General features: G+C 53.6%; 5 protein-coding genes and 2 long non-coding RNA genes across 12 annotated transcripts; 4 read left to right on the top strand and 3 right to left on the bottom strand.

The window, feature by feature from the left end:
- The first annotated feature begins 1,434 nt into the window (after positions 1–1,434).
- LOC126647327 (serine/arginine repetitive matrix protein 1-like) lies at positions 1,435–3,640 on the top strand. Of its 3 annotated transcripts, XM_050329468.1 has the most exons (4): positions 1,435–1,659; positions 1,843–1,919; positions 2,619–3,380; positions 3,591–3,640. In XM_050329468.1, the coding sequence occupies exons 3-4, from the start codon at positions 2,653–2,655 to the stop codon at positions 3,598–3,600; spliced, it is 738 nt and encodes a 245-aa protein (XP_050185425.1). In that variant the 5' UTR covers positions 1,435–1,659; positions 1,843–1,919; positions 2,619–2,652; the 3' UTR covers positions 3,601–3,640. The 3 variants fall into 3 exon arrangements, 2 of the variants coding, with proteins under 2 accessions (XP_050185425.1, XP_050185426.1); XM_050329469.1 differs by lacking the exon at positions 1,843–1,919 and having other exon boundaries at positions 3,147–3,380; XR_007630564.1 differs by lacking the exons at positions 2,619–3,380; positions 3,591–3,640 and adding exons at positions 2,095–2,183; positions 2,360–2,410 and having other exon boundaries at positions 1,608–1,919.
- LOC126647328 (uncharacterized) lies at positions 3,627–15,055 on the bottom strand. 4 transcript variants are annotated; one of them, XR_007630566.1, is made up of 7 exons: positions 14,235–15,055; positions 13,980–14,141; positions 7,933–8,053; positions 7,610–7,676; positions 7,417–7,513; positions 6,548–7,025; positions 3,627–3,774 (listed from the first exon to the last, which is right to left on the bottom strand). It is a non-coding gene; the product is annotated as an uncharacterized LOC126647328 (long non-coding RNA). The 4 variants fall into 4 exon arrangements; XR_007630568.1 differs by adding an exon at positions 5,319–5,385 and having other exon boundaries at positions 3,656–3,774; positions 6,615–7,025; positions 13,980–15,055; XR_007630565.1 differs by having other exon boundaries at positions 13,980–15,055.
- A 4,831-nt stretch (positions 15,056–19,886) lies between these two features.
- Positions 19,887–20,375, top strand: LOC126647329 (uncharacterized). The gene is made up of 2 exons (XR_007630569.1): positions 19,887–20,221; positions 20,260–20,375. It is a non-coding gene; the product is annotated as an uncharacterized LOC126647329 (long non-coding RNA).
- A 2,110-nt stretch (positions 20,376–22,485) lies between these two features.
- ALPK2 (alpha kinase 2) lies at positions 22,486–30,485 on the bottom strand. The gene is given in 11 exon segments (XM_050329859.1): positions 22,486–22,925; positions 22,927–23,038; positions 24,063–24,111; positions 24,350–24,567; positions 24,797–24,885; positions 24,982–25,256; positions 26,064–26,099; positions 26,191–26,318; positions 26,931–27,078; positions 27,969–28,715; positions 30,392–30,485. Coding segments are annotated over 11 exon segments (2,019 nt in total). The 3' UTR covers positions 22,486–22,802.
- A 223-nt stretch (positions 30,486–30,708) lies between these two features.
- Positions 30,709–41,998, bottom strand: LOC126647556 (uncharacterized). The gene is made up of 5 exons (XM_050329858.1): positions 41,717–41,998; positions 40,111–40,179; positions 39,559–39,667; positions 33,742–33,997; positions 30,709–32,309 (listed from the first exon to the last, which is right to left on the bottom strand). Exon 5 carries the CDS (start codon positions 32,011–32,013, stop codon positions 30,709–30,711), a length of 1,305 nt encoding a protein of 434 aa, XP_050185815.1. The 5' UTR covers positions 32,014–32,309; positions 33,742–33,997; positions 39,559–39,667; positions 40,111–40,179; positions 41,717–41,998.
- On the top strand, positions 35,743–44,832 carry MALT1 (MALT1 paracaspase). Its single transcript, XM_050328743.1, is given in 16 exon segments — positions 35,743–36,536; positions 37,042–37,163; positions 37,465–37,615; positions 37,717–37,895; positions 38,078–38,174; positions 38,674–38,700; positions 39,037–39,069; positions 39,468–39,625; positions 39,627–39,672; positions 41,081–41,258; positions 41,773–41,847; positions 42,075–42,202; positions 42,713–42,862; positions 43,294–43,451; positions 43,621–43,746; positions 43,868–44,832. Coding segments are annotated over 16 exon segments (2,361 nt in total). The 5' UTR covers positions 35,743–36,229; the 3' UTR covers positions 44,294–44,832.
- A 4,596-nt stretch (positions 44,833–49,428) lies between these two features.
- Positions 49,429–67,587, top strand: ZNF532 (zinc finger protein 532). The gene is given in 10 exon segments (XM_050328742.1): positions 49,429–49,651; positions 55,206–57,532; positions 60,069–60,250; positions 61,798–61,974; positions 63,473–63,635; positions 64,243–64,521; positions 64,649–64,761; positions 64,989–65,136; positions 65,693–65,745; positions 65,747–67,587. Coding segments are annotated over 10 exon segments (4,086 nt in total). The 5' UTR covers positions 49,429–49,461; the 3' UTR covers positions 66,201–67,587.
- Positions 67,588–67,987: the final 400 nt, after the last annotated feature.

The following is a 67,987-nucleotide window of genomic DNA, read 5'->3' as shown; positions in this document are numbered from 1 at the left end:
AACGTATGTATTCTATACATTATCCATAACGTATACATTCTATACATTAACGTATATATTCTATACATTATCTATAACGTATACATTCTATACATTAACGTATACATTCTATACATTATATATACTGTATATGTGCACCTCTCATACGTTTGCATAACATACATAAAAACCATGGATTTTTTTTTTGGGATTGTGGGGGTGTTCAGCATATAATTCTATAGAATCAAATTTATAATTCATATGTCACATCATCTATATTGCATTTATACACACGCATACAATGTGCTCATATATCATGGTGTGTTTGGTTTTCATATAACATTAAACCTTTACATTTGTACATGATCATGTAGGTACCTTATTTTTCTGTGGGTTTTTTTTTTTTTATTGTGAAAATTTTATACTTATATACGAGAACCGCTTGGAGTCCTACCCCCTTCTTCCTTCCCCCTCAATTCACCAAAAACGAACTACGTGACAATTTCTATGGGAACTTGGAACTTATATATAGGAACTTACATAGGGAAACTTTTGAGTTACTTATATATAGAAACTTCCAACTTATTTATGGGAACTTTTATATACGTGGGCATTAGGGATCTGGGAACTCAGAGCTTGGAACTTATATAGAGGAACTTTGAACTTATATAGCAAAACTTTTAGAGAGTAGGACTTATATATACACCTCTAAAACAAGAGCACATACATATATATATATATATATATGTGGCCCCTCCCTCCTCCCTCCCCCTCCCTCTTCCCCCTTCCCCTCTGTACCTCCCCTATCCTCCCCTATCCCTCCCCACCCCTCCTCCTCCCCCACCCCCATTTAGGATCTACTAACCGTGGGTACTCCCCCCTACCTCCCCCTCAAACCTCCCCCTTCCCCCTCCACACCCCCCTTCCCCCTCCAAACCCCCACTGCCTTCCCTCACGTCCCCTGGTCCTCCTCCTCCTTCCCCGGCCCCCCTACCTCCCTCCTACCCCTCCTCCCTATCCCCCTCCTTCCCCTGTCCTCCCTCGGGCCCCTTTGGCCCCCTCGGCTCCCCCACTCCACTCCTCTCCCTTCTCCGGGCCCTCCTTCCCCCTCTTGGCTCCCCTTGGCCTCCTCCTCCTTGGCCTGCCCTGTTCTGCTCCACCTGGGCCGGCCCTGCCTCTGCTCACCTGGGCCGGCCCCTGCCCTGCTCTGCGTGCCCTCAAAACCGGCCGAGCCGCGCCCGCCCCCCCCTTGGGGAACCAGCTCATCCCAGGGGACGCTCCCAGCGCTGCGCCGAGCCCCGGACCCGGAGCCCAGCACGCCGAGCGGGGCCGGCACCGGAGGACGGTGGGCGGCAATGGAGCTCGGCCGCGGGACCACGATCGGAGGACCGAGGTGAGCCCGGGGCCGGGACAGGGCTCGGCATCAGGCCGGGCACCGGGACCGGCCCCGGGAGTGCCGCCGGGCTCGCTCCCGGTGCCGCGGGCAGGAGCAGCCGCTCCGGGCCGGGCACCGGGACCGAGCCCGGCGGGGCCGCTCGGGCCGGGGCTTGGCCGGGGGAGAGCGGCGGTGCTTACCTCCTGCAGACGCTGAGCCGGGGCCGGCACCGGAGGACGGCGGGCGGCAATGGAGCTCGGCCGCGGGACGGGCACCGGGACCAGGACCGCGACCGGAGGACCGAGGTGAGCCCGGGGCCGGGACGGAGCTCGGTATCAGGCCGGGCACCGGGACCGGCCCCGGGAGCGCTGCCGGGCTCGGCCCGGGAGCGCCGCTTCTGCCCCGGTGCTGCCGGCGGGAGCAGCCGCTCTGGGCCGGGCACCGGGACCGCTCGGGCTGGGGAGAGCGGCGGTGCTTACCTCCTGCAGACGCTGAGCCGGTACCGGAGAACGGCGGGCGGCGATGGAGCTCGGACGGGCACCGGGACCGCGACTGGAGGACCGAGGTGAGCCCGGGGCCGGGACGGAGCTCGGTATCAGGCCGGGCACCGGGACCGGCCCCGGGAGCGCCGCTTCTGCCCCGGTACTGCGGGCGGGAGCAGGCGCTCCGGGCCGGGCACCGAGACCGAGCCTGGTGGAGCCGCTCGGGCTGGGGAGAGCGGTGGTGCTTACCTCCTGCAGACGCTGAGCCGGGGCCGGCACCGGCGGGTGGCGATGGAGCTCGGCCGCGGGACGCGCACCGGGACCAGGACCGCGACCAGAGGACCGAGGTGAGCCCAGGGCCGGGACGGGGCTCGGTATCAGGCCGGGCACCGGGACCGGCCCTGGGAGCGCCGCCGGGCTCGGTACCGCGGGCGGCGCAGCTGCCCCGGTGCCGCCGGCAGCTGAGACCGAGCCCGGTGGGGCCGCTCGGGCTGGGGAGAGTAGCGGTGCTTACCTCCTGCAGACGCTGAGCCGGGGTCGGCACTGGAGGACGGCGGGCGGCGATGGAGCTCGGACGGGCACCGGGACCGCGACTGGAGGACCGAGGTGAGCCCGGGGCCGGGACGGAGCTCGGTATCAGGCCGGGCACCGGGAACGGCCCCGGGAGCGCCGCTTCTGCCCCGGTACCGCGGGCGGGAGCAGCCGCTCCGGGCCCGGCACCGAGACCGAGCCCGGTGGGGCTCCTCGAGGTTGGGGAGAGTGGCGGTGCTTACCTCCTGCAGACGCTGAGCCGGTACCGGAGAACGGCGGGCGGCGATGGAGCTCGGACGGGCGCCGGGACCGCGACCGGAGGACCGAACCCGGGACCGGACTCGGTATCAGGCTGGGCACCGGGACCGGCCCCGGGAGCGCCGCCGGGCTTGGCCCGGCTCGGCTTCGCCGCCTCTGCCCCGGCGCCGCGGGCGGGAGCCGCTCCGGGCCAGCCCCGGGACACCCCCCGAACCCGCCGGGCTCGCAGCCCCGCCGCTCAGACACCCCCGACACCACCGCACCCCTCCCCGGGGACGACATCGCCCGCCCGCCCCTTTCCCGGGGCCGCAGCCCCGGGGGGTTCTCGCCCGCAGTGCCCCCCGCAACGGGGGGGTCTGGGGCCCGCCGGGGCTCCGGGCACGGTCCCGCGCCGGCCGCGGGGAGCCGGGGCTGTGCCGGGGCAGGGAAGAACGGTGGCGGCCCTTTCCTCGTTCTTCCCGTGCTCCGGGATCCCGAGTGGAGCTGCCTAGCTGTCCGCGTGTCCCTGTGTCTGTCCACAGGCAGCCCCGGGAGCTGGCGCTGACTGTGCCGCGGCTCGGGCACGGGCTGGTCCCGGCCCTGCCTTCGGAACAGCTACAGGAAGAAAAAACAGAAAACCTCCTACCTGGCCGCTGCCGCGCCGTTCCCAGGGACAAAGGAGCCAAGCGAGTCCGGAGCGTTCCCTCGCTCCGAAGCACCGGCGTTTGGCCGAGGGTCGCCATCCGGTCCCGTCTGCAGGGGGGCGTCTCCTCCAGGTGAGCGTTTGGAACCCAAAATGCCGGGGGGGCTCAGGTCGGGGCCGCTTTTCGGGTCCGCAGCTGCACGGAGCCCTCGGCGGCTCCTGCTTCCTGCCAGGAATGTTCCCGGGGCTCCCTGTGCCGTCCCAGCCGGGCAGGAACGCGTGGCCGGACGAGGAATGGAGTAACAGGCAGCGACACAGCCCTCCTTGCGCTTTTTCTTTCCAGGGCACGATGAGCCGTGTCCAGCACTGCCCTGCCGGGGCTCACGGCGCTCCGGATCGTCCAGAGCTGGGGAATCCCACCCGCAGCCGCGGGACTCCCGCTCAGCTCGGGGCAGCAGGGATGGAGCAGCTCCGGGCCAGCACTTCCAGCGGGCACGAGATGGATTTGTCTCTTAGGCAAGGCTCGTCTGCAAAACACACAGCCCGGGGCTGGGAACCCTGGACACACCCCGGCCACAGCACAAAAGGACCTAAAGAACAGCAGCTGGCACTCGGAATTGTCAGCAGGGTGTGGCTGCAGAGCAGCAAAGACAGCGATTCCCAGTGCCGAGCTCCCACACAACCCCCAGCTGTGTCCCACACACCCCAAAATCCCTGCCCAGCCAGCAGCAGGGTTAAACAAAGGGAAATCTTCCCTCACTGCCACCACAGCCCAAGCCTGAGCCCTCAGAAATGCCTGAAAATAAAAGGGGATGGTTGGGGGCAATTTCGAGTTCTTTGGGGAGCAAACTGGAACTTTAGAGGGCCGTTCTCCACCCCACAGACCACCTGAAGCTGCTCTCAAACCTTTCTCTGCCTGTCCTCCACCCAGTGCCTCATCTTGACCTCAACAGGTTCCTTCTCTTGCCAGAAAATGACCTGTAATTGTCTGTGCCTGTGACCACTCGTTACCTCAGATCATCTCCATGTGTTCATTCACTGCCCTGAAGAAAATAAACCTCCTTTTGGAACCCCAAAATTTCCCTCTCTGCCCACTCCTGATTACCTCTTTTTGTACCCAAAATAGTCACTCTGTCCCCTAGAGATTCCCTCCTGTTTAACCCCCAAAGGCTTCCCTACTTGCACACTACTCATTACCTCTTTCTGACCCCCAAAGAATCATTCTCTGCCCTGCAGATTTACCCGAGTTTGACTCTCCAAACTTTCTTTGCTTTTTCCCTCCTGACTGCCTCAGTTTATCCCAAAATGTTCCCTCTCTACTGCACGTTGCCACAGGTTCTACCCCCAATATTGTCCTTCCCTCTCCACATCTCATCACCTCGTTTAAACATGGACATGTCCCTGCACTGCCCTACAAAGTACCTCAACTTTACTCTCTAAACTTTCCCTACCTGCCCACCACTGATTATCTCAGCTGACCTCAGGATGTTCCTTTCTTTGCCCTGCAAATAAAACTTTTTTCTAAATCCCCAAAATTTAAACTCTAAATGTTGATTCTCTGCCCTGGATGTTCCCTCAACTTTTACTCCCAAATTCTTCCCTCCCTGCCCACCCCTGACTGTCTCACTGGACCTCAAAATGCTCCTTCTCTCTCCTAGGAGACATTCACATTTACCCTCACACTTTTCCTGCCTGCAAACTACTTATTATCTCCTTTTTACCTCCAAATATTCCTCCTCTGCCACAGAGATCACCTCAAACTGTTCCCCCCAAACCTCTTACTTGTCCACTGCTGCTGACCCCAGTTTACCCCACGATGGACATTCTCTCTGCTCCATCTCACATTCTACAAACAAAATCCTTCCCTCCCTGCCCACCACTGACTGCCTCAGTTTACCTCTAAATGCTCCTTCTGCCCTCTGCACATGACAGCAAGTTGTACCCCCAACCTTTGCCTTCCTCTACATTACCCATCACCTCTTTGGGATGCCCCAAATTTACATTCAGAAATCATTTCTGCATCTAATTAATCACTATTTCCACTTTCCCAGTGAGAAGAACATGAACTCACCCCCACCCAGGCCTGACAGTCCCTGCAGCCAGAGCTCAGCACACATCCAGAGAGGCAACTCCAGCACCTGAAAGGAAGAAAGAGCAACAAAGGGGTTTGTTTTGGTTTAGTCATTTCAAGCCCTTCCAAGCAAAACAAGACTTGCTGTCATGGGTTTACTCTGCGCCAGATTTCTTCTACCCCCTGCACAGCTGCTGTAGGTTGAGAGGTTGATGCAGACAAAAGAGGGATGATAATATTAGGATTTCTTACTAGTGAGCTAAAAACTAAAGAACTGTATCTTTATTATCAATAATAACCAGCCATAAGTGCTGTGTATTTACAGCAAACCCCTCCCTGCTTGTCTCAGTCCAGGAGGAGGAGCAGTCTCTGTTCCATTTCTGGACCTCCAGGTCTTCTAAATAACAAATTCAGCTGCACCAGCATCACTCAGGAATCTTCACACACAGCAGGGGTTTGACTTCTCGGTCTCTTCCCTGCTCAAGGGAGAAGGAGAGAAAGAAAGGGGGAGAGAAGCAGTTCCCCTCCTCTTCAGGCTTCTCTTCTCTCTCTCCTGGCTGCCAGCTTGGACCTTGGAGGCCCCTCAATGGCCCCTGGGCCTGCTGGAGTGCCCACTCCTGATGGCCTCATCTGCCCCTCCCAGTGTTCACTCTGGACCCCGGACATGACCTCAAATATTTCCACCCTAAATGTCCCCACCGGCCCACCACTGATTATCTCAGCTGACTTCAGGATGTTCTATCTCTGCCCTGCAGATAAAACCTCCTTCTAAATCCCCAAAGGTTGAACTCAAAATGTTCCTTCTCTCCCCTCAGGTACATTCACGGTTAACCTCACACTTTCCTTGCCTGCAAACTACTTATTACCTCATTTTACCTCCAAATATTTGTCCTCTGCTACAGAGATTACCTCAAACTGTTCCCCCAAAACCTCTTCCCTGTCCACTGCTGATGACCCCAGTTTACCCCATGATGTGCATTCTCTCTGCTGCATCATCTCACATTCTACAAACAAAACCCTTCCCTCCCTGCCCACCACTGACTGCCTCAGTTTACCTCTAAATGCTCCTTCTGCCCTCTGCACATGACAGCAAGTTGTACCCCCAACCTTTGCCTTCCTCTACATTACCCATCACCTCTTTGGGATGCCCCAAATTTACATTCAGAAATCATTTCTGCATCTAATTAATCACCATTTCCACTTTCCCAGTGAGAAGAACATGAACTCACCGCCACCAAGGCCTGACAGTCCCTGCAGCCAGAGCTCAGCACACATCCAGAGAGGCAACTCCAGCACCTGAAAGGAAAAGAGAACAGTAAAGTGATTTATTCTGGTTTAAAGTCATTTCAAGCCCTTCCAAGCAAAGCAGGACTTGCTGTCATGGGTTTACTCTGCGCCAGATTTCTTCTACCCCCTGCACAGCTGCTGTAGGTTGAGAGGTTGATGCAGACAAAAGAGGGATGATAATATTAGGATTTCTTACTAGTGAGCTAAAAACTAAAGAACTGTATCTTTATTATCAATAATAACCAGCCATAAGTGCTGTGTATTTACAGCAAACCCCTCCCTGCTTGTCTCAGTCCAGGAGGAGGAGCAGTCTCTGTTCCATTTCTGGACCTCCAGGTCTTCTAAATAACAAATTCAGCTGCACCAGCATCACTCAGGAATCTTCACACACAGCAGGGGTTTGACTTCTCGGTCTCTTCCCTGCTCAAGGGAGAAGGAGAGAAAGAAAGGGGGAGAGAAGCAGTTCCCCTCCTCTTCAGGCTTCTCTTCTCTCTCTCCTGGCTGCCAGCTTGGACCTTGGAGGCCCCTCAATGGCCCCTGGGCCTGCTGGAGTGCCCACTCCTGATGGCCTCATCTGCCCCTCCCAGTGTTCACTCTGGACCCTGGACGTGACCTCAAATATTTCCACCCTAAATGTCCCCACCAGCCCACCACTGATTACCTCAGCTGAATTCAGGATGTTCTTTCTCTGCCCTGCAGATAAAACCTCCTTCTAAATCTCCAAAGGTTGAACTCAAAATGTTCCTTCTCTCCCCTCAGGTACATTCACGGTTAACCTCACACTTTTCCCTTTCTGCAAACTACTGATTACCTCATTTTTGTCTCCAAATATTCGTTCTCTGCCACAGAGATCACCTCAAACTGTTCCCCATGATGTGCATCCTCTCTGCTCCTCATCACCTCCCATTCTGCAAACAGAAAGAAGGGGACAGTTGTCAGAAAACATTTCTGCAATATCATTAATCACTATTTCCACTTTCCCAGTGAGAAGAACATGAACTCACCCCCACCCAGGCCTGACAGTCCCTGCAGCCAGAGCTCAGCACACATCCAGAGAGGCAACTCCAGCACCTGAAAGGAAAAGAGAACAATAAAGTGATTTATTCTGGTTTAAAGTCATTTCAAGCCCTTCCAAGCAAAGCAGGACTTGCTGTCATGGGTTTATTCTGGGCCAATTTTCTTTCACCCCCCACACAGCTGCTGTAGGTTGAGAGAAGGTTTGTGCAGACAAAAGAGATGTGATTGGGGAGAATAATATTAGGGTTTATTACTAGTGAGATAAAATCTAAAGAACTATACTTACAGCTATATATAACTATATACTTACTATAACCAGCCACAAGTGCTGTGTATTTACAGCAAACCCCTCCCTGCTTGTACCAGTCCAGGAGGAGGAGCAGTCTCTGTTCCATTTCTGGACCTCCAGGTCTTCTAAATAACAAATTCAGCTGAAAGGAAAAGAGAACAGTAAAGTGATTTATTCTGGTTTAAAGTCATTTCAAGCCCTTCCAAGCAAAGCAAGACTTGCTCTGGTTTCAGGTGGGTGCCCAGTGAGCGGTGGGTACAGGACAGGTCATCAATGCCCACGGGGATGGTGCTTTCTGGGGGAAGAGCAGCTGGCTGATGGCCCCATTCCGATTGCTGCCCAGGACTGATCTGTGCAGGACAAAGCCTCTGGCAGGAAGGGGGTTTGTTCCCTCTAATCGTATTTGTCCTGCAGATTTGCTCAAGTTGGACCCACCTGTCCCCTAGAGATTACATCCTCTTAAACCCCCAAATGCTTCCCTACCTGCCCACTAATAGCCTGTGGAATTGCTCCCTGAGCTGTTTCAAACCCTCACTGCTGCTCATTTCCCCTCACTCACAGTCCTGTCCTGCTACTTTATGTCACGGGGCAGGGATTTGTCTCAAAGGAGGACCTTGTCGCCAAAAGCCAAACAAACCAATCAACTGCGGGGCTTCCACCTCGATCTGGGGGGTGACCAAGTCTAAAGTCTCCTGCCTAGTCCTGGGCAATACTTCCTGATGACACAACACCACTGAGGGAACCGAGCCCTGCTCCCCACCAACCCGGGTCCCCGCTCCCCCGGAGGGGACCCTCATCCCCTGCCCGCCCCAAAGACGAGCCCAAACAGCGTCTGTTCCCGATCCCGGTCCCGATCCCGCAGGATTCGCCCCCCGCGCCCGCCCGCGGAGCCCCAAGTGTGATGTCGGGACGGGCCGGAGCCCCGGCCGTGTCGGGCGGTGCTTGGGAACTGCGGGGGGGGACCCGCCGAGCGGGCCCGGCCCCGTGTGGGGGATCCAGGGGGGGCGCCGGGTCCGGCCATCGCGGCTTTATTAAAGCGGCGCCCCCAAGCCCGCGGCTGCGGGGACACGGGCACGGGGGACAGGGGGACGAGGAGGGGGCACAGAGGAGGGCAGGGAAGGAGGAACGGAGGGGGATCAGGGGGCGACAGCGAGGGCAGACGGAGAAAGGAGAGAGGGGAATCGAGGGGAAATAGAGAATAGAGGGGAAATAAAGGGAACTGAGGGGACGCGGAGGGAAACTGAGAAGGGGAATAGAGGGGGAATGGAGGGGGATTGGGGTTGGACAGGAGGGGAGGAAGGAGGGTGGGCCGGGGGGACAGGGACGGAGCGGGTTACGGGGGTCGGGGTGCGGAGCGGGGCGAGGCAAGGGGAGAGGGAAAGGAGGAGAATCCGGGGGGGCTCGGGGTGTGCAGGACAGAAGGGAGAGGGCGGAGAGGGAGCCGGGGCAGGGGGAGCAGGAGGGGTGAGGGGAGCCGGGGAGCGCAGGGGGAGAGCGGCTCGGGGGAGAAGAAGGCACGGGAGGGAAGGAAGGAGAGGTGCGGAGGAGTCAAAGTGGGTGGCCGAGGCCGCGGCGCTTACCTGGACCCCATCGTGCGGACCCCCCCTCTGCTCACAGCTCCAAAATGGCGGCCGCGCCCCCTCAGGGGGGGTTTAAATCACCTCGGTCCCGCCCCTCACACCTGGGCTGGCCTCGCGCCCCGCCCCTCACACCTGGGCCGGCCTCGCGCCCTCGGCCCCGCCCCTCCCGCCTCGCTCCGCCCCCTGGGCGGGGCCGGCCGGTCCCACAGCCCCGGCTGGAATAACGGGATGGAAACCTCGGAGTCCAGCTGGAAAGAAACATCTCTCGCTCCTCCAAATCCCCGCTTCCCACAGAGAGAAAAACCTTCCTTCAGAAGTGTCCTCGGCGCCTGTTGTGCCTCGGGGATGCTGGTTCAGCAGGGACACGGGGAGCAGCTGGGAACCACAACCCCTCTGGGCTGGGACCAGGACAGCACCCGCAGTATGGACAGACTTTCCCCTAGTTCAACATTAAGCACGACACTGATGCTGCCCGAAGCACCCCAAACCCTTTCCCAGTGCCAGCAATGTCATTCCTGGAAAACAGATCTCCTCTTTGATGCTGATGCTGCTGGCACTTGGGAATGTTGGCACATCGTGTTTGTGGAACAGCACAGACAGCGATTCCCAGTGCCGAGCCCCCAGAGCTCCCAGTATCAACCTGTCCTTGTCCTGATCCCTGGAGCACACCTGGAACACACCTGGAACCTTGGCTGGTTCCTGGCAAACCTGGCATTAAACTGGCAGCTCTACATGGGAACATCTGGGAATATCAGGAGGCCTCTTCTGCCTCCTCGGATGGGGCTGCTGAGGGAGGAGGACGCAGGGAGTGCCCGGTGCTGACCCTTCCCAGGGCCCCACATGTGCCAGGAAAACTGTCCAGTGGTTCCCCTGGAATTACCTCAGCTCTTCCGTCCGAGATGCCACCCCTGTCCCCCCTACAGCACCTCACATTTTACCACAACGACAGCTGAGTCCCCTTTTCAGTGCTACAGGGTTGTCAGTGTTACAATTCCAACCTTCTCCTGAGAACAAGTTGTGAACAGCGGTGAAAGCAGCGCTGCCTCGGCTGTGATCAGCGTAAATGTCTCACCAAAAGTGCCATCTGCCCGGTGCTGGGCAGCCACCCGCCCGCAGGTGACGCTGCAGCAGCTCTTTAGCAGCGAACAGCTCTGTCTCCAGCTCCTTCCCACCCTGACACAGGGGAAAATCCCGCTCTATCCATACCAGTTCCTCTCCTTTCTCCGGCCTGCTGCACCAACAACCACCACAACCACCACACCGACCCACGGGTCCAGCTGGTCTTACCTTTTACCTAGCACAGCTTTATCCCTGCTCCTTAGACCCCTCCACCCTGTGCATCCAGCCCGGGGGATCTCGGGCCTCCCTCTCGTGCCTCTGCTCCGGAAAATTGGGAGAGCAACATCTACACCCTCACTCAAATCACACAGGGCCGAAATGCCCATTCCCTCTTCCCAGCCCCAAACTCTTGTGTGCCTCAGCGCCTCCACCACTGAAAATCTGAATTTCCAGCTTTTCTTTCATGCCAGGTCTCACTCTGCATAAACACACTACCATTTACACTCCCACGTCACACCAACACCACAAAGCCACCAAGGGTTGGTGACAGCCACTCCCTTTTCAAACACCTCCAGGACAAGGATCCCAACGATTCCTCCCCTTTTTGATTCAGGGCCTCATGCAGACTCAATTTACTCTTGCCCAAACGCATCTGCAGTTCTCACCCAACGTTTCCTGCCATTGACGTGACAGCCTCAAGTGCACTACGACGTAAACTCAGGACATATTCATTCCAAACATTCCCTGCTCTAATTCCATTATTTGACTCTTTGCTTTGCTGATATAGCATGGCTGGAAGTGACAGATGTTTCACCCAGCCTCTGGGATATTTCCAAAAACTCTGGGATCCCCAGGACAGGACAGAGCAGGCCGAGAAGGCTCAATTTTCCTTTTACAGACCTCTGTCACTGCTGGATTAGCCAAAGGACACGACCCCTCTGTGGAATCGGTTCTTAAACAAGAGGCAAACTTTGCCCCTTGCCCTGAAGTTAAAAGATAACGGGGATGGAGCCCAGGTCAGCGCTGGGCAAACAGCAGCGCACGCCGTGGGCTGATGGCTGGGCTGCACCTCGTGCAGAGCAGACCTGGCCTTTGAGGGGGTCCTTTACCCAGAACACAACCACAAAAGAAGCTCTGAGTGCTTCAAAGTGGGGCTAACACTGTGTGCAAGCCTGGGGGAACTGAGACTTTCACACCCACAGCTGCCAGCATCTCCCCCACCACCACCCCAGTGATTCCCTGCGCTCCAGTGCTTTGCTCCTACGAACAACAGCCCTCAAGAAAAGTGGGAAGTTTGAAACACAAAGCCTGCAGTGGATTCCTGTCTGATTATATTATAATAATAGAAATATAAATGGTGCCTACATGTTGTGTCAATGGCTGGTTACAGCACTCATCATTTCCCAGCTGTGGTTCAAAAAAGAAAAAAAAAAAAAAGAAAAAGAGAAAACAGAAGCACGCAGTCCAAATTATTAATTCCCCCTCCCTCCTTTTATAAAGGCCTTTGGTGTTTGATAGCGAGGCAGGAAACACCTCCCTGTCGCTTTCTTTCTGCCTTTGGTTTGCCACAGCAACGCTGGGCCACTCCTAAATAAAAACCTAAATAAAAAAAAAGTGGACTTCATGTTCCACTAGCACTCAGGAACGTTCCCCCGGCATTTAGGAACTGTGAAACACCCCCCATCTCGCGGCACCGACACGCGTGGCCCCGAGTGCCGCTCGCTGCCCTGGGCAGAACGAGAGGCCTGATTAATGTTTAACACGCCAGGTTCACGTCTGTCGAGGCATGTTCCACCCCACTGACACGTGTGTGCTGCCACCGGGCCAGCCTGTGCTCACAAACCCCCCACGAGCAGCTCCGTGGGTGCAGCCCCACCGGGGGTGCCCACCGGGAGCTGTGCCAGGGCACGGAGCGGTCCTGGATCACCCCCGGCACGGCCGGAGCTGGGGGAGGCTCCAGCTCCCAGCCAGTGCCCATCCCCAGTGCCCTGCTCGGGGAACAGCCCGTCCTGCCCGCAGTGCCAACCTCAGCCCCGCGGCCGGGCAGGGGCACAGCGATGCCCTGGGAGTGGGGCAAACACGGCTGGAGCCCGGAGGAAACTCCCCCGTGCCGGGGGGCACAGAGATTCACGGCTGTACACGTGGTGGTTGGTCTGTTTTACAAGCATAATAAACTTCTGAGGAGGAGAACCAGGAGTTTGACATTTCAGGTGAGTTCGGAATTTAATTTCCTACAAAATTAATCCTGCAGGCGTTAATTAAAACTCGGGGGTCTTCTGGGTGATTGGAGAAAGAATAATCTCTGAACCCCTGAGCGAGCCTCGAAAGTGAATCACGCTGAACTGACCACAAATTGCATCACTTAAACCTTCACTTGGACACCAAATTAACTAACTTTCTCTTGATTGGTATATGAACACAAGCCTATCTTCTGTTTAATAAAAATAAACATTAATTCACCCAGATTACTAAAACAAGAATCGCACCTGTCCAGTACAACAGCAAGAATTCCAAAAGGGTGGGAAGTGTTGTTTTATTTTGGTGCCTGTAGGAAGTTTTAGCTTCTAAAATAAAAGTGTCCCCAGAGAGCAGCGAGCTGATCCCAATGATTCAGCAGTATCTCCCAATAAATATCCATACATAGATATATAAAGCAGGCATTTGTTGCAAACCAAACCAAAGTTTCCTCCCTTTTCCCTCACTTCAAAAAAAAAAAGCCCTTTAAAAAAAGGTGACTTTTCAGGGGTGGATCTCTTTCTCCATCATTTAAAAGCAAACAAACAAAAAAACCCCAACCAAACATAAAAAAGGCCAAACCAAACCAAACCAAACAAAAAAACAACTAAAAAAACAGGGAAGAAAATTAGTTTCGACCAGCAAAGCAGTTCCTCTCTCCAACACTAACACAAACACCTCGAGACAGTGAGAAATGAAACACAGAAAAGGAATTCTCAAAACCCCTTTTCTCTGAACTGTGGAACTGGGAAGCCTGCTGAGGTTGTGGCCACAGATTCCAAGCCCTGGGCACCTGAACTGGCACGTGGTTCCACAGGCAGGGCATGGAACACCATAAAGGAGATTCTTTATTCTCCAATGCCAGCAAATCCACGCCCTGGAGCTTTGTGCAGGGCATTTTAGCCCTGCCAGGGCTGCAGGGCACAACAGCAACGAGGCCTTCCCCCAAATCTCCTGCCCAGGAGATTAATTTCCCTTTCTCTATTTCTAACCTGCCTTCAGGCAGCACGGAGATGGGGGCAGGCAGGGGGAAGTTTTCTGGCCATTTCTTGCTGATCCAGCACGTTACCCACAGACAATCACCTCATAAAGCTCACCAAATGTAACACATGCCAAGGGACGCCTCCTGTTTCAATTGCCAGCTACAGAAAGCTCAGTCAGCCCATTACAACCCAAAATTAGAAGTCCACTTACTTGTCAATGTAAAGTTTCTCTGGCCAAGTCCAGGAGAGCAGCTGCAGGAACTCCAGAACTGTTGCTAGCCAGTAAATTTCATATCCAGTGCAAGAGGGAAGCTTTTCCAGCTCAGCAGAGCCGGTTCTGGAGTCCTCACCCCACAGAAAGAACCACTTTAGACTGAAAAGAAATCGTTAGAAAAGTCCCTGAGTCACCCTCGCACCTGAGCTGAATTAACATCCAGTGGGATGAATGAACACCTGTGAAACTCACTCCTGTGTTTCTACAGCTCGTAGATTAACAATTCCCTTCCCAAATTTTGGTAAATGACGCTGAAGTTTTCAGTGCTAGGCCGGGGATTGCTGATGGCCCCTCCACCCTGAGCTCCAGACCGATGTTCCACCCATCTGTGTGTGGGTTCCTCGCAGCTGCAGCAGCCTCCCAGCTCCCTGAAGGGCTTCCACAAGTTTTAAGGTTTAAAGCTTTAAGGTCCTTTCCCAGGCGTGTCCCGAGGTGCAGGAATGAAGCCTGGCAGGGACAGGGACAGGGACAGGGACAGGGACAGGGACAGGGAGCGGTGCCACCCTCAGCCCTGGGCACGGACCACGAGGCTCCCCCAGCAGTGATCCCCTCAGCCCCAGGCACTGGGGACAGGCAGAATTCAGGCCACTAAACCCTCCTCAGGTTGTGAGATGAGGATTTAAAGGAGTTTTTTAATTGCAAACACGAGAGCTGAATGAAGTCGCACCCGAGCCCTGTACGATGGTTCAGCTCAGGGGGCACTGATGGAGCCTGGGGTGCCCCCTCAAACCCACCCCAGGGCATCCCCCAGCCGTGTCTGCACTGCTAAACACAAGTTTCACCTGTCCAAACTGCCCAAATTCTGCCCACTGTCAGCCAGAGCTCGCTCCTCGGCCCCCAGATCCACCCCCAGCCCGGATTGTCCCCGTGGGACGTGGCGGGGGGTGACGGTTACGGGAAATGGCAGCACTGATGAAACGAGCTCGGCGATTGGGAAACTTCAAATCGATATACCCTGCAGAAATCACAAGAGATCACGGCTCCCAGGTTAAAGCCCTTTGCTCCCCTTTCTGCTGCTCTGAGTTAATCTTTGTCCATCCAGCAGCTGGAGTGAGCAGCCCAGATAATCTTTAACCGCTGGCCATCGGCCGGCGAGGGTCACAGCACTTCCCTGCAGGCAGCAGAGCTGGCCCAGCACTCACAGCCCTCCCCCCTGCCCAGGAGATCGTGGTGCAGCACCGGCAAAGGTGCCCCAGAAACCTGGGGTAAATTGCTGAACAGCAGCTCCTTCCACCCTGAGTTCCTGTGGCAAAAGTCAGTCATCCCCTCAAAAGTCATCCCCTCAAAAGTCATCCCCTCAAAAGTCATCCCAGAGCCACCGATGTCACCAAAGCAGAGGGATGAGTTCAGGTCCCCTCGTGGAGCTGTCTCATTTTCCTCCCCAGAAAGGTTCTGGCCTAAATCTTTGCCCCAGATAGAGCTGTTCCACAGGGGGGGTGCAGAATGGGGGTCTCCCCTGGGCTGCTGCCTCAGCAGTTCCTTTGGGAGCGTTTTTGTCACCAGCTGCAAAGCCAGCTTCACCCCGAGGTTTGTGACACGTGAGCTGGGCAATGTGAGGCCTCAGGCATCCAGGTGAGGGAGGAAAAGCTCTCCCCAATCCACACACCTGTCCCCACTCCGGGATCCTCCTCTGAGTCCTTTTGCTTCGCACATAAAGTTCAGATTATTCTGATTTTAGTGGAGAGGGGAAAAAAGGAATGAGAAGAGGTTCAGGTCCTGTAACAGAACCCTGAGCTGGGAGTCTCAGCTTACACTGCCTGTGGAAATCTGAATAAACACCACAAGTGGGGGGTGACAGCCCTTTGGAGAGGCTTTCCAAGTGGGCTTTGCTGATCAGGCAGTGTATTCACCACCAGAATTCACCAGCCCCCAGAGCTGTGCAGGTTCTATCACCTGGGGACAGAGCCAACCAAGTCCCCTCCCGGAGCACAGAACATTTCTGACCGAAGGATTTTCACGATCTCAGGTTTTGCAGAGCCAAACCACAGCTCCTTCCTGCCTGTTACACCTTCCCAGGGTGGAAAAGCTTTTTGTTTTTGCCCCTGGGGTAAATTCTTCCTTCAGGTTCGCAGCTGCTCCTTCCCTGTTGCCACCCAGAAGAGCCATCGTCCCTCAGACACGTGTGCTGCGTTATCTGTCCCCGTGTCACCTCCAGCAACATTTCAACAAACCAGCTCCTTTTTTTCTTTTTTTTGTTGTTTTTTCCAGGGATTTCCAAAGGCTCTGGCGTTTTCATGGCACAGAGCTGGCCCCAGAGCAATCTGCAGCGGCGCTGGATGTTGCAACGCAGCTCCAGCCCCTCCCCAGGCTCTGTGTGCAGTGGTCAGCGCTTCACCTGCAGTGGCTGAGCCCCATTTTGAGGAAAACTGGGCTGGTTTTTTTGCCAGCAACACAACCCCAGAAATGTCAAGTAAGTGGTGTTTCCTCTGGGATTGAAAGGATCCCATTTTAGGGTTCCCGTGCTGGTTCTGGACAAGTTGTGGTGTTTTGGTTTGGGTTTGGGGGGTTGGTGTTTGTTTGGTTTTAATTTGGCAGTGATTTTCTGCTGCTGGCTGGGCACATCACTAAAATCAGTAAAGCCACCTGGGTCCTCACTTTTGTAAAGAGCTACATGGAAAACTTTCCTTCTTTAAACCCCACACTGAGGCCAGACTGCTCTAAAACATCCTAATGGAACAGAAGCTGGGTGATGGAAGGAAGGGAGCCAGGAAATACCCTGTAGAAATGGGACAGGCCTGAAAATATCCTGGGCAGAGCAGACACCACATCAGCATCAAAACAAAGGAGAGAAAAGATTGGCAAGTGCCAGCAGCGAGCTGAGGGAGCCACCAAATCAGTCCTGCTGGCTGTCAACACGCAGCTCTTCACCTCAGGGTTCAGCAGATGTTGCATTTCCCCTTCCCCACGGGCGAAGGAGCCGAGGAAAGCGAGGTCCCAGAGCTGATTTTTCCACTCCTGCCTGCCTAGAGGTGCCCGTGGCTGGGGCAGGCAGGGCCATCTCCCTCCCCCAGATCGATATTTTAATGGGGCTTATCAGAGCTTCTCTGGGTGGGTGTTTACTTTAAGACCTCGGGATCCCATAAAGGGAGAGGGAAAGTTGGGCAGTGGAACCAGAGGTTTGTGACAGCTGAGCGGTGCTGGGAGCCCCGAGAGGAGAACCACGATCCCAGCGATCCCAGGAGGGATCCCAGCCCTGCAGAGGATCCTCTGGCAGATGCCTCTGATGGTGAGTGCCCTCCTGAGCCCGGTTGGTGTGAGGAGAAGGGGAGTGCTGGATTTTGGGCACGGTGAAATGCCCACCCGTCTGTGCCACTGAGCAGGAGCGGGTGTCTGGGAGCCAGGGAGCTCTGCCTGCACTTCTTGGGGCAGCACAAGGCACCCTGAGGGCTTGTTGGTTAAAAAAAAACCCAAAAAGGGGTGGTGGGGAAGCTGAGAGATTTCCCAGGGACACAGGAACTCTTCCCTGGGTATAGGGATAGGACAGGTTCTGTGATCCACCCCGAAAAACCCTCTGCAAAACTCTCTTGCTCTTCAGAATGATCCTCTCAATTGACACAACCCCATCATGTCCTTTACACAGCAAAACCCAAGTAAAAATAAAAGGGTGTTTTTTTCTCTTTGCTTTCTCCCTGTACTGCCCTGAAACTTTCCCATGGTTTTGGGGTTGTTTTTTTGCCCATCTGCCTGTTCTGTGTGTGTTCCAACACTCACTCCAGCCTCTGGACAAAGCCTCTGAGTCCAGCCCTGGATCCCAACCTCCTCCCTCCCCTGCCTGGTGCTCAGAAATGCACCTAAAACCAAGGAGATGAAAATCAAATCCCCCTCTACCAGGGGGATTCCTCAGCCCTGACACAGCCAGAAAAATCTGGTGCTGATGCTGAGCTGGCTCCATCAAAATCTGGTGCTGATCCTGAGCTGGTCCCATCAAAATCTGGTGCTGATCCTGAGCTGGTCCCATCAAAATCTGGTGCTGATCCTGAGCTGGCTCCCTAAAAATCTGGTGCTGATGCTGAGCTGGCTCTGTAAAAATCTGGTGCTGATGCTGAGCTGGCTCCATCAAAATCTGGTGCTGATGCTGAGCTGGCTCCATCAACAAGGGAAGACACAGGTCCTGGCAGGAACAGCCCAGCCCTTCCTTCAGGAATTTGTGTCTTCTCCATTTCCACAGCTGGCTGAGGCAAACTCTTCACCTCCAAGAGATTTGGAACCCCTTCCTCGTCAGAACCCTGATGTGTCCTGTATAAATATTCACAAACACGGTCTCATCTCTGTTTTGCAGATCCTGGAACCTCCCCTGGCTGAAATCTGGCTGAAATCTGGCTGAAATCTGCCCCCCTGGGGGCTCAGCAGCTGCTCCTGGAGCTGTGGAGTGTGACAATGGTGTTTGTGTCCATCTATCAAACGCCATTATCACACTAAATAGCTACTGGTGGACAAGGCATCGGCTCGGGAGGGTCTGGGCCCGCTGTGCTGAGGGAGGAACAGCCCTGGAACAGGGGCAGGAAGATGGCTCTGCTCCTCCTGTGCCTGCTCCCACAGGCACTCCCAAATTCCCCTTGCAGAGCACACCAGGCATCTCATCCTTAGGAGTGTGGATTTCTCTGGACACTTCAGAGTTGGGCATTTTCTTTATCCCTGAAATTAGAAAGCTGAAGCCAATGAGCTGATGGAGAACCTTCCAGCACTTTCCCAAATTCTGATTAAAATCTATATTCTCTAACTATCCTCTATGCAGGTTCCCCACGCCTTCCACGTCACGGTGACCTGAGCACCACGCTCCTGTTGTAAACCTTTGGGGAATGGTCACTGTTTCCCCAGAGAAATCCTTCCAAAAACTGCTCTAAAGAGCCCAAATCCCACTGAAAAATCCAGGATTCAGGAGCTCCTGGCTGAGGGCAGGGTGGGCAGGAGAGCTTTCCCTTTTCCCTGGCTGTGCAGGAGGAAAGCAAAAGTGAGTTTGTCTGGCTGTGCCCTGTTTACACAGCAGCTGCTTTTCTCCTTCACCTTGAACTGGGAACCTCTCTGCAGCAGGAGAGCAGTGCAGATTAATTTACCAGTGTGCTCGAAAACGAGCAGCTTTCTAGGGTGGGTTTTCTTGTACAGTAACACGACTTTTCCAACACTATATGAATATCAGATGTATGGAAGTTTCTGGAAGGGAAGAAAAAAAAGTCTGGCCTCCTGTTGGGAGGCTGTGGCAGGTGAAAGCCCTTCCAATCAGCACTGCAGAGAAACTTCTCTGGCTGCTGTGACAAAGGACTGGAACTCAAACTGCCTCCACCTGATGTCTCCTCACAGTGACTGACAGGCAAGGCACAGCACTCAGACACACGAGATTCAGCTGTGGAAATGTGCTGACTCTGCTAAACTGCTGCCAGGTAATCTGCACAATCTGTGACCCGGGTGAGCTGTGATGGGACAATGCACAGTTGAACAAGACACAGGTGTTTCTGGTGAGGGTGAGTTATGAGGAAGACCCAAACTCCTCCCTCGAAGCAATCTGAAATTAAGAGGCTCCAGGTGAGAAAAAAGGTGGAAAAAGGAAAAAAAAAAAAAAAAAAGCCCTTTATTAAATGATATATGTGTATTAGAAAAAAAAAAAAGCCCTTTATTAGAAAGGTATATGTGTATTGGAAAAAAAAGTTTGTTAAAAGGTATCTGTGTATTAGAAAAAAAAAAGCCCTTTATTAGAAGATATATGTGTATTAGAAAAAAAAAAAGCCCTTTATTAAAAGGTATATGTGTATTGGAAAAAAACCACAACCCTATATTAAAAGGTATATGTGTATTGAAAAAAGGCCTTTATTAAAAGGTGTATATGTATTGGGAAAAAAAACCCCCTTTATTAAAAGATATATGTGTATTTGGGGAAAAAAGTGCCCTTTATTAAAAGATATATGTGTATTGGGAAAAAAAAGCCCCCTTTATTAAAAGATATATGTGTATTGGAAAAAAAAAAAGCCCTTTATTAAAAGGTATATGTGTATTGGAAAAAAAAAACCCCTTTATCAAAAGGTATATGTGTATTGGAAAAAAAAAAAGCCCTTTGTTAAAAGGTATATGTGTATTGGAAAAAAACCACAACCCTATATTAAAAGGTATCTGTGTATTGGAAAAAAAAAAACCTTTATTAAAAGGTATATGTGTATTGGAAAAAAAAAAAAGCCCTTTATTAAAAGGTATAGGTGTATTGGGAAAAAAAACCCTTTATTAGAAGATATATGTGTATTGGGAAAAAAAAAAAAAGCCCTTCATTAAAAGATATTTGTGTATTGGCAGAGCAACGAAAGAACACAAATAAACCAACCAAGCAATAATCCTCTACCCCAAAAATGCTCCCCTTGAAAACAAAAAAATAAGCAGAAACCACAAAAAAAGGTAAATAGCTTAATTGGAGCAATTTGGTGCAATTGTAATCACCTGTTTGATCACGGGAGGGGCAGAGCCTGCAGTGCTGTAAATCAACCAGCAGAGGGTGCTGTTGGATCATTGGAAATTCAGAGCCTGCAGTTCTGTAAATCAGTCAGCAGAGGGTGCTGTTGGATCACAAATCACGCAGATCCTGCAATGTTATAAATCAGTCAGCAGAGGGTGCTGTTGGATCACTAATCATGCCGAACCTGCAGTGCTGTAAATTCATCAACAGGGGGTGCTGTTGGATCACAAATCATGCCGAACCTGCAGTGCTGTAAATTCATCAACAGGGGGTGCTGTTGGATCACGGATCATGCACATCCTGCAGTGCTGTAAATTCATCAACAGGGGGTGCTGTTGGATCCCTGGTGGTCACCACATGGGGGGCCCCCCCAGTTGTGCCAAAGAAGCCGAAAATTGAGATCTTCCCTCTCCCCTCCCCTCGAAATAAAAAAGGAGAAAGGAGGGAAAGCAAAAATAAAGGTCCTTCCCAAGGGGAACTCCTCTGTCCTGCTGGCTGAGTGGTGTGGTGCAGCCTCCCCCCTCCTGTGCCAAAAACACGCAGGAGGAGAGGCCTCCTGAGCAGTTCCTCGCTGATGGAAACCCCAGCAAAATTCCCAGCTGGCAGCCAGGCCGAGAGCAAAGCCACCTCCCAGCTCCTGCCACCCAAACCCCGTCCCTCCTGCCCCGTTTCCCAGGAGAGGAGGGAAAAAAAAAAGGATAAAAAGAAGTCCTCACCCGTCCCCACAGGTGGGATCTTGAGGGCCATCAACTCGAGCGTGGTTCTGAGATCCCTGGGAACAGGGATCACCCCCTGGGAACAGGGATCACCCCCCGGGAACAGGGATCACCCCCTGGGAACAGGGATCACCTTCTGGGAACAGGGATCACCCCTGGGAACAGGGATCACAGCATGGGAACAGGGATCACATCCTGGGAACAGGGATCACCCCCTGGGAACAGGGATCACATCCTGGGAACAGGGATCACAGCATGGGAACAGGGATCACAGCATGGGAACAGGGATCACCCCCTGGGAACAGGGATCACACCATGGGAACAGGGATCACATCCCCTGGGAACAGGGATCACCCCTGGGAACAGGGATCACATCCTGGGAACAGGGATCACCTCCTGGGAACAGGGATCACATCCCCTGGGAACAGGGATCACATCCCTGGGAACAGGGATCACAGCATGGGAACAGGGATCACCTTCTGGGAACAGGGATCACACCTGGGAACAGGGATCACCCCCTGTGGACAGGGATCACATCCTGGGAACAAGGATCACCCCCTGGGAACAGGGATCACAGCATGGGAACAGGGATCACAGCATGGGAACAGGGATCACATCCTGGGAACAGGGATCACATCCTGGGAACAGGGATCACATCACCTGGGAACAGGGATCACATCCTGGGAACAGGGATCACATCCTGGGAACAGGGATCACAGCATGGGAACAGGGATCACATCCTGGGAACAGGGATCACAGCATGGGAACAGGGATCACATCATGGGAACAGGGATCACAGCATGGGAACAGGGATCACAGCATGGGAACAGGGATCACCCCTGTGGACAGGGATCACATCCTGGGAACAGGGATCACCCCTGGGAACAGGGATCATGCCCAGCTCAGCCAAGACCAGTCAGTCACTCCCACCCCAGGCCCTGCAGTCTGGCTTTGGCCATTTGGGAAGGTGACCAACTCAGGTGACATCATAAATGTCCCCAAGGTTCCATCTGGAGAGGTGCTAAGCAGCCCAGTTTCCACTTGGCACGGAAAGTTCTAAGGAACTCAGACACCCCTTGGGAAAAAAGTGTCTGATGTTTTGTGGATATGGGTGCCATCACATTTTAGGAAAATCAGCAGCTCAGTGGCTTTTAAAGCACTGAAAACTGAGAAAGAACAGCTCAAACAGGGGGAAGGGGCAGCAGTTCAATCGTGAATGGCTTTGTTTTTTAATCCAAGATGCCTCAGGGGGAGAAAAAAACCCACAATGAGCAGAATCAGGGGAGGATTTGAAATATGCAAAAACCTGGGAAGGAAACCCATTTTTTTTTCCCCGTAGCAGCCTGAGCAATAACAAGTGTGCAAAACTGGGACTGAGCGGCACCTTAGACACACATTGGTGTTTCCACAGTCACAGGGGGAAGGGGAGATGTTCCCCAGCGAGCTGTGCTGCTCTCAGAAGGTGCAGATGGGCTGCAAACCCTCCTGCCCCGGTGTTAAACCCCAGGCACCCAGAGCACAGAATCATCTCCTTCATCTGTCGCTGCCATCAGCTCCGAAACGACGTGCAGAGAGCCCTGCTGTCCCCTCAGCTCCTCGGGGTGGCCCTCAGTGCTCGGAGGAAATGAAATCTCTGTGCTCTCTGCCCTTTTTGGGCCCCGTTTTCTTCCCCGTCGATGAGCTGGGCAGGGTTTTGCCCTTGGGGGCGGTGGTTTTGCGCTGTTTCTGATGAGGAGGCTCGCAGGGCTTTCAGCCCCAGCATCTGGCAGTACTGGTTGCACTGGTGCAGGGCTCTGAACTGCTCGATGAAGGAGAAGGAGCAGTTGCCTTTAAACCCTTTGTACCTGCAGCAACAGAGGAGAAAAAAAACCAAAAAAACAACAAAAAAAAAAAGGGATTTCAAGGTTCGTTTTCAGCGCAGGATTTCAAGAACACCTTAAGCAAGTCTCCTCCAAGCTGTAAGAAATCCACTTGTCCTCTGAAGGAAATAAAAGCCTGCCTAAAGAGCTGCTCGGGACTCGTCCATCCCTGCGTGCCCAAAGAGCAGGGACAGCCGATCCCAAGGCTCTGGTGCCCTCCAGTGCCCCCCAGGCTAAAAACGCTTCCCGTTCCCAGGGTCCCAGCTCGCTTCGCCCTCTGCTGACGCCAGCACCGCCCGCACTTCGGGCTGCTTCGCTTTCCACATCCCTGGGAAAACGCAGGCGCGGCGGGGACAAGCGCTCAGAGTTCGCTGGAAGGGCGTTAATTGCTGACAATCGCCCGGGAGAAACGAGCCAATCGGTTCTGTGCCATCCCCGTCTCGCAAGAACAAAAGGGTGCTCGGCGTTTTTAGGAGGCTGTTCATGCAGGAAAGGGAATTATTTGCCTTTTTAGATGACCCCTACCACAGCCTGCACTGCCTGCTCATCCCCTCACTCCACTTTCCCCCTCCCCAGCAGGGCAGTTTTTAGAGCAGTCACTTCCCAGAGCGAGCTGGACAACCACCACTAAAGCATCTCTGTAATCTGCTGATTCCTGAGAATCTAAAAAAAAAAAATATTTCTGGTTTCTTTAGTTTGTAACAGGGTGATAAACACTCATTTCAGCTGCTTGCACCTTGGGAGTAAATCAGTCTAAGTTTGGAGTGGGTGCCAGCCTGCAAACGTTCAGGATTGTCCCAGGCTCTTCACTCTGAGCTCCCATTTTTAATCATCTAAACGATATTGGGAAGGCCTCCATAAACACCAACAAAACGTTAAAGAGCAGATGGGGGTTGTTCTCATCTGCAGTTAAAACAAGAACACATTTCCAGTGCTCCCTCCACCCCCCCCCAGGTTTAAGGGTGAAGATTGAGCAGCGCCAGCGCTGACAAATCCCGTTTTCACTCACCCTTTGGCCAGGGTTGCTATGCCCACGTCCGTCAGCTTCATCCCCACACCTGCAAGGCAGCAAATCTCATTTACGGATTCACCTCTCCCACTGGAATGTTTTGTCCCATTTTTTTTTCTTTCCCAGAGGGTTTTAAGGGCCCCAGTTCAAATTCCTGTGCTCTGTGCCATCAGCCAGGCTCTATCACAGCACTGTTCTGTGGCTGTCAGGGTGCTAAAACAGCCCTCCCCTTCAGAGGGTGAAGATTGGTTTTTCTCTTGGAAACGAGGTAAATAAAAAGCGCTCACCCTGCAGGTCGGTGACGAGCAGGTTCCCGCTGGTCCTCTCGTACACCCAGTGCTGGAAGGTGCAGCACTTCTGGCCAGCCTCCGAGTCCCTCCTCAGGAAATTCACCTCCTTGCCGTCCCTGACCGAGTATTTCACGAACTCCCCGACCAGCTCCTCCTCCACCGTGGCGTAGGGGATGCTGTTGGCGGGGCGGTGGATGAGGAAAATGGGAATGATCCTGAAAGCCAGGGGTAGAAACCGGGAAAATCACTCAAAAGCAGTTAAAATTCAGGGAGCTCTTTCAGTGAGGGACTAAGGAACAGACAAGAGGACGGAGTAACCTCAGAGAGCGAATGAAGAGTTTAAAACCAGCCCAGAGAGCTGTAAACTGTTCCCAGCTTCCCTCTTTAGGAGGCACAGGCCCTCACTAGGATCATCTACCCGTACCAAAAGCTGTCAATACTCACTCTGGCACCTCCCCAAAGCCTTCCAGCGTTTCAGCCTCGGCTGCATACAGCTTGGCGTACTCCCTGGCGGCGTTCTGCACGCAGCACTCCTGCGGCACAAACAAGACACGCGCACCGCTCGCGTCCATTCACCACGGTCCCACCCCACACCCCCAACCCCGCTCCCAGGGCCGGTGGGGGCTGACCTGCAGCGCCAGGTCGTAGTTCCTGCGCACCAGTTCGTCCCTGGTGCCGCTGGCGGGGTTGAGGGCGCTGTGCACCTTGAGGACGCAGGCGTGGCCGGGCGCGAAGACGGGCGCCAGGCCCCGGCGCACGCGGCTGCGGAAGGCGCGCCGGTGCATCCCCTCGCCGAAGTGCCGCTGCTCCGTGGCCAGCGCCCCGTGCAGGTGCCCCCCGAAGTAGCTGTCGCTGAGGGAATCCTCCCGGAACAGCAGCTGCATGAACTCGATCTCCTCCACACCTGAAACGCAACGGGCGCGGGGAAACAACTCCGCTCGGCGGGCACCGGGCACCAAAAATGCTCAGTGGGAGCAGAACGAGTGGTGTGAATGGTCCTGCTGGGGGTGGGACCCCGCTGTTTGAGTGGGAGCAGAAGGAGTGGTGTGAATGGTCCTGCTGGGGGTGGGACCCCACTGCTGGAGTGGGAGCAGAACGTGTGGTGTAGATAGTCCTGCTGGGGGTGGGACCCCACTGCTGGAGTGGGAGCAGAACGAGTAGTGTAAATTGTCCTGCTGGGGGTGGGACCCCGCTGATTGAGTGGGAACTGCGGCACCGCCACCCGAAGCCAGCACGGAGCGAGGTGGCAGCTCGGGGTGGTGAGGACTCAACACCCAGTGGAGAAAAGCAGCTGGAAATCCAGCCTGGGGATTTCACCCCTTGAAAATGGCAAAATGTTCATAAGGGGGGGGGGAAAAAAAGTGGTTAAGCACTTAAGAGAAATGAATGGCAATTCCGAGTGTCTCTAAGTGTAACATTTCAGATGGTAAATGGGAGCAGAGAATTATGCAGTGACCTCTGGTTTAGGCTCTGCCTTCTCTTTGAAGCACAGAGGAAACACTGCACAGAAAAGATAAGATGTAGGGTGCTCCCTAACTCCTGATCAGAAGTCATCCAGTTTTGCCCGAGGAAGTGAATGTTTAAGTTTGTAAAGGATGGGCCCCCCGAAGGCCACGATGGCTGCTCAGGGTGCCCAGGAATGACAGATCTACAGGCAAGGTTCTCTCTTTAGCTGCAGCACAGGGCACATTCATTAAATATTCAGATTTACCTTCGTAACTCTGAAAACTGGAGAGCCGCTCCAGCACTGCAAGGAGACAAAGACATGGATTTTATAGTAAAAAAACCTGAATGGAAATGAATACTATCAGTAATTAAACTGCCAAAGGGAGCTTTACCTGCAGCAGTCAGGTGGAACTCGGCAGTCACCTTCCCGTAGGTGTTGCTGAGGCAGCAGTAATACATGCCCTGCTCTTTGTTACCGGCCTTGGCTATTTCCAGGGAGACGGGAGAGTCATCCTGAGCACTGCAACAGAGAGGTGGGACCTGTTATCCCTGGGAAAAGCGGTCCCTGGATCTCCCTGCGGGGTTTATTTGTTCGAGCACGGCGCGGTCGTTCGGCAGGTGACGATGGGCATTGACGCTGCCCCGGGTGTCGCAGCAGCACAAGCAAAATCAGGAGTCAAAAGGACAACTTTTTCTCTCCATTTCAGAGGTCCTGAACCTTCCTCCAAAAGGAAATGTTTTTTTCTTTCTTTCCTGGCTTTGGGCAGCGTTAATTTGGTACCTTTGAAACGCCACGAACAGATTTTATGGGATCAGCCTGTCATTACTGCCATGGAGGGAAACAACCAGTTTCACTCAACATGGAAGTTTAAGAAAAGATAATGGTCCTGAGAAGCTTTTATTTCCACCCTCCTCTGGAGTCTCAAACTTAATTTGGTATTTTAAAGTCACTTGGAACAGGTGCTGGGATGCAAAGCATGACCAACATCAGCGCACTGGGAGATTTTGCCTCTTAATTACCCTGTTTAAACGTGGGGTTTGCACCCATCACACCAATCCCCTGAACACCTACAAGGGTGAATCACTGGCCCACCATCCAGGAGCAACCAGTCCTTCAGAAAGAGTCACTGACCTCCTGTGCAGCCGAGCCAGCACCTTGGAATCTTTAGTCCAGGTAACGGTGGAGTCCCCGTGGATGTCCCCGAACTGGCAGCACAGCCTCACGTTCCCAGAGCCCTCAGGGAAAGACTCTGCCTGGATCTTCTTCAGCAGCCTGGGAGCTTGAAAAAAGCAGAGCCACCATTGAGGGTGAGGAGACAACGATGTCGTTTTGGCATCTGAACCTCTCGTGTGAAGGACACGAACAGTGACAACCCCGGTAAATAATTACGACGACCCCGGTAAATAATTACGACGACCCCGTTTCCTGGCAAACACAGCCAGCGTGGAGAGCCCACGGGCAGGGGGTGAATTATCTGCATCTGCCACTGTCTCTGCTCCTCTCAAAGCATCAGTTCCCTACCTTGGCAGCCACAGGGCATGGCTCTTTAGCTAAACATTGACCACCTCACAGCAGCGATCCAAGAATCCCTGAGCGCTCTGCCCAGTCCGGAAAGGAAAGTGCTGGGACCTTTCCCTGCCTCCCACACTGCTCTGGCATCTCTGCACGTGGCCATGGCAGCAGGAGGGAGGGGACTGGGAAAGAAAGGGAATCCACCTCCCAGGGAAAGGTTTTGGGGATGGTGACACATCCCTGCCCGATGTAAGAGATGTGAAATTGAGAGAGGTTGCTTTTCCCGCCGCGTGAATTCCGAGCTGCTGTGCTGGTGTCCCTCCTCAGGGATCCCAGCCCTGCAGGAACGCTGCAGGAATGCTGGAGCCAGCTCAAAGGGTAAAGCACCTGCAATTCAATGCTGTGGCTCTCCCACATTCCCAATTCCAGCCCCAATCCAGTCTGGGCCTTTATCTACTCCAGATTGCAGTTCTTATCCAGTCCAGGTTTCTCCCTGTTCGGTCCTGCTCTGATCTGCTAAATCCTTTCAGGATGTGAGCAAGAAATAAGCAAAAAAAAGTGGCAATAAATCTGAGATCCTGGTCCTTGCAAAGCACCCGCAGAAACAACCAGTCCCTCACCTGCCCAGCCAGAAGAGGAAACCCAGTCTGCTCTTACCTTTGCTGTCCTTTTTCAAGACCAGTTTCCTCTGCTCGGGTTTTCTGTCTTCTCTACGAGCCGCGCCCGCCTCGCCCTTCCCGGACTTTTTGACGCCTCCCTTCTCCTCCAGCCGGGGTTTTTTGGACAGAGCCGCCGGTGGCAACTTCTTCTTGGCCCCAGCAGCTGAATGGCCGCCCTTTGCTGTGTCCTGCTTGCACCTGGGGGGCTCAGGCTCTGTCTGGCAGGATTTGGAGCCCTCCTGACTCCTCTGCCTTTCTGTGTTGACGGCGAGCGCATCGCAGGCGGTCGATGCCCCGGAGAGCGGCCGAGTCCTGCTGCAGGGGGTTTGCTCCTCCAAACACCCCTTGCTCCCTGAATCAGCTGGTGGTAAATGAATTAAACCACAATTTACTACGCTCTCTGCCGCCCTGACTTCTTCCTCTTTGGAAGTGGATTTGATGGAAGGATCATCTTTGGTAGGAGGGATCCCGTCAGGACAGGGCTGCTCCGTGCCGGTGTTCACAACCTGGCCCTGAGCCTGGCAGCTCATTAAAGTGGGCAAAGCAGCCTTTGTTTCAGCTTCACCTGGGCTACATTCCACAGCTCTTGGAATCCCATGTTCATCTCCTGCAGCCTGGCTCTCTGGAAACCTGAGGAACTCCTGAGTCACAGCACGTTCCAGCCCCGTGTTCACCAGCTGTGGGAATCTCGCTCTGCTCTCCTGGTTTAGCTGGTTCACAGCTGGGCATTTCCAGGCAAAAATCACTTAAAAGCGGATCCCCGGAGGAGGGAGGGAATGCCCCTTCCTGTTTTGCCGTTTCTGGCAGTTGCTCTGTGTTTTGGGGTAAATTCTTACGTGTTGTGGCTGCAGGAGGCTCAGTTAAAGCAGGCAATTGCATCACAGAGCCGTGTTCCGGTGCAGCAGAAACAACCTGAAAATCCTGACAGCCCTCAGTTTTTGGAAGATGGTAACTCTGAGAATCAGTGCTGTTTTGTGTGTTCGAGTCAGAGTGATGCTCCTTCTGCTGGTAAATTCACCTCATCACTTCCAGGTACGGTGTCAACAGAGCAGTGCCCTGCACGTGTAAGCTGACAGGTGTTTGCACGGGGGAAAATGCCTTTTTCTTCAGGGCAAGGAGCCAGTCCTCCTCTAAAATGCCAGCCTTCCCCAGGTACAGAGTCATTTACCCCGTGCTCAGGATGAAGCCCTGGCCTTAGCAGGGTGCTGATTGCCGAAGGACAAGCTGCTGGTGCTTCCGTCTCGTCTCCCGCTGGCACCGCCCGTGCCACGCGAGCCGTGGGTGCTGCGGCTCCTCGGAGCGGAGCATCATCACTGCACTCAGCCTGCCCAGGGCTGGCTGCTGGGAGGGGTTCCTGCTCTGCCATCCCATCCACTGGCAGAGGAGGATGGCAGCAGCTCCCCTGCCCCACGTCCAGGGCTGGCTGGGGATCAGCACCCCCCGAGGGGCTGCAGGGGAGATCTGCGTCGATGCTACCCCGTCTGTCAAACCCAGAGCTTCTCTCTCCCTCTCCTGGCTCATCCCACGGCTTTGCAGGAGACAGGACAGCACACAGGCACTCCTGTTCATCAGGGACAGAGCCTGCACCCCCTGAAGGAAATGTTGAAATCTCCTCCTTTGATTTATTGTCATTACTAATAATTTCTTGTCCGGAGGAGGCTTCTCGGTGACACCTTTCCCTCTCAGCCCGAGTGAGAGAAGGGGTCTGTAAATCTGCATCCCCTGCTGGCAGTGTGATGTCAGCAGAGAGCATCCCTGCAGCTGGCTGGCTGCTTCCTCCACTCTCCCAAGCCCTCCAGGTCCCCTCTTTTTCGGGCTCCACGCGGAGGTTCTCGCAATTCTGGGCGACGCTTTCAAGATGAGCACCTTGATCCTACAGAGAGGAAAACCAGAAACATAATTAAAAATTAAGAATTAAAAATGCAGCTTGACATGGGCCTGAACTAGAGCTGTGGTTTTAACTTTTTTGGGGTTTGGTTTTTTTTAAAATGTTTTTCAACAGTCAGGTTTCTGACTCGTATCATCAATCCGATGGCTCGAAATCAATCTGCTGGGTAGGGGTCTGAAAGGAAGCACGGGCTGTTCCTCAGAGAGGGATTTGTAGTGAAGCTGCAACTCCTTTTTTATTCTTTGTGCTTCTCCACTCAGCTTGGGTGGAATGTGGAGCTGACCCCGCGCTGGGGACAACGGGGAAGGAACAGACTGAGAAAATCGTTGTCAGTGGCTTGAACCTCTGTGAAATAAACACTATGATTCTGTTTTCCTATTTAGGGACAGTGGTGGAGCATCACACCTGTGCACACAGCCTGTACAACTGCACTGATTTCCCCAGCTGTTTCCTACCCACGCCCTAAAATATGCAAGGACCTGCAGAGGAGGGGAAACTGAAAAGAGAGGTGAGTCCAAACATCCTCTGCTCACAATGGGCATTCCAGAAACCTTCTGGCTCGAAGCATTCCTTCGCTGGGACCTGTTGAGCGGCCTCCCTCTCAGATTTCCCCGCCCAGCTGTCCATTAGTGCCTCTCACCATTATCGGGCTCGCTCTATAATTAGAACAGCTGGGGCTTTACTGGGGCCCTTTTCAGACCCCCATCTCCCTCCCAGCCGCAGCTGTCATTCAGCAGGACACGAACAGCACCTTCCAAAGCCACTCCGGTTCTCCAGGGTTCGCTGCCAAGCAGGGAGAAGCGGTATTTCAATCAGCAGAGCAGCTCTTAATGATAAAATAACCATATCTTTAAACGATCAACACGTTACTCACCTCGAGTGGGACGTTCTCATCCAGCATCTGATTCTGCTCAGGCGGGCCCTGAGTCCTTCTCCTTTCCCAGGGACAATCTTTATCTGCCTCTTCTGCCTGCACCTCCAGGCTTCCTGTCTCCTTGGCAATCAGGACACCTTCCCGAGCGGGAGATGGAGCCGTGGATTCCCTGCCCTCTGCTGCAGCCTGCAGAGACTGTCCTATGGTACTCACGTATCTGCAGAGCTCCAGGGGGTTTAGCAGCTTGAAAAGGTTCCTCCTCAGGGTCTCAGTGAAGGCACAGCCAGCGTGCTGAGGGTTTTCCTCGGGCACGTCCCTGCCCCGCTCCTCCATCAGCGGGGAGCTTTCCCCCCGCGCCGCGCCCGCTCCCGTCATCGTCCCCGCAGCTCCCGCACTGCCGGCACAGGGGGCTGCCTCAGCAGGGGCAGCAGCAGGAGCAGGATCCGCCTGCCTGGCTTTGGCAGCCAGGTGGCCGCTCGCATCAGCCTCCCCTCGGCTCCTGGGGCGTTCATCAGCGGCGGCTGCAGATGCGACGGGCGCGTCGTCGCTGCCTTTCGGACCGCTGCTCCTCTGCCGGTGGTGGCCGACAGCGGGAGTCATGTCTGCCTGCACAGGGGACTGGCTGCACACAGAGGGGTCTCCCCTTACACCGAGCCCTCGCAGCTCTGAGTGATGCCCCCAGAAGCCAATGGGGGTCTCCACAGGCGCAGCGTCACCCGACACTGGCGCCGCGCGAGGAGCTTCGCCGAGGAGCCGAGCGCACCCATCGCAGTCCTGGCTCAGCTTGAGGTCGTCTTCGTCGTCGCTTTCCAACAGAAACCGCAGTTTCTTTTGCCACTTTTCATTTTCCCGCGCTGTCAGCACGTCTGAGCACTCGAAGTACTCCAGGTCATCATCAGAGAAGTCATCGCTGACACCTGGACGTTTCTCTGTATCAATCTCCAGAACAGCGGCAGAACCCGAGGAATCATCTTGTCCTCTGGGAGTATCTGCCTGCTGACTGAGCAGGGAGTTCCTGCTCAGAGAACAGCCCAACCCAGTGTTTTTACACACCTGGCCATCTGCCAGAGAGTGACCAGATCCAGGGCTTTCCCTGTGCAGGCAACAGCTGTCAGTGTGACGAGCGGTTTCACCTGCAGGGCGGGCGCTGCGGAGCTCCTCTGCTCTTCCTGCAGCCACAGCGAGCACTCCCTTCAGGTGGAGCAGCTCATCACCCCTCTCTGTCAAATCCCTCAGGCAGGAAATGTCCCCCTGGGATTTAATCCCGTTTTTTACAGCCATGTTGTCTTCTGTGTCCGTGGGATGTCCCAGAGCGGGGTGAGATTCGTGCTTTGCTGAGCTCCTCGAGCCGTAAATGGCTGATTTTAGATGGGTGACATCAACACGGGCTGGCCCTCACAGGGTGACCTCTTGTGCCGTGTGAAAGGTTCCCCATTTTGCTCACTTCACCCTGAGGTCTCCCACGTGCTGGTTCAGGACAGCAGCGAATTCCTGGGAAGTTCTGCTCCTTGCATCTGCCTGCAGTTCAACAAGAGTCATCCCAGCTGTCAATGAAGTGCAGATCTTGCTCTGTGCACCTGCAAATAAAAGAGACCTGAGAGTGAAAAATCACTCCTGAAAGGGGGATAGGTTTTCTAGACTGACACACACTTGCAGGCATTTTCAAGAGAAGAAACCATTATTTTAAGTGAGCAATAGGGATGAATCTTTCTTTTCCTCCTCTGTTTTATTCCAGTGCCATGGAATTACCCTCCAGCATTCAGCCATCTCCAACGTAATTCCATTACAATGCTAACATTTTTCCCAGTTTCAAACTTATATGTTATTAAAAAGGTCCAATGTTTTATCATTTCTTCCAGTTGAGACCAAAATATTTTGGGGAAATCACACACTTTGACACAGAAGGAACAACATTGAAATGTAAATGAGGTGTTTGTTTGTTTGTTTGGTTTTTATCAATAGCCATTTTGCAGGCACTTTGGGCCACAAAAGCTGCTTCTTATTGATTTCAGAAGGAACTGAGCAAAGAAAAAGAAAAAAATTACCTGACAACACCACACAAATTTGATTAAACGTGAGAAGCGGCTGTAAATTTTCCTCCTCTCTTGCACCACCTTTTTTTCCCTTCAGATGAAAAATCTGCCAACCAAACCCACCGACAACCACCCATCGTATTGCCTGGGAAACCTCCAACGCCCTGACGTATTCCAGATTCCCTGGAAATTCCCAGTGATGCCACAAACACGGACATTACACACCCATTTACGCTTCTTAAGTGAGGCGTTACATTCCCCGTTTGGGAACACAAAGTATTTACCATCACAAACGTCCCACTTCCCCCTGAATAAAAAGCTTCCCATTAAAGTTTTGCTGCATTTAAACGCTCATTCTCATGTTCTCCGTGGAGTAATTAAACCAAGCAATCACCGCACACTGATCTGCCTTAATCTATTTTTAACAACTGCCCGGCATCTGACCCTGCCGGATTGAGCAATTCACGCAGCCTGGGAAGAATCATCGATTTCTGCTAAGTCACCGGATTTATTTTGGTTTTTTTTTTCCCCCTCAGGAATGGGAGAAATTTTTACCTGCCGAGTCTTAGACCAAATAAAATGCAATACGTGCTTAGAGCAAATAAAACGCATTTTTTGGGGATGCCCGGTCTCCCTTCCACATTCTTCAGAGAAGGAAACCTGCTTGCAATGTTTACAATTTTGTGTTGCTGAGCCTCGGTGGAAATGGCGCCAGAGGGGAATTTTGGAAGCACTGAGCAGAATTCTAAATGCAACGAATATATATATATAAAAATCAATCTATCAAAGCAAGGAAAAATGACTATTCTTCAGCAGAAACAAACAACAAATCCCATTTCCCGTGCAATAACAGTATCACTACAGTCACGTAATGCATTCAGAATAAAATAACTCACCCTCCTTCCAGTACTTGTCCAATTCCCAGGATAAAAAATAAAAGCAGATGAGTAAAGTTTGAAGTCCGATCCCCACTTACCCCCCGCTTTTTGGGCCATTTTAAGAGCAGGCTGGGCTGGCGCTCGCAGCTGCGGGACGAAGGAGGCTGAAGCCGCGCATGGCGTGGGGAGCCGGGGGTGCTGTGACCTCAGGGGAAGGGAGAGCCCGATCCCAGCACAGGTTGACTTTTAGGAGAGGCGGTGTCACTGCAGGCGGCAGATGGCCCGTTCTGGGAACACCTCCACCAGACGGGGAGTTGGCAGCTGCCCGACAAGTGCCCGGGAATTTCCTCGTGGCTGGCGCAGACAGAGAGGAAGCGTCGGCCTGAGCGTTTCGTAACAAGGCACTCAAAGGTTCTGGTGAGAAAATCCACAGTGCCTTAAAAAAAAAAACAGGCTGAGGAGACCCAGGGTGGACGGGGACTTTTAACAAGCACTACAGAGAAATTCACCCCTGATTCACAGCCCTCAGAGGCGAATCAGCCAAAGTATTGCCACATTGCACAAACTGCTCGGAGCTCGAGGGACCCGGAAAAGGCTGAAAAGCAAGTTTTTTGTGCCCGGATTTTTATTTTTTTTAAGCATTTTGCAATAATGGCAGCGAGAACTGGCTGTGAGATACCTGCTGTGCTAAACGCTTCTCACTGCCAGCGTTATCAAGAGCCAGATAGGAAGCTGGCGTGTCCAGCAATAAATATAGCACCTCCCATCAGCATCACTCAGGAATAACAGCTGGGATAGCTGTTTTAGGTAACAGCCTAATGGTCAAAATAACCCCCAAAGAGACGAGAGGCAGCCACGTTTGTGTCATCAAATAGTCTGGGTTGGAAGAGACCTTTGAGGGTCCTTTAGTCCACCCTCCTGCCATCGGCAGGGACACCTTCCACTGGACCGGGCTGTGCCAACCTGGCCCTGAACACTTCCAGGGATGGGGCACCCAGCACCTCTCTGAACGCTCGGCCACCGATTAAAAGTGTTCCTAAAATTACTTTCAGTCCACTTTGAGCAACTCGCAACTCCAGAGAGATGAAAACTCCTTTCCGATCATTACCCCGCTCATCGGCAGTGCCGGAGAGCTCTCTGGGAGGCTCTTCCCAAGCCGTCCCTCCTCTCCCACGAGAGTGCCTGAGCCTCAATCTGCACATCTACCTGCGTGGACACTGTGTCACGGGGGAGAACCCACGGCTGTGCGGGCTGCGGGTGGATAAAGCTGTTTGTTCCCAGTTTGCCCCAGTATTGTGTGCTTTTTGCCTGGTTCCGCCCCAGCTCCGCCTCCCCATCCCTGTCCCGCCCTCCCAGGCTCAGCTGCGGACGCCGCACGAGTCAGACACACAACATTCCCCTTTCCAAAGGGCTGAAACAAAACCCGCTCGGCTCCCTCGCAGTGCCCGCAGGGCCGGGGCGAGAGGGGGGCGGCTCCTGTCGCGACATGGCCGAGTCCCCTCAGCCACGTGGGGCGGACACGGGGCGGGACCGGAGCGGGCGGACACGCTCCCCTCGGCCGGACCCGTCCCGGCTGCCCCGCCCCGGCTCCTCCGCTCCCGTGGACCGGACCCGCCCCGTTCCCCTCGGCCGGACCGCCCCGCTCCTCTCAACCGGATCGTCCCGGCTGCCCCGCCCCGGCTCCTCCGCTCCCGTGAACCGGACCCGCCCCACCCGCCCCGCTCGGCGCTTCCTTCCTCCCCGCGATGGAGCGCGGCGCGGCGGGGCCGCTACCCCTGGACCGGCTGTCCGAGCCGCTGCCCCTGGACCGGCTGTCCGAGCCGCTGCCCCTGGGCCGCCTGTCCGAGCCGCTGCCCCTGGGCCGCCTGTCCGAGCCGCTGCCCCTGGGCCGCCTGTCCGAGCCGCTGCCCCTGGGCCGGCTGTCCGAAACGCTGCCCCTGGACCGGCTGTCCGAGCCGCTGCCCCTGGGCCGGCTGTCCGAGCCGCTGCTCCGCAGGCTCAGCGAGCTGCTGGACCGCGCCGAGCCCGGTAAGGGCTGGCGGGACCTGGCGCAGCGGGCGGGAAGCCGCGGCACGGTCCGGCTCAGGTAGGTGGGCACGGGCCAGGGGTTGGGTGTTTGTGTTATCCTGTAAAACACTGGGAAGGTGTATTTGATGAGTGTGTCTCCTCCCTGGATTGGCGTGGTACTGCGAGTTAATGCAAGAAACGCTGAATCTTTTTAGTGGGAATACGTAAACTTGCGTTCTCTTTCTGTAGCCGCCTTCACATCCTTACTCTCTGAACGTGCTGTGATTGGGAGCGCGTGAAGAGTTAACGCTAAACTTCAAACTCAGGAATTCCGCCGCGGTTCACTGCGCTGCGGTGATGGGCGATTGGCTGGCCCGCACCACTCACCTCTTCCAACAGCCCCTCTAAAATCGGCCTTCCTGCGCTTTGAAGTTGAGACGCTGACTCACTCTTTACCGCCTCTGAGTCAGGCACCTGGAAGCTGTGCTAGTTTTTCTGCCGATACCTTAGAAGTTAAAAATGAGAAGGCTTCTCGTCGCGTTTGGTTAGACTTGTGAGGTACAGGCATACAAATAACCAATGCCGGTTTCTGTCACTGAAACTGGAAGGAAATACTGCAGCGATGTCCAAACCAGCAAGGACTTTCCCATCTCTCTTTTGTTTACAATCAGCTCCTTTCTGAGTGTTAAGGAGCTCCACGCCTTGTGTTGCCTCCGCAGCCCTCTGGATGTGGAACAGTGCTCCCTGCGAGTGCTGGAGCCCGAAGGCAGTCCCGGCTGGAGCCTCCTGAAGCTGCTGGGGGAGCGTGGGTGCACCGTGCTGGAGCTGGTGGAGTCCCTGCAGGCCCTGGAGCACACCGAGGCTCTGCAGTGTCTCGGCCTGGCAGGTCAGTGCCGGGCCCTGGAAACGCTCAGGTAGCTAAAAACACCTTCGGGGCTCAAATCCTGATAATTGCTATCCATATAATTACCAAGGTAAATAACTGGCTCATCTGAATCTGAGATTAAAAAAATGGGAGGAAATCACAAATCAGATTTCTCAGAACTCGTTTGTCATGCTTCTTCCAGCGAACTTGTTCTTTCTGAGCTGCTTCCTTGAGGGGTGCTGGTGAAAACCCCAGCCCTGTGCCCTGCAGGAGGCAGAGGCACCAAGCTGAAAGTGAGGAATAGCAGGAAAATGCAGGTTGTGATCCATCCCTCAGGCTGGGCCCGCTTTAATCTGAATAACTCGGAGAAATCGCTGGGAGGGAGCAAACTCCTAAAAGCAAACAAATTCTTCTCACCAGTATTTAATGCCAGAAGTTCTCTTTGCTCCGAGGACACTTTAAGTGCGAAGATGAGGCTTGTTCTTTGTCCCTGGCTTTGTTCCCCTGTGTAAATTGTGTTTTGAAGGTGTCAGGATCGTGGTGCAGCCAGAGTCTCAAGCGGTGCTCTCCGGCCAGGCGGTCAAGCTGTGCTGCTGGGCAACAGGACACCCCTTTGTGCACTACCAGTGGTTCAAGCAGGAAAAAGAGGTGAGAGCTGAGAGGCAGCGCAGGTTTGTGCGAGTGAAAATAACAAATAACAATTTGGGACGATGGCTGTTTGTTTTTAAGACTTGTATTAACAACGAGAGCAGATTGCTGGATGAATCTGCTGAAACAATGCAGCCACTTTTATATCCAGCCACTTCATCCCCGGGGGCTGACTTGGGCAGGTGACAGAAAGGAAGCTGTAAATTCAGCTGTTTCCCAGCTTGGGAAGTGAAGGAGCCGACGGAAATCAAATTGCAGTGCTCGGCCGCGGTTCAGATTAAACCAATTCCACGCATTTCAGGTTCCCCAGGGTAATTCCCCGGAGCTGGTTTTGAATCGGGTGAGTGTCAGGGACTCTGGCTTTTACATCTGCCGAGTGAACAGCGAATATTCCTTCGTCTTCAGCCACTGGGCACGCCTGGAGGTGTGCGAGCTGCGGGGCAGCCCTCACGGTGAGTGGCACAACCCCTGGCGTTGAAAGTCTCTCCTCGGGCCTCTCTTGTTGTGCTTGGGTTGTCTCACCCTTCCTTTCCTGTTTTTTTGTTCCCTGAAGGGATCTTGGGGGGTTTTCCTCGGAACAAACTGGCCATCTGCGTTCAGCCTCGGCCCCAAAACCTGGCGGCGGGGGAGGCTTTGCTGCTGGAATGTGGAGCTGTGGGGAACCCCGTTCCTCGCTACCAGTGGTTCAGGGACGGATTGCCCTTGGCAAACGGGAGCAGGAGCGTCTACACGGTGAGTTGCTGCAAGGGGGGGGTGATGTGCAAGCACCTGGAGCTTCCCACAGGAAAGAATTCCTCCAGAACCTCCGACAGAAGCGCCGGGAGCTTCCTTAATTTTCACTCTTTAAACACAACACCTGAGCCAGGTGAATTCTCCTGGGTTCTGGGGGCGTGACTGGGGCGATGCTTGCACAGGTGACGGCTGTGGATGTGGAGCACCAAGGGACCTACTGGTGTCACGTGTTCAACCAGCACGAGGAGGAGGACAGCGAGAGGGTGGAAGTCGTTGTAGGTGAGGAGTTCTCTTTGAGACAGGCCAGCTCGTTTATCCCTAAAATTTAGCTTGGTGTATTAAGCCTTTTATATTTTCAGTTGCTCCAGTTGTTCAAAAAATCCTGTGCCCGCTTCCAGCAGATGGAATTTAAGGCTTTGGGGGTTTTTAGGGTAACCAGCACAGAAAGGGCTGGTTTTTTGGCACTGTCAGCAGATTGCAAGCTGATTTATGCTTTTGGACAGCTGAAAAATCCAGCTTGACCCTCGCTGGTGATGGGAAGTGTGTGACACAGGACGGGGGCAGTGCAATTTTACTCCTGTTAACTGAGCCAGATGGCAGAGCAGCTCGACAGTGACCTGTGTGCTGCCTCTCATCGCTGTCTTCCTATTCCCCCCCCCAAAAAAAAACCACAAGGAAGGAAAGCTGTGGCACTGGAGGGCACAGCAGGTAAAGCAAACCTTTTGTTGGCCTTGGCTTATTGTTGAAATGACGATTTTATCCGTGTGTTTCTTGGCAGATGATTTCAGCGACCTTCAAGACTCAGGTCAGTGAGGAGTTTTGACAAACTTTACTTTTAGTTTTGCATCTTCCATTTGATGTTACAAGCCACTGAAGGCCAGCTGGGTTGTAGCAAATCCTTTAGGATGTTTGGGTGTGCCTGTAAGTGGGGATTCACTCGTGTTACCACGTTAAGAGCAGCGCAGCTTGCTGGCTCCAGAAGGTTGATTTGTGCACTCACACAAAGGGAATTAATCACCTTTGCTGTCTGGTCTGTAATTTCCCTGCACTCCCAGTTTTAGCACCTTGCTGCTTTCTCAGCTGAGGTGGTGCTGGATAAAGCAGTTCGTGTTCACTGACTCTTTTCATCTCCTCCAAGCAGACCCACAGGAACTGCCCAGCCACAGACCTGTCGGTGAGTGGATCTGCAGCTGGAATTCTGCAGTCTTTCCCACTTTCCAGGAAAGAGATTTGGCTGCGGGGAGGGACACTTGTGCAGTCCTTTCCGGGGTAAACTGCGCCGAGGGCACCGGTATTTTTAGCGACTCCGAGGAGCGTCTGCAGCTTCTCACCTCTATCAATTTACTGCTCCAGGTTCCTCCCCCTGGGCCGTAGCCAGAGTGGTGCTGGAGACAGTGGCGTTGGGATGGTGGGAGGGAAAGGATTTGCATCCTGTCTGCCCAGGGAATGCTGTCCCTGTGCCTGTGGGGTGGGTGCTTTGAAATCACATCAGATCCTGTGCCTGGATACTCTTATTATCATGGAATATATAATATATAAACATGGTTTTTTGTTCTCCCCGTGTCTTGGCAGCCACAGACAAGGTGGCTCTGTTAATAGGGAACATGAGCTACCGGAATCACCCCCAGCTCCAGGCTCCCATGGTGGATGTGCACGAGCTCACCAGTTTGCTGAGGCAGCTGGATTTCAAAGTTGTCTCTCTGCTGGATCTCACCGAGGCCGAGATGAGAAGACGCGGTGGAGGAGTTTTTGCTGCTCCTGGACAAGGGGGTCTATGGTAAGAACACACAGAATTGGTGCAGAAGGTAAACAGAGCAGTTTTTCGGTGGTGGTTGGCGAGAACTGCTTCAATTTACGCGGTCCCTTCATTCTCCCTGCCTAGCGGCTGTCAATGGCTTCGAGCCAGCGAGAGGTGCTGTCAGGGCACAACTAGGTAAGGATTTATTGCCCCTCCAGTGGGCATGGCTTCAAATAGCAGAGGCACGGTGGTTTGGGCCCTGTCACACCTATTCCTGGTGCCTGATAAGTCGTGTCACCCTGGCTGGCTGCCAGGAAAGTGGCATTTCAGAGGCTGCTCCTCGAGCGGTAAACAAAGTGAGAGAGAGGGAGGGGCAGAGACCACTGAAGTGCTGACGTCCCTGAGGAACCTGAGCCTGCTTAATGCTGTGCCCCAGGCCCTGCTGGGAGCCTGCAAACATGTTTGGACTCCACTCACCCCGGGTGTGCAGATGGGTCTGTGATCCCGAGCTCGGTGTGTTAACTCCTGCAGGTGCCACGCGCTCATCTGCCAAGGAGAGAGGAGAGTGTGGTCAGTGATTTAAGGAATACACGCCCAGATGTGTGCAATAACCCAGATCCCAACTCTGGACATCACCTGGAGAGTTTCCTTTTAACTCAGGAAAACTGGGAAGAGGCAATAGGAAAATCAGATTTAATCGTACAACCTTCTGCTAACTGCATTTTTAGCAGTAGGGGTTTATTAATTCTCAGTTCACCTAATCTTACTGCAGATTGATATGACTAAGAGTGGACATTTTTATTCACATAAAGTCCTGGCTTGCAGTTTTGCAGTTTCCTTTTTCAGGGTCCAGAAAAACTTTCTTTAATTCTGTGACACGTTTGTGTTTGTTTGTTTGGGTTTTTTTTCCTACAAAAATATTTCATATTTAATTGAAGATTTTATGTCTTAAAACCCTGTAGGCTGTTGTGTAGTGGCAAGTGAGGGAGGTGATGGCGAGGTAAACGTTTCTGGCTAGGAAAGCATGCCAAGAACTTGTTTGTTTAGCAGAGCCAGGAGTGACCCAGCCTGTAACTAAGAGATGGAGCTGCAATCAGCCGGTAGTTGGGTAGTGGGGATGTGCTCTGGACTGCCACCAAACTAAAGAGGTCGTAACCACTTAAAGCAGCTCAGAGTGTTTAACTCAGACGTGTTGGATGCAAATATCTCATTCTGATATTTCAAATGACCGATTCTATCACCTAGGGGGGGGTTTGGTTGTTTGGTTTTTTTGTAAATTGTTGTGCAGTCGACGGGAAGCGCCGAAGGGAAACCTTCCCGGGTGAACAAATACCGATATTAAAACGCGGCTTGGAGCGGCTGTCCCGCCGTGCAGGGAGGGTTTTGACACCCTAAAATCTGCAGGAGGGTTTGTTTGCTGTCACTCACACCTTGTTGTCACCCCCAGGGCTGCTGTACTACGCCGGGCACGGCTACGAGAACTACGGCAACAGCTTCCTGGTGCCGGTGGACGCGCCCAAGCCGTACCGCTCGGCGAACTGCCTGTGCGTGCAGGACATCCTGGGCAGGATGCAGGCCAAGCACACGGGCCTCAACGTCTTCCTGCTCGACATGTGCCGCAAAAGGTGCCGCAGCTGGCGGCGGGGGGGGGATGGTTGTAAGTTCTGAGTGGGTGAAAGTGAAATGGAAGGAGAAACGCGAGCCTTTCCCCTCGCGGCATTATCCGGGGGGAAGGAGAATCCCGGCCATTCGTTTGGCTCGAGTGGAGGGTTTATTTTAGAGCCCTTCAGAGCTTTTCTGCTGGGCACGTCGTGTGTTTATTTAGAGCCTGAAAGGCCGAGTGATTGATGGGCTTTCTCTGAACAAAGCACTGTGTGCCGAGGAACCCCAGTGCCCGATTCAACTTGTGCTCCCAGTCAGCTCCTCAGTCAGCACTTCTGCTCTCCAGGGAGCGTTTCACAGCAGAGGAACGCTGGTGCCTCAGTGTCTGTGGAGCCTCTAAACTCGGGTGCTGATGAATTCATTCCCAGAATTGCAGGGGTGAATCAGCTGGCTGGTTCCGGTGGTTTCAATCTGTTATTACCTTTATTAATTCCCCAATCAGGAGCTTTCCCTTTCTCGTGTTCCCGTGCGTTGCAGGAACGAATATGACGACACCGTTCTCATCTTGGACGCCCTGAAGGTCACGGCCAACATTGTTTTTGGATATGCAACGTAAGGAGATGTTTCTTCTTCTTCTTCTTCTTCTTCTTCTTCTTCTTCTTCTTCTTCTTCTGGGCCCCAGCAGTGACCCCTGAGCTTGTTCAGGTGACCTTTGCCAGATAATGGACCGGTAACCTCGCTCACTTGGCAAGGGAAGTGCAAAAGCTGCTGAACAGAAGGAGATTCTTGCCCCCCTTCCTCTTGATCGTGCAGATGTTTTCAGGGTTCTCACCTCACAGGTGCCAGGGGGCGGAAGCTTTCGAGATCCAGCAGTCGGGGTTGGCCAACGGGATCTTCGTGAAGTTCCTGAAGGAGCGGCTGCTGGAGGACAAGAAGATCACGGTGCTGCTCGATGAGGTGGCAGAAGGTGAGCTCCATTAACAATCTCCTCGAGCCTGCACTGCTGAAAGCAGCTCTGCTTACGTGTTCTTCCTCTCGTGGTGAACGTGTTCCCTGTGGTTCCTGCCGGCTGCCTTTGCCACCAGAGTGCAGTGCTGGCTCGTGCTCAGCTTGGTGGCCACCAGGGCCCATTATCCAGGCTTTAAAATACTCCCCTCGCCCCCCAGTCCTTTAGAAATTCCTTTGCCTGGAATTATTCACCTTCTGGAAATCATCACTCTGATCAGCCCAAATCAGGGCTGGGATGCTGCTTGAGCTGGCTCTGAGGAGCAGGGAGGCCCCCTGTGAACCCTCAGGGGTTCCTGCAGCAGCAGGAAGGCTGTTTTGGCCTTCAGGGAGGGAAGAGCTGAGCGAGGAACACTCGTAAATCCGCAGCTCCGGGCGGACGCACCGGCACCGGCATAACGGCATCGACCGCGCGACGCTGCAGCGGGCGCTGAGTTCAGCTGGAAGTGCAGCAGCGTCGCTTTTCTTTCAGATATGGGCAGGTGCCCGCTGACCAGGGGCAGGCAGGCCCTGGAGATCCGCAGCAGCCTGTCGGAGAGGAGAGCCCTGAGCGACCCCGTGCAGCGACGCGCGGCCTCGGCGGCGGCGCTGGCGCGCAACCTGCAGTGGGCGAAGGCGCACGGTGCGGTGCCCTCTGTGAATTAGGGGTTGTCCACCTCCTGGGACGGTGTCCCAGTGGTTTGTGTGTCTAACTAAGAGATCCTTAATCTCCTTCTAAAGTCACCACCTGAAACAGGCAGGCAAACTGCATGGTAAATTGCAGGAGATGAAAAGGAGTTTTCAGTGCGTACAGCTGAGGAAAATCGGGATGGGACGAGCTGGAGGCTTCCTGGGCTGCTTTTAACAAAGACCCTTTGAGCTTATTCACCAAAGTTGTTGGAGTACAGAGGGTGAGGGGTGGCATCTCTAGGAGAACTCTTCCCCAGGTGCAGGTGTTTATTCTTGTGTTAATTCTTGCTCGGTGAGCGGATGGGAAAGCGCAGAAACCGTTTTGGACGGGTACAAAATGCTGAGTTAGTTCCATTCAGGGTGTGACGATGTGTCCCTTCCCAGAGCTCCCAGAGAGCATGTTCCTCGACTTCAGGTGTGGCGTTGGCATCCAGCTGGGCTTCGCTGCCGAGTTCTCCAACGTGCTGCTCATCTACACGCGGATCGTGAGGAAACCCCCCGAGGTGGCCGCCTGCAGAGCCCACGTCACCGACTTCCCCCCCGTAAGTGGGGGCTGCTCCTCTTGCTCCACTCAGGCTGAGGGTGTCCTGTCCCATCAATAAAATGGGTCCAAACTGTTGAAACTTTCCTAAAAGGGAAAGAAATTTGTGCTGTTCCATGAGCTACAAATTCTCCACCTTCAGTGAAGTTCTCGTTTCTGCCTCGCGACAGGACCTGGACGTGGATCCCAAGCTGGCGAATAAAGGAACTCCTGAGGAAACTGGGAGCTATCTGGTCTCCAAGGAGCTTCCCAAGCACTGCCTCTACACCAGGCTGAGCTCCCTGCAAAAACTGAAGGTTGATTTCTATATATGTGTTATCCCTGGGGTTGGTTGTGCAGATAATTGACACTAACCGCGTTGTGGTTGTTCAGACTGGAAGTTTACCTTGTTCTCCCCCACCTTTTCCTCTTTTCCAGGAAAACCTGATCTTCACTGTTTGCTTGCACTACGAGTATTCAGGAATAGAAGAGCCCATGGATGAGAGGAAGGAGGTTAACCTTGGGAAGCCCCTCATTGCTAAGTTAGGCCTCCAGCACGGATTGAGAACCAGCAACTGTCCCCACACCCGTGATCCTTTCCACAATCCAACAGAATCCAGCCTTGGAGAGGCAGCAAACCACCCCATCCCCAATCCCTGCCGACCAACTGCCCATCCAGACGGCGTCACAGCACCACAGGCGTGTTCCTGCCACGGCAATTCCAGGATATCGGCTCCCACACGGCAATTTTGGGACCGCTCCCCCGCTGTGGGAAACCCCAACGTGCCAGTGGAGACCACTGATGACACTGCTGAGCTGGGATTGCTGCTCTCTGACAGCCTCACCCTCTCTGAGCAGCAGTAGCTGCGTTTGGGAACAGATCCTGGAATTGGGGGCATCCCCGCTGCTCTTCTGGGCTTTGGGGGGACCTCAAGGGACAAAAGGGGTGGTGATGATTAATGACAGAGTTCCCCCGGAGCTTCTCAGCTCCCAGGCACTCCTGTTGCCTCAGGAGCTGCTGCTTTGCAACTGCCAGATGGCCTTGGAACGATGTGATTGTTCCTGGACTTGCTTTGGGCAAAATTCCAGTGGATTCCTGGCAGGCTGGGAGCGGGATGGAGGTTGGGTGATGGCTGGGGTGGGACAGTGCAGTGTCCCATCAGCAGCACACAGGGCTGATAAACCCCTGCCATTCGGTGTGTCACTGGATTTACAGCTACCTTTTTACATCTGTAGATCTATAAATGTAGGTGTTTCCCTCTGTGTGAATTGATTGCAGTCCCCAAGGGGAAGCAGAGCTTTTATATTTACATAAAAGTGACCCAAACCCCTGGGACTTGGCCACGTCATTGCCTGACAAAACTCGGCCCCGTGGCAGGAAGAGTTTGCAGAGGAAAACTTTTCATCTGTCTAATCTGGTTTTTTGATTTGTGTTTTTTGGCCTGAAGGGCAATTATTTGGAGATGATCTTTATTTTCTTGCTGAAAGTATCTGGCTGGTGTCAGGGATCTCAGGGCTGCTCTTGCTGCCTCTGCAGTTACAGCTTTGGTTGATGCATCCGCTGCTCCCCCTCATTCTGTCAGCTAATCAGAAGCTTTGGCAAAGGAAGTTTCTGGGCCACGTTCACCTTGACCCAAATTCCTGACTGCTGCCAGGATGAGGGTTTATTTGGGTAATGCTCCTTCCTTCCACATCAGCCAGAGGGAGACGTGAATTGGAGATGGTTTGGGAGGACTGGTTGGGAATGTGAGGGAGGTTGGTTTATTTTTTAAAAAAAAAAAGATGGATCACCCTGTTAGTTTAATAATTGCAGCAATCTGCTTCTGCTTCCTGTGCCAGTGGTGAAGGATTCCTCCCAGGCAAGGATTCCTTCCTTTTTTTCCACTCTACCCCTGCCCTCTGTCGGTGTGAAAGCATCATCCCTTGTGCTGCCACCACAAGCCCTGCTGGAAAGTTAACAAGTCTAACAGGGCTGCCTTGAGAATGGCATCAGGGATATTTTTTTCCTGCTCCCAGTGCTACCGAGTCACTGGTGACAGCAGCTTCTCAAAATTGGCAGATGGTGGCTCTGCAAGAAAACAGATTTTCTTGCCTCGCCCCTCAGACTGAGCAAAGAGAGCTCGGCAGCAGCATCTGCTGATGGAATAGCTCCTGTTAAACTCCATCTGCCTGCCAGCTCGGAGGTGTGCAGACCACGGGGGGGGTGTGTGTGTGTGTAGAAGGTACAAAAGGTATGATTAGAATTCTGATGGCTCCGAGTTTAAATGGTGTAAATTGTTTCTGGACAGCTCTGAGTGACAAGAAAACACAGCCCGAGTGGAAGGGATGCTGCTCAGCAGTTGAGTTCGCAGCCTGCACTGCTGTCTGCACCCGTGCAGCTGAGCCAGTTGTTGCACTGACCACAGCCTCCCCAGGGGACAGATGGTTTAGGTTGGGGAGTGCTTTGAACATTTTAGTGGGGTAGGAGAGCGCTGGAGATGGAAATGGTGGTAAATTGTCCCGGGGAAGGATCGAAAACCAGGTCACAGCAAGCAGTGGGCACCTCCTGCTGCTCACTGTGCATTTGGGGGTCGGCTCAGGGTTAGGGCAGCAGGCAGGGGAAGTTTGCTGTTACACAAAGGGGAGTTTGTGTAACCCTGACTCATCTTGGGTAGGTGGGGATGAATCAGACCTCCTTCCTCCAGCAGGGAAAGTCTGGAGGGCTTCAAAGGCTCCCAGGCCACAGAACCAGCGAGGGGCCTCGATTATTTTTATTTTGAACTTTGCTTCTGCTGGAGGAAAGATCAGCATGGGAATCAGCGGCCACTGCCAGGCCCGGTTGCTGCTGCCACCCCTTTTTTCCAGGAGGAAAAGAGAGGGAAGACAGCAGAGGCTGAGCGCTCTCCTCGTAAATGGCTGCGTGAACGCAGGTGAGCTGCTGATGGCACCATCTGCGGCAGCCTCGTGGCTCATTCATTAAGCACCGCCACGGCCTCATCCGATGGTGCACGATGAATAATTCAGAAATAATCCGGGGATATTTGAATAAACGCGGGCAGAAGGAAGGAAAGAGCTAAAGAGAACAAAACAGGCGTTCTCCAACGCTGGATGTAAATGGTGCAGGTGGCTGATGCCTGCCCAGGAGCTGACTGAGGGCTTCTGGGCCAGCACTCTGGAAGGTGCTGGTGAGCGGAAGAGCCCGCGGTGCTCACGGGAACGTCCTGGGATGATGATGATGATGATGATGATGATGTTGATGATGTTTTCTCACCAGGCCTTGTAGTGACAGGACAGGGGATGACGCTTTTAAACTGACAGAGGGCAGGGTTCGAGTGAGGCACTGGCACAGGCTGCCCAGAGGAGCTGTGGCTGCCCCACCCCTGGCAGCGTTCAGATTCTCCGAAAATGGCACCTCTGTGCCAAAGAACCGCCTTGCCAACTTCTGACCACCACCCAATCACACAAGTTTTCCTGTTTCGCTTTTCCCACTGGGTGTGTCTAGAAAAGCCTGGCCTTAAAAACCTCCTTTTGCCAACAGATGTGAACCTGGGATGTTTCCCACCCCACCCCCAGGAGATGCCACCAGCGCCGGTCCCACCGCTCGGCAGCTCGAGGATGATGAGCAGGCAGGAGGCTTCTTTTAATAACCAGCAAAGGAAATGATTTAATTCCCCCCCCCTAAGAAAATACAGAGAGATTAGCAACAGGAGCATCTGAAAAGGGGAAGTTCAGCTGGGAGCTGGTTTTTTAATATTGAATGTTTCAATATAAAGCAGCACGTTTCACTAGGCAGGAAGGAACTGTTTGGTTTGGTTTGGTTCTTGCCCTCCCCAAAAGTTTATTGTGACATAAAGAACCTAAATGTAAATCCCCCAGCACATCTTTAATGCTCTGTGTTGGATGCAGTTAAAACTGATCGAGCTGAGGAGGTTGAGAGTTCTGAATTTCAAGGGCCTTAAGATCCTTACCAGGTAAATAATTCAGAAGTTCTTACTGCACACGAGTTCAGCGTTCGCTGCAGCATCAAAGGGGAAGTGGTGGGAGCTGGCAGCGCTCCTTGCTGACTGCTGGGCTGCACTGGAGGCATCTCTTCAGGAAAAAGGGAAGGAGGGGTGGTTTCAAGATGTACCTGCATCCTGGAGGATGAAATAGGTGGTGTGGGATCTGGAACTCCACGGCTCCCTCGGGGCAGGTGAGTTGGTGTGCAGGTGGAAGGCCCCGCTGGTGACGGTTTCACTGGTCAGGACACAAGGCTGTCCCCTGCCTTCAGGGGCTTTGTCTGCAAAGACAAGGGAGAGAACATTCTTTAGGATGACCTAAACAAAGGGAATTTTTTTACTTTGTGTGCTTGAGTTCATCTTTTTTTACGTGTGAACTGTGAGAATCGATTAACGTGCCCCATATTAATACCAGGGCAGCGGTAACAGCTGCCATCTCCTCCCTGCTGTCACGCAAGCCAACCCCAAAAATGCAGTGCAAGTAAACAGAGTTTGGGTTTCTGCTCTGATCGAAGCAGTTTACTGGTTCATTGGGAAGAAAGAGGGTGCTCTAAATATTATGACATCCCTGCAGGATGAGCCTTACTTAGGCTCGTGCAGGCTGAATTTCACGGCCCTTCCTAGTGCAGAACACAAATCCGTTTGTGTTTTGTATAGAAATCCCCGAGTCGATTTATGAAATTCACCTTCTAGAAACTCGTCAGCCTCACCCAGTCTGCAAACAGAGCAGTTTGGGTTGGTTGGGCAAGTTAGGATTGGTACGTGGGGAATTCCCTTGGGCTGGGGTGGGGCCGCCAGGGCGATGATGGATGATTCCCTGCCCCAGCGATACCCGCGGGCACAGCTTGGGGGGCAGCCCTGCCAGCAGGAGCTATGCCCGTGCAGGAGGCCTTGGGGACGAGAGATGTTCATAACCCGAGCATTATTTCCACCAGAACACGCAGTGTGCTGTGTGCTGCCACTACAAACGTGAGACGCGTGTTGTGCGTTCACAGCCATTACCGCGATCCAATAAAGTACAGCGTGGAAAATGGTGCTGCACAGCGGGAACGGAGACAAGAAGGAGGGATCCGCAATGGCGATGCCGCCGGGATGCTCCGCGGCCAACAAAGGCGGCCGGGCGGAGGCAGCGCAGGGCCCGCGGGCGCTCCGCAGGCGCTCCCGGCGCACCCGGGGCCGTGAGGAAGGGCAGCCCCGCTCCGGGACACGGTTCCCTGCCCAGCCCGGGGTGACCCCGGCGGGGCACAGCGGCGGCCGCGCCGGCGGAGGTGGCAGCGTGTGGCTCCTCCCGTCCTTTGTTGGCCCCGAGCGGAGCAGCGGCCGGGTGGTTTCCCCCGCTGCCCTTCGAGGCCTGCGGCGCTCGGGAGCGCCCGGAGGGCTGCGGGGATCGCCTCCCCGGCGCGGGGGGCACCTCGGCCGTGCCCGCCGGCCCCGCTCGGGGTGGCACCCCCCGAGCTGCCCGGGCTGCGGGAGGCCGCGACCCGGCCCCGCAGCCTCCCCGCCCCCGGCACTCTCCAGGGAGCCGTTCCACACGGAATCACACGGGAGCGTCTCCCCATCTGTGCCGCCGAGCACCCCCACCCCCACCGCCCAGCCCCGCAGCCTCCTGCCATTATGTTCCTCCGTCGCGGGGCCGGGCCGCGCCGCGGGCCGTAGCCCTGCCCGAGCCCGCCGGCTCCGGCCGCAGCAGGTGTGTCGCATGGGGAGCGGAGCTTGCATGCGGTGGGGTCGCTTCCTGCCGGCCCGGCGGTGGCCGGAGCCCCGCGGGTAGCCCGCGCAGCCCGGGCGGGGCCGGATCGCCGTGCCCGTCGCCGGAGGGACCGCGGCCTCCTCTGCCCGGGCGTCCCCGGGGCTCGCAGGGCCCGGCCGGGCAGGGCCGGCAGCGAGCGGGCCCGCGGGGAGGTGGCCGGGGCCGCGGCGGCCCGGAGGAGGGAGCGGCCCCCGGGCCGAGGGGCCGAGGGAGGGCCGGCCGCGGCCGCCCGTGCGGGGAAGACGGGCCGAGGCGGCGGAAGAACGTGGTGCTTCTGCCCAGAACGGCGTGGGGGGGATGAGGGGATGCGGAGAAGGTGTGCAGGGTTGTGCCCCAGACCTCTGCTCAGTTGCAGGTGCAGCCCAGGGCAGAGGGGCCGGCCGGGGTTGCCCAGCCGCCCGCAGGGAGCCCTGCAGAGCAGCATCTCCCGCAGCCCCCGAGAGGAGGGGGCTCGGCGCGTAGGCGGAGGTGGTTACTGGTGTTCCCAGAGCAAGGGTGAGTAGCCAGGAGGAGCGGGGTGGCTGCTGTGTCGGTCCGTGGTGCCTGTCAGCCAGCCACGCAGGAGGAAGGCCCAGCGTGGCCGAGGTGAAGGGGAGCGGGCAGCGGCACAGCGGCCACGGGCGCAGGTGGGTGCGGAGCCCCGGAGCGGCCCGGGCACCGCGGGGAGCCCGGCCCCGTGCCTGGCATCGCCCCAGAGGCGCAGGGCAGGGCCGAGCAGGCGGCTCGGGCCGGGGTGGGAGCCGCTCAGAGGAGCCTGCCCGGGCCTCCCCAGCCGGGGGGTGCCGGCCGGGGGGGCTGCAGCTCGCTGGTTCTTAGGGCCTCCAGCACTGTGGAATAGCAAAAAAGGCCCAAAAAAATATAAAGAAAGAGGGCAGCGGCCGACTCGGCGCTGCGAGGAGGGGGCAAAGGAACTATTTTGCAGGCATGTTGCTGCTGCGGAAATGGATTTCTGGAGGGGAGGGAGGCGCGCGTGTGGGTCCCGTGCCTGAGCAATGGCACAGAGAGCTCCGAAAATGCCACCCGGGCGGCCCCAGCTGCGGCGAGCAGTGGGGAGGGCGGCCGGGAGAAGCCCCAGGGCTCGGGCACCCCTCGGCCGTGTGGGCATGAGAGGAAAGATGTGACGCGTGTGGGAGCAGAGGGGGAGCAGCCCGGGTTGTGTCCCAGGGCTGTGGCCGAGCCTGCCCGGTGCTGCGAGGGAGATCCTGTGAGGATTTTTATTGCGGTCTCTTTGTTAGCTCCAGACAGGCACGCACACACACACACACTCACACACACACACACAATCCCAGCTCTCAGCCAGGTTGTGGGAGGTAAGTGGGGGAGGCGAGCAAGAGGGGGGCTCTGGGGAGCAGGGGCCGCGTGGGCCGGGCCGGAGGGGAGCCGGGGTGCCACGCCACACACCCCCCCTTCCCCACGCACACACACACAAAAATAACCCAACCCCTGCGATTTTCAGGGGGACTTGTTGGCAACTCGGCGAGGGTTGCCATAGCTTTTTATGTAGGGTGACCAGAACCGGCTGGAACTGGTTTGAGGCGGATCAGCTCCTGAACACAATGCAGTCACTGAGCTACTACACTGGGAGAGCTTCCTCCCTTCATGGCAGCCAAAAGCAGAGGAGCTTGCAGAAACAGATACCAGCCCCAAACAGTCTGTGAATGCACACTTTGTAGACACACAGCACTGGTACGTGGCTAACGTAGTCCTAAAAGGGTTCTGGATGGAAATGTACAGATTTGCAGGATGACTCGGGCTTTTCGTGCCTTTTTTTTTATTATTATTATTATTTTTTTTTATGCTTAAGGAAACGGGTGAAAGAGCTGAGATTTACGACCCCGAGTCCAATATTTTTGGCTTTGCAAGGGTGGGACACCGGTGGTGCAGCCGGTTTGGAAGCGAAAGGACATAAAATGGATATTGAATGCTGTGTAATTGTAGCTGTGCTTGCGACTGAGGAGGATGCTTTGCATGCGGTTTTATTTACAGGGGGTGCTGTCTTGTGGTTTGCTTCTTTAGGGGATGTTAAGCTTGGGGGTGTGGGGGTGTGGAGGTTGCTGTGCCTTTCGGTGAGGCCGAAAGGAAGCAGGATTGTCGTAGAATTGTGCATAAAAAAAGCATCTCGAAGAGATGCATTCTCGTTTCCCTCTTTTTTTTTTTTCCCTTTTTTATTATTTTTTTTTATTTTTTATTTTTTTTTCCTCTCCCTTGCAGGCCTATTGATTGGGGCTGCCTTTAACCCTTTGGTGTGTTTGCAGAGGTAACGGAGCAGCGGCTTTAAAAACCCCAAATAAATAACCTTTCAAAGGTCAAGGTTCACGAGGTGAGATGGGGTGGTTGGTGTGATGTGTGGGAGAGGTGAACCCGACACCCTCGGCGCACCAGGAAGGAGACAATTGTTGGAGGGCTCCTGCAGAAATGCTCTTAAGGTCCTCCAGTGTTAATAGGATTAAAGCTACTCTTTGGAAAGCCTGAACTGATATCTTGGCTAAATACACTTATTTTCACTGCAATCTCTCCAGATATAGGTTGGGTTTTTGTCACAGCGCAGCGCTGCGGAACAGGCCTCTGAGTGGCAGTGGTAAATTGTGGGCCGGTTGCGGCGGCGTTGCTCGCAGGCAGAATCTGCTGCCTGGCTATTTACAGCTTGTCGTCCGGCCACGGCCGAGCGACCCAGAATTTGGGGGTGAATGAAGGTTTTCAGCATTAAATGTGGACTTTTAGTATCTCCTACAGGTTAAAAACCCAAAAAGTATAAAGAGCAGGGATGGCTTTTCTTGAGACTGCTGTAACCTCGGGGAGGGTTTTGCAGCAGCCAAGTGGGAAGATGTATTTTTTTGGGGGGGGGGGGCTGGATGTGGAGCTCCAGCCCTGAATTGTAATCTCTCAGTGATGAAATCAGAAAGCGGATGGGCAGCGCATCGTCAGCTCCTGAGGGGTGGCTGCTTTTAACTCAGGGCAGTGGATAATTGACAGGGGGTTGGTGGGTTTATTGTTTTCCCTCGTCTAAAAAATTGAATGTGTGCTCAGACTCGAGCTGGAATTCCTCTCTCACAGTGAGAGCCGAAGGATTCAGAGAGGCAGAGGGAGAGGAGAGAGAAGGAAGCAGGCATGAAGGGAAGAACAAAGGCTGTGAGAGCTTGCACAGTGCATCACTCAACGTTTTGCCTTGGGGGATTTCTTTTTGCTAGAACTGTTCACTTCCTACAGCAGGAAATCAGCAATCAGAAACCAGGGGGATTTATGATTGAAAAACCAAAGAATCTCCCCAATCCTAGCTGGGTAGATGGTTTGGCAGCCTACAAGCAAGATGGTATGGAGGCAGATGATGTGGTAGATGGTGTGGTGTGAAATGAGCGTCCTCTCTGTGCAGACAGAGCCCCATAAGCCTGGCGAGGCTGGGGATGGTGGGTAAGTTGTGAGCAGGGTGCCTGCACCCCGGTGACAACGCCAGGCCACCCTTTTTGTTCCTGAGGCAGCACCTTATGTAAGGCACTGAGCTGTTAATTGTAGGAGAGTGGTTTTTGTTTTTTTTTTAATTTCTGATCATCTGAACAGTAGGCAGATTAAAAATTGGAAGTTCTGGAATTGATGCAGAATTCTGTGCGTCTGTTTGGGGGTTTCAACGCTCTCTGCACTGCAGATTTTTTTATTCTCAGCCAAGAAGGTTTTGGATTTGCAGGGTTTTCGGTAGGATGTGAGATGAGAGGCCCTGGTGAGTTGTGTTTTTCCCACAGATGTGAATCCCTGTAAATGCCCTTCACCAGGAGATGGGGGTTTTGCAGGCAGGAGCGACATTTAGGACGTGATCCGAATCTGTGTGACTCCTGGAATCCGAAAATTGCAGCTGAGTTATCCCCATGCTTGTTTTACATCGGGAGGTACCAAATTAAGCCACGTTTATCGTTTATTTTCAAGCAGAGTGCAGGAAGAACAGGGTTTTCCCTTGTTTTTCAGGAATCCACTCCCATTTTAGGAGGATCTGGGGAAGTGTGCAGGCCCAGCCCCCGAGGTGGATCTCTGGATCCATCCAGGTGGTTTCCAGCTGGAGCTGGAGATGGCTGGGGATGGCTGGGGAGGTTCCTCTGCCCACCTGCTGGGACATCCCTGGTCCTTTTTCCAACCAAAGGCTGAACATCCTGACCCTTGAACCAGCTGGGGGTGGTTCTTTTGAAGCTGTGCTAGAGGTGCTTTAGAGCCCAGAGGCCTCCCCTTCTCTCTTTCCCTTCCTGTTTTCTGCTACCCAAAGAGAACTGGAGATAGCCAGGTCCAAAATTGACGAGATGAGGCTCCTACAGAGTCAGGAAGTGCAGGAGTGATATTTTGGCTGTCAGAATTTTGGATTAGGTCTTTCACTCGTTGGGCATGGAGACAGATTGGACTGTCCTCTTTTCCCGAAGGGCAGATAGATTTGGTGCAGGTTGCTTCGTATCCATTTCCACCTTGGAACACCGAGACGCTTCCCAGAGATGTTTCCATCAGGACCTTAGCGGGTGGTAAATGAGACCTCTGTGCTGAGAACTCCAGAGTTCCCAGGAGGAGAATTCCTGTGCCTGTTAGGAAAGGAATTCCTGGGATTTCTGGAAGCAAGCGCCGTGCCCTTCAGGCCTGGGGAAGAGGAGCGCGACTGCGGTCGCGGCGCGCGTCAGAGCGGTGATTGGAGATGTGGTTCCCGTTTCCTGGAGGAGGGGTTGTGGTCGGGTTGGCTCTGTCTGTCGCTGCGGAGGGGATGATTGGAAGTGTAAATCACTCCTGATATTTGGTGGGTGAACTGGTCGTGTTCTGTGTGTCAGGCTGAAGGTTGCCTAACGAGCCTCACCTAATTTAGGCACCTTGTTTGGACTTTGTGGAGTCCTAGAGGTAAAAACACTGCAGAGAGTTTAGGGAAGGTCCCAACAACGTGAATGCCACAGGTAGATGAAGATTGGGGGTTTTCCTGCTTCCTGTTTGAAGGCAGAGGGTTGGAATTTAATCAGGCAGTTGTATCAAGTCCTTGGATTTGTGGTTGTGCAGCTTGGGAAGAGCTGGATGGATGGCAGGGTAAGAGCCAAAGAGGAAAAGTTCTTTAAAGGTTAAAGATTCAATAAAAGAATAAAAAGCTGGGCTTGTACCTGACAAAAATGAGGGGTTTGAGTGAGCTGGAGATGGGCCCAGTCTGGGGCTGGTTTTTCATCAAAATCCCGGTTTCCCTGGGGAAATCAGGAGCTTCATTCCCTGTTCTGAAGCATTTACAGGCATCACGATGGCCCAGAGAAGGCACAGACTTAACAGCTTGTCTGACAGCCAAGGTGTCAGCTGATTTGGATCTTGGAGGAAAAGGCAGAGTTATCTCCTTAAAAGAAGGGAGTTCCTGAAAGGTTTTTGGGGAGTTTTTGCAGGAGTAACTGCACCGAGGCTTTGCGTGGATTTACATGGATTTTATGTGCTCTGGTCTCTGGATTCCTTTCCATTTAATTTGTGGAGCAACTTGCTTTGTAATGTTGATATTAATGCAGGTGTTAATTTTTGTATTTAGGACTTAATTAGTCCGACAGAGCCACTCAACTATTAACCCTGTCAACAAATTCCAAACCCCTTCTGTATTCCTTTGAAGGTGTTGCCTGACATGTCCGTGTGTATTTCAGAATCCTTGAAAAATGTCCCTCATCTCCTTCCTGAAGTCCCTGATGACTTCCAGGTAGGCAGCGCTGATGAGCTGATGAATGCCCGAGTGTTACAGATTGTTACCTCTTCAGGACTCATCAGGTGGACAGTGCAAATGTTTAGGAAAATCAAGGCAGGGGGAGCTGCAAGTGCCTGACTTTATCTTTCTGAACATGCAGGTTATCTTGCTGTAATCACTGCAGGCCAGGATAGGAGGGAGTGCAGGAGAGGGAGCAGGAAGAAATTTGGGCCCAGAATGAAATGGCCGAGTTACTGAGTGTGGAGTTGAGCTCCCGGTCAATAATTCACCTGCACGCTTGGACCGCTCTGTGACCTCTGCTTCCCGGAAATGTTACTTGTTTTGTGTGAGCCCAGAGCTGAAAGTAACGCCCGTCTGCTCCTCTTACAGATCGGCTTCCCGCCAAAGCCGTGACCATGGGGGACATGAAGACCCCCGACTTCGACGACCTGCTGGCGGCCTTCGACATCCCCGACATGGTGGACCCCAAGGCGGCCATCGAGTCGGGGCACGACGAGCACGAGGGCCACGTCAAGGCCGCCGCCCACGCCGAGGACGACGGCCACGCCCCGTCCTCCTCCGACGTCGGGGTGAGCGTCATCGTCAAGAACGTGCGCACCATCGACGCGGCCGAGGGCGCCGACAAGGACGGCCACCACGCGGCGGGCAACGGCCTGCACAACGGCTTCCTGACGGCGGCGGCGCTCGAGGCCTACGGCAAAGAGGAGGGGAAGCCGCCGAAGGACGACGGCTCGGCCGCGGAGACGCCGCTGAAGGACTCGGCGTTCAACCAGTTCAGCCCCATCTCCAGCGCCGAGGAATTCGACGACGACGAGAGGATCGAGGTGGACGACCCCCCGGACAAAGAGGACGCGCGGGGCGGTTTCAGGGCGAACGTCCTGTCGCAGCAGGAGTATGACAAACTCAAGGGGCTGGGCGGGGAGAACTTGATGAAATCGGGAATGTCGCTCTCCAATAGTCTGGAGAAAAATAAAGTCGCTAAACGAGAGGCGGAGACGAACTCGGTGAATTTAAGCGTCTTCGAGCCTTTTAAAGCCCGGAAAGCGGAGGACAAGTTGCTAAAGGACGGTGCTGACAAGCTCCTGGAGAACAGAGCGCCGGACGGGAAGCCCAGTGCCGAGAAAAGCGACGCGAATCTCGCCGGCGTTTCCCAGGCCAAAGCAAAGTCGTCGGCGAAGCTTTCCTCCTGCATCGCCGCCATCGCGGCGCTGAGCGCCAAAAAGGCGGCTACGGACAGCACTAAAGACTTACAGGCTAATTCAGGGGAGTCCTCTCCCCTACCAAAAGACACAAGCGACAGCCCCCGGGCCGTTGACAAGTCGCCCGAGTCTCAGAGTCTCATCGACGGCGCCAAGAAGCCATCTGTCAAACCCCCCGACAGTCCCCGGAGCGTGTCGAGCGAGAACAGCAGCAAAGGGTCTCCGTCTTCCCCGGCGGGCTCCACGCCGGCAATTCCCAAGGTTCGCATCAAAACCATCAAGACGTCTTCGGGGGAGATCAAGAGAACTGTGACCAGGGTGTTGCCGGAGGTGGATTTGGACTCCGGGAAAAAGCCGGAGCAGAGCTCGTCCATGGTGACTTCGGTGACGTCTCTGCTGTCGTCGCCGCCATCCGCTGCCGTGCTGTCCTCTCCTCCCAGAGCCCCTCTGCAGTCCTCGGTGGTCACCAACGCGGTCGGCTCTCCGGAACTCGCCCCCAAGCAGGTCACCATCAAGCCCGTGGCCACGGCCTTCCTGCCCGTGTCGGCGGTGAAGACGGCGGGCTCGCAGGTGATCAACCTGAAGCTGGCCAACAACACCACGGTGAAAGCCACCGTCATCTCGGCGGCGTCGGTGCAGAGCGCCAGCAGCGCCATCATCAAAGCCGCCAACGCCATCCAGCAGCAGACGGTGGTGGTGCCGGCGTCCAGCCTCGCCGGCGCCAAGCTCGTGCCCAAGACGGTGCACCTGGCCAACCTGAACCTGCTGCCTCAGGGCGCCCAGGCCGCCTCCGAGCTGCGCCAGGTGCTCGCCAAACCCCAGCAGCAGATCAAGCAGGCCATCATCTCCGCCGCGGCCTCGCAGCCCTCCAAGAAGGTGTCTCGGGTGCAGGTGGTGTCGTCGCTGCAGAGCTCCGTGGTGGAGGCCTTCAACAAGGTGCTGAGCAGCGTCAACCCCGTGCCCGTTTACGTGCCCAACCTCAGCCCCCCCGCCAACGCCGGCATCACGCTGCCCACGCGAGGCTACAAGTGCCTGGAGTGCGGCGACTCGTTCGCCCTGGAGAAGAGCCTGAGCCAGCACTACGACCGCAGGAGCGTGCGGATCGAGGTCACCTGCAACCACTGCACCAAGAACCTGGTGTTCTACAACAAGTGCAGCCTGCTGTCGCACGCCCGCGGCCACAAGGAGAAGGGCGTGGTGATGCAGTGTTCCCACCTGATCCTGAAGCCCGTGCCGGCGGATCAGATGCTGGCGGCTCCTCCCGGCAACGCCGCGCCGCAGAGCCCGGCGGGATCCCTGGCGAAGGTGCAGCCCGGCGTGACGGGGACGGTGATCTCCGCCCCGGCCAGCTCTCCCGTCGTCCCGGCCATGCCGCTGGACGAAGATCCCTCCAGACTCTGTAGGCACAGCCTGAAGTGCTTGGAGTGCAGCGAAGTTTTCCAGGAGGAGACGTCTCTTGCCACTCATTTCCAGCAGGCCGCGGACGCGAGCGGACAAGTAGAGTATCCTATGTTTACATTCCCGTCTTTCGCCTCTAAGCCTAGGAGAACTTTGGAGATGGTTTTTTTACTTCCGTTTTACCCCCCAAACTCCCTGATTAAAATGATAAACACAAAAAAGTCTTGCAAGCCCGTAACGCTTTTTAAATCAGGATATTTTTTAGGCCCTGCGAGTTCTGGTATCGCCGCCGCCTCGGTGGTAAAAATCTCAGCTTTAGCTTTTTTTGACAGCTTAATCCTGAAAGTCTCGTGATAGGTTTTACTAATCATCCTTTAACCGTCCTTTCTGTGCTTTGGAGTTCGAGTAGCCCGTGGAATCCACTTAATTGGCACCCTCATTAACAGCCCGTCCGTTCAACCCCAACGAGCGGTTTGATTGGTCCTCAGCTTTTGAGTGCCCTGAGCGAGCCAGGCATTCCCCTCACCTGCAGGGACCCAGGCAGTGACAAATGGCACGCTGACCGCTGACAGCAATGCTGACAGGAATTCCCTAAAAGCTCTTCCCCGGCACCATTCCTTGCTGTGCTTTGGCTGGTTGGGTTTCCCTCCCCTCTTCCGAGCGCTCCCGAGTTCACCTTCCAGCCCATTTTTCCAATTGGTGACTGCTGTTAACGTGGCCTGAGCTGAAAGAAGCGTCAATAAAACTTCCTCTCCCCTCAGTGTGCGCTGTATTTTATAAATCCGGCAGGAGCCAAGGCGGTTAATTAATCCAGGCAGTCGGAGCGTGCCAATTAAAAGGGATTCTGGGGTGCCTTCGGTCGAGCTCGCCGATCCAGCTCTGGGCCCGGCTGAAAAACCTGCATGAGTGCTCAGGGAATATTGCTGGGAATCACACAGGATAAAATCCTGCAGTTAGGAAAATAAGGCTGCCAGTCAGAGGAGCTGATCGGGATCTATTTACGGCACCACGAGGCAGCTGGCCAGGTGGTCACGGAAAGGGATTTGGAGTGTGGGTGCTGGTGGCTCTGCCCCAGCTCCTCCTTTCCTAACAGAGTTAGACTGAGAGCCTGCATTCCCACTGGAATTGCCATCCTAGGGAACTCTTCCCCTCTGGAATGCTGCTGGTGTGTGGGTTCCATCCCTAGATGTAAGCAGGATGTAAATGGCTGACCCTGTTCTGCACCAGCTCCAGCTCTTTAGGTTTTTCCCTGCCTGCTTCGCTGGTGCTCGCTGGTGGCAGATGGATTCTACAGATAGGGAACATCCCATCTACAATCCCCTGTCCTGGCAAAAACCCTGTTGTTGCTGGAAGTCAAAAGGCCCTGAGATAAAGAGGCAGGATAGGTTGGGAGGATGAGGCTAAAATGGAAAACAAAAAGAGAAGAACGAAGAGAAAGTGATGATGTGCTCGCTTTTTTTTGGGGGGGGGTCCTTGTCTTTACAGACAGGTAAATGAACCTTTTTTGCCCTTCCCTTTCTCCCCCTGCTGAGTTTGCTCTCCAAAGGAATAAACCCTTTGCTGCTTTGTCATCCTCAGAGGTGAATGAAATCCTTCATTGCCTTCCTAGTGCTTGGCACTTTTCTGCTGTCAAACTGCCTCTATTTTGGGGGAGGGTAAAAATCGCAGAAGATTCGATATTTTAACTTTGGAAGGGAGGAAACAGGAAGGAAAAACAAAAAGAACAAAGAATCTCCCAGGGAAACTACAGCGCTCAACGTTCTCATGTATCTTTATTTTCCACCTTCACTTTTTTTTTTATCTTCTAACCCTTTTTTTTTTTCTTTTTTTTTCTCCCTGAAACTTTTGGCTTTTTTAAATGCAGGCGGGTGGTGATGATTTTCACCAGCTTGTTTTATTTTGGTGTGGGTTTGGAATGAGAGAGAGAGAGAGAGAGAGAGAGAGCTGGAGTTAAAAGGCCACCCTAAGCCCAAACTCAAATGGTAAGCAAATGTCAGAATGTCACGGTGGATGCTTTTTTGTTCTGCTGGCCTCACTTTGTGTGCTCACTGAGCAGAGCAGGGGCCTTCACCAAGGGCAGCAGATGAGTCTGGCACCGGCAGAGAGGTCACTGAGCTGAGCCAACAGTGCCCCATGCCCCGGGGCTTGTTAATCCCCAAGATGGATTTGAAACCCGGTAAATGGGGCAGCGTAAATGGCCAGGCAGGATTTTGTGTTGCCTTGAAGGTGAAGTGAAGACCCCAGAGCAGTTCTAGTCAGCCTGGGGGGGGTGAGTCCTGAACTCTGTTTGGATGGTGAGTGTTCAAACACAGAGCATTGGTAAATAATTTACAGCACAGCTCTGGAGCTCCTGGTCTGGCCTGTGTTCTTGCAGAGAGCACTCATCAGCACATCTGCCAGCCCCTTCCAGAGAACATCCCTAGAAACACCCGTGGCTTGATTGGCTTGGATTTTAATTCTCGGGGGGATTCACAAATCCCAAGAAATAACAGGAATGATTTGCGCCATCAAGGGTAAATTGGGGAGGTGCTTCTGCAAACCCACATGCATCTCCCGGGCTCAGGGGTGAACTGACGGGGCTGTGGCGGCCTCAGGACACCCCCTATTGTCTCCTCTCTTGTGGTTTGTCGTTTAGAAGACGTGCCCCATCTGCCAGATGCTGCTCCCCAACCAGTGCAGCTTCGCGTCGCACCAGCGGATCCACCAGCACAAATCCCCCTACACGTGCCCCGAGTGCGGAGCCATCTGCAGGTCCGTCCACTTCCAGACCCACGTCACCAAGAACTGCCTGCACTACACCCGCAGGGTGGGCTTTCGGTCAGTATGGCGAGCGCTCTCCGCTTCGGGAAGTTAATTTACCGGTTTTCATGAGGGTGGGTTGGGGGATTTACAGCGACAGGGTTGTCAGAGTTACAGATTGGGGGATAAGCACATTAGGGTGCTGCTCTGTCTGGGCATCCACTTTTGGAGATGATTCAATCACAGATACAGGGCTTATAAAGTTTAGAGAATTCAGATGCATTGCCTTAATTTGAGGTTCTTAAAAAACACCAAAAACTGTGGAGTTGTTTTTTTGCAGATGATTGAATTCTGGTAGAAACAGTGACCTGCAGTATTTACTCCCTTTTCTCCACTGACCTTCCCTGTGGTCTGTGCCTCCACAGAACCACCTGCAGGGACTCCAGGCCTGCCCCAGTAACACCAGCAACCTCACAAATCATTCACTGAGTCACTTAAACTTTCCAAGACATCTCCTAAACATCTCATGGCAGAATTCCTTCATCTGCTGAGACCGAACCAAAGTCACCCAGGCAAAGAAAAGCACCCTGGGAATGATAATTTCTCCCTCCTCAGACTTCCCTCCTTCCCCACCTCTCATCATCAAGCAGAGGAGGTCTTAACAGACCCCCCAAAAGCCCAGGCCAATTTACCTGAGATTGGTAAACTGAGATGAGATGGGTGTAAACCTAACGGATGCTATTGACAGTGTAAATTGTGCCCAGCAAAGAGAGGATGATGCTTGGCAAAGTTCAGGGGTGATCACTTTTAAGGGGAAAATGGGATCTTGGAATGCTTTCTTGTTATCATCAGCATGGCTAAACCCACCTGAAAATGGATTTGACAACAATCCTAACAATAAGAGGAGACAAAATTAAAATAGTGGAAGGGTAGAGAGGGGCCTTCTGTGTTTGAATGTTCTTGGAGTGATTTGGTGGCATTTACTGCTGGAGATGGAGGGCACTAAGAGGGACCCTGGTGTAAAAACTCGGTGTTAATTGGATATTTTGTTTTTAATTTCATTTTAGAATAGATGTGGGGAGCTCACAAACACTCGACCCGGCAGAAGTAGGTTTTTTTGCAAAGTTATTTTCCCACTTCCCACCTGTGATCTGTCGATGTGATTGCCGAGATTCAATTTAGCTTCCCCTGAGTTTTGAATCTGCTGATTTGATTCGATCTGAACAAGGGGGGGAACGCTGCAAAGATTTTCCTTCCTGGTTTTCCCTTCCATGGCCGTTCCCAAATTGCTGGGGGTGCACCTTAAACAATCCGCTGCACGTGCCAAAAAAGGCAGCTCGGGAAATCTGCAGAGGATTGAAGCGTTCCCTGCCCTCAATCAACACATTATCCCCCTGTCAACCTTTCTATCTGCTCTACTGTGATAACACACCCCCCAAAAAAAAAAAAATATCCTGACCTCTTATATCTTTTGGGGTGACATTTTCTCTGCCCTGCTCTGGGATCCCCCAATCGCTGGTTGGTGGTGCTGATTGGTTTGAGCGCTCGGGACGCCGCAATTTACGCCGGTGCCCGCGATTGTGTGGCGGATGTTGCAGATTGACTCTCCCTGCTCTCTCCCCCAGCTGCCTGCACTGCAACGTCGTCTACTCCGACGTGGCGGCCCTCAAGTCTCACATCCAGGGCTGTCACTGCGAGGTCTTCTACAAGTGTCCCATCTGCCCCATGGCCTTTAAATCGGCGCCCAGCACCCACTCCCACGCCTACACCCAGCACCCCGGCATCAAGATCGGCGAGCCAAAGTAAGCACTGTCAATTTACTGGGTGAGGGTGGCCTTTTCCCTGAGCCTGCACTAGGAAAGAGCGATTCCAGGGCGGAATTACGTAAATCGTTGGCGCAGGTGGCCGCAGCCTCGCTGCTTTCCGATGGCTCATCTGCGTTTTTGCTGTGAATTGAGATAATGCCGTTCCAAAACCGAGCTGCTGAGGCTCGTCAGCACTCACTTCTCATAGCAGCTGGTTGGGAAGTGGGGGAAAAAGTGGATTGGAGCTTTTTTTTCCCCTGATATGTGCTCTCTTTCTTTCTGGCTCAGAGCACAAGTGGTTCTGTTCTGTAGCAGTGCTGGTGCTTTGCTGCAGGTGGTTACAACCCGCAGGCCCGGTGGTAAATGATACCTTGTTTTAATGACATCAGAAAGTTGTTTTCACTGCAGAAAAGCCGGAAGATGAAGCTCGCTGTCGGTGTACAAGTGAATTGTGCTCGCATCTGCCAGTCTGTTTCTGATCAGCTCCGTGATTTTAGCATCACTGACCCAGGGGGTGTGAGGGGGGGACACTCTGGTGTTTCCAGGAACTGTAAAACTGCCCCTGCCATTTACTGGCAGTGGGGGATTGACAATCACATTACTGACAGTTGTTTCACAACAGATGCACCACACTGGAAAAATGCAAGGGACTCGCAGTGGGACGAAATGAGATTATTTTAATATCATCTGCTCATCTATCAAGCTCTCTCTCCTGGAACTTTAATCTTAATCTCTTTTGGAACAGGGGAGAAAATCCTTGGATGGTTATGAAGGGTGTTATCCCACAAGCTCCATCCTTTTTTTAAGAGTTCAAAAAAACTCTGGGAAGGAGAAACCCCACCCTGTGGGGCAGAAGTTGTTGTGATGGGAGGAGTATTTCCCTGTGTGGTTGTTCCGAGTTTTGGGGGAGTGTTGGTGGAGCTGCAGGGCAGGGGCAGGTGGGTTTAGGGAGTTACAATATTTCTGTGATTCAGAAATGGGTCAGATTGTCTCCTAGCAGATTCACCAGGGACTGCAGGACAGCAGCCCATCAGAGGACGCTGTGTAAATGATGCTTTTATTGCTGTCAATTGATTATAAATAATGCAAACCTGAGTGAGAATTCACCTCAGCGAGCATTTATCTGAGGGAGGAGCTGGGACCACTCGATGCCCCCAATAACAATCTCTCTCCCAGTTCACATTAAGTGGCATTCAAGAACTTCAAAGCCACAAGACATCACTGCCAAAAAAAAAAATCCATTTACCCTGAAGTGTGTTCCTAGTTCTGATGGAATCAGAAACACAGGGATACTGTCCTGTAGCTACACCAAGAGGCTGAACTTTCAGAGTGTCCTGAGAGCAGATGGTGGTGTTATTATTCTAACTTCTTCCAGGCAGCGTGAATGAAACGTGTCAGCTCTTAACCCCCCCCCCATGAAAAATCGAGTTAATTGACGTGGTGATTGTTGCCCCTCCCCTCCGACTGACGCTGTTTATTGTACTTCTGTTTTTAGAATAATATATAAATGCTCTATGTGTGACACTGTGTTTACTCTGCAACCTTTGCTCTATCGCCACTTTGATCAGCACGTTGAGAACCAGAAGGTGTCTGTTTTCAAGTGTCCCGACTGTTCCCTTCTCTATGCCCAGAAACAGCTCATGATGGACCACATCAAGGTGTGTTCTCTCGTTTTCCTTCCCAAATATATCAGTTTTTTCCAGCATTATATTTATGTTTTAGTGTTCCCTGCCACTGTTTGTGCTTTCAACCAGTAGGGGTTTTATAGGGATTCACTGTAAATGACTCTGACACTTTGCAGATTGAAATCGGAGGGTTAGAGAGGACAGATGCAGCAGCAGAATTACTGGTTGTACAGATGGAGAGGAGTAAGGACAGCAGTGTAAATTGGAGCTCAGTTAGGAGGGAATGAAAACAAAAACACTACCAGGCTCCCCCCCCCACCCAGTCTGAAATGAGGCTGCCCAATTAGCAGGTTAGGGAAGTAAAGAAAGAAATTAAACTGAACAATAAGTATTTCTCGTGCCCTGTTAATCAGCAGTTTAACCTTCAGGAAGTCTCTTTTTTTTGGTGTGTGTGGAAATACCTGCGGATGAATTTACTTAACCCTTTAGGAGTGTGATGTGACGGTGACAGGATGTGATTTGGTGATGGCACTTTGACACAGAAGGAAGGGAGTTTTGTTCCAAGGGTCAGCGCGTTCTGTCAATAGAATTGTGGATGTCCCTGTGAGATTTGCAGTTATTTTTCCACCTTTTATCGCAGTCTATGCACGGAACTCTGAAAAGTGTGGAGGGGCCGCCGAACCTGGGGATCAATCTGCCTCTCAGCACCAAACCCCCCCCTCAGAACTCAGCCGGTCACAACAAGGACGACCCAAAGTCCGTCAATGGGATGGAGAGGCTGGAGAAGAAATCTCCTTCTCCCATCAAGAGAGCAGAGCCCAAAAAAGTGGCCAGCCCCGGCTGGACGTGTTGGGAGTGCGACAGGCTCTTCACGCAGAGAGACGTTTACATCTCCCACATGAGGAAAGAGCACGGCAAGGTAGAGGAACAGACCGGATTATTGTTATTTTTGGGGGGGGATTACCTGCAGCAAGTAACTCATCCCAAATCCTAGCTGGTCCCTAACTAATGCCTTTATCCCTTTTTTTTTGGTTTTGATTTTAAAGCAAATGAAGAAGCACCCGTGCCGCCAGTGCGACAAATCCTTCAGCTCCTCGCACAGCTTGTGCCGGCACAACCGCATCAAGCACAAAGGCATCCGCAAGGTTTACACCTGCTCGTGAGTGTCAACTTTTTCTCTGCTTAGAAAGGGAGTGCAGGCCAATTAAAGCCACTGTGTGAGCTCTGAAACTCTTGTTCTGAGCTGCAGAAAAGCCGCTGATGCGGATGGTGAGGAATTTACGGGCGGGGCACAAAGTCTCTTAAATGCACAACCCCTCTTTTCCACCTGCAAAAAACCACTTGTTTTCCCAACACCTGAGTGTGAGTGTGTGTTTCTATCTGCAGGCACTGCCCGGATTCCAGGCGTACCTTCACCAAGAGGCTGATGTTGGAGAAGCACATCCAGCTGATGCACGGCATCAAAGACCCCGACGTGAAGGAGATGGCCGAGGCCGCCAGCGCAGAAGAGAGGGAGGTCAAAGAAGACACCAAGGTAAATTAATCATTTACAAGACTTGGGGGGGGGTGTATTTTGATGCCTTAAAGGTGGCATTTTCAGGGAAGCACAGAGTTTTAGTGGGATCTGCCAAGGGAAAGTTGCTGCTGTTTACAAGGCACTGACAGTAAATAAGAAGAGCTGCTTATTTATGTGATGCCCCACTGAGCACAAGTGCTGTGAGGAGAGGCTGAGGGAGCTGGGGTTGTTCAGCCTGGAGAAGAGGAGGCTCAGGGGTGACCTCATCGCTCTCTACAACTCCCTGAGAGGAGGTTGTAGCCAGGTGGGGGTGGATCTCTCCTCCCAGGCAATCAGCAGCAGGACAAGAGGGCTTAAGCGCTGCCAGGGGAGGTTTAGGTTGGATTTTAGAAAGAAATTCCTTACAGAGAGAGCGATCAGGCATTGGAATGGCCTGCCTGCAGAGAGGTGGTGGCTGAAGGTGTTTAAGATGAGGCTGGATGTGGCACTGGGTTGGATCAAGGGTTGCACACTTGATGATCTTCCAGCCCGGTTAATTCCATGATTCTACGATTGATTTACGTCCCCTTTGCAGGTTCCCAGCCCCAAGCGTAAATTGGAAGAGCCCGTCCTGGAGTTCCGGCCCCCGAGGCGCCATCACCCAACCCTTGAAGAAGCTGAAGATCAACGTCTTCAAGGTCCACAAGTGCGCCGTGTGCGGCTTCACCACCGAGAACCTCCTGCAGTTCCACGAGCACATCCCCCAGCACAAATCGGACGGCTCGTCCTACCAGTGCCGCGAGTGCGGGCTCTGCTACACGTCCCACGTCTCGCTGTCCCGCCACCTGTTCATCGTGCACAAGCTGAAGGAGCCCCAGCCCGCCGCCAAGCAGAACGGGGCGGGCGAGGAGGAGGAGGAGAACCAGCAGGAGAACAAACCCCACGCCCAGGGGGGAGCCGCGGGCGGCGCCGGCGCCGCCTCCGAGCGGCGCTGCAAGGTGTGCGCCAAGGCTTTCGAGACCGAGGCGGCCCTCAACACCCACATGAGGACGCACGGCATGGCCTTCATCAAGTCCAAACGGATGAGCTCGGCCGACAAGTGACGGCAGGGCTCGGGAATGCCGAGGATGGATTTATTTTGGGGGGGGGGTGATGAAAAATCAAGCTGGTAACAAGCAGCGTTGCGATATATCCTGCCCAACAGCGTCCCCCTCCTTCGCCCGGTCGTGGATGCCCTCACCGTTGGAGCAGTGTTTGGGTTGTAAAAGAGTTTGTACATATTTACACTGAGAAGTTTTGATACTCTTTGGTATGTGTTTGTATCGGTATCTAGCGGAGGGGGGGGAATTTGGTTGGTTGGGTTTTTTTCCCCTGTTTGGTTTCGGTTCTTTTTTGTTTCTTTTAATGCTGGGGCAGCTCTGTAGGTTCCCCTTAAGCTGTTTTTTGTTTTGTTTTGTTTTTTTGGAACACTTCTGGAAGAAAAGGTGAGCTGATGGAAGTGCTTGGAGGGGAGAAGGGAAGGGAAGCGAGCTCAGATTTTCAATTCTCTTTAAATTCCGTGCTTCTAAATGCCTCTGGAAGCTTTTAATCTCTCTCTTCCAAAAGATATATATATTAAAAAGAAGCAGCACCACTGCAGGTGTAAAATGACCCCCTAGAGTGGTAACAAAAAAATAATAATAAAAAAAACCACGATACTTTCCCAAAAAGTACAATTGCACAACTCTATCATGGATAATAAAGCGATAGTTTGGTTCTTAGCTCATCAGGTGCTCGTGCTCGAAGCTCAGAGCGTTACAAAAGGACTGGGCCGCTCGGGATTTACCCCCTCGGATGGTAAATTAGAGGCGTGGGTTTCTAATGACGGTGTCTTTTTTGCCCTGTAATTTATTCTCTCTCCTCCTCTTTGCTTGCAAACAATTTCACCCTCGGCTGCGGGCTCTGCCAGCCCTGCAGGCTGCTGATGCCAAAACCTTCTGGTGCTCGGTGTCCCGACTGTGAAGAAGCCAAGGCCCAGCTGGGAGCGTGACAATGGGGACAAGCCCTCGGGAGAGCCATTTACCACCCGCCTGGTGCCCCTGGTTTCGCTTGCACAACTCCCACACACACACACACACACCAAAATAAAACAAAAAAAAAGGTACCATCCTGTCCCTTTTCTGATCGAGTTCTCGGTGAGAGTCTATTTTTATTTTTTCGGTTGGGTTTTTTGGCCTTTTATAACCTTGTACGTTAATCCCTCCAGGAAAAGGCTTTTGTACTTTTTTTTTTAAAAAACACAAAAAACAACCAAAAAAAACCACAAAAAAAAAGGAAAAGTGTATATATATATAGGTAGGTGCATGAGAAGAGGTAGTGATTGATTGTTGGGGTTCCTTAACGAGTCTTGCTGCTGTCTGATGTTGCTACACACACCACGTCCGTTAACGACTTGTATCAAACACACATTTCACGTGTAAATAAAGGTGGAGCGTTTTGCCCCGGAAAGGTTTCGGTGAGATGCTCTTATTTATCGTGGCTTTGGGGTTGGAAACGTTTTAAAATAAAATATAGATATATTAAAAATAAAATTAGGGATCCTCTGGGCCACCTCTGTGAATTTTCCCAGTGGATCTGGGAGTTGTGTGCGTGAATTCTGCTCTCTCTCCATGCCCACTTTTGATTTGGCACGTCCCTAAATGCTTGTGAGCCCAGCTTGGCATACTGAGTGGTACTGAGACCTGTCTGGGGGGGGATTTTATTTCTGCAGATGCACAGAAATGAATTTCTGACCTGCCAGAAAGCCCCCCCCCCCCTTTGAACCTCTGGAGAAATGAGGAGGGCGAGCTTATTTACTTTGCAAAGAGGGTTTTTTTATGTAACTCTGACCTTTTCCATCTGTTAATAAACA

Source organism: Myiozetetes cayanensis, unplaced genomic scaffold, assembly GCF_022539395.1.
Source record: "Myiozetetes cayanensis isolate MyiCay16 unplaced genomic scaffold, myiCay2020 scf4, whole genome shotgun sequence".
Taxonomy (NCBI): domain Eukaryota; kingdom Metazoa; phylum Chordata; class Aves; order Passeriformes; family Tyrannidae; genus Myiozetetes; species Myiozetetes cayanensis.
Note: the sequence above shows the minus strand (reverse complement) of the source record. Positions and strands in the feature narration are given on the sequence as shown.

Excerpts from the sequence above, each read along its gene's own strand:
- LOC126647327 (XM_050329468.1), top strand. The coding sequence starts at position 2,653 with ATGGAGCTCGGACGGGCGCCGGGACCGCGACCGGAGGACCGAACCCGG.
- LOC126647556 (XM_050329858.1), bottom strand. The coding sequence starts at position 32,013 with ATGGCTGTAAAAAACGGGATTAAATCCCAGGGGGACATTTCCTGCCTG.